The sequence below is a fragment of the Rousettus aegyptiacus genome, unplaced genomic scaffold (assembly GCF_014176215.1).
Source record: "Rousettus aegyptiacus isolate mRouAeg1 unplaced genomic scaffold, mRouAeg1.p scaffold_m13_p_2, whole genome shotgun sequence".
Classification (NCBI taxonomy): Eukaryota; Metazoa; Chordata; class Mammalia; order Chiroptera; family Pteropodidae; genus Rousettus; species Rousettus aegyptiacus.
In genome coordinates, this window is record NW_023416295.1 from 102,315,572 (window position 1) to 102,387,660 (window position 72,089).

The 72,089-nt window shown below is 36.2% G+C and overlaps 1 long non-coding RNA gene and 1 pseudogene across 1 annotated transcript; one reads left to right on the forward strand and one right to left on the reverse strand.

Moving 5' to 3' along the window:
* Positions 1–6,476: 6,476 nt before the first annotated feature.
* LOC118614173 lies at positions 6,477–6,596 on the forward strand (annotated as a pseudogene).
* A 27,020-nt stretch (positions 6,597–33,616) lies between these two features.
* On the reverse strand, positions 33,617–59,346 carry LOC107520911. Its single transcript, XR_001599462.2, has 4 exons — positions 59,016–59,346; positions 50,932–50,990; positions 49,963–50,072; positions 33,617–33,766 (listed from the first exon to the last, which is right to left on the reverse strand). It is a non-coding gene; the product is annotated as an uncharacterized LOC107520911 (long non-coding RNA).
* Positions 59,347–72,089: the final 12,743 nt, after the last annotated feature.

Genomic DNA, 72,089 nt, shown 5'->3' on the forward strand with positions numbered 1-72,089 from the left:
TTCCGGTGTTACAATCTGACAATTCTACTTGCAAATTATCCTAGTGCTAGAGTAATAAGTCAGAAGTGTCTTCCCTTGCCTTTCTCATGTACATGGCAAAGAATATCAGCTCTGTCTCTGGAACCTGAATGTGGCTTTAAAATTTTACATTGGCACTTTACATGAAGCTTTGCCATTCCTTTTCTCATGTGCTTTGTGCTTATCTGGCTTAGAATGTGGGTCAGAAACCACTATTTTGAGCTTTATGGAGGTTATTCTTTAACAGTTTCAAGCTAAAAGCTTACTATCCTGCCACTTTCTTTGGGACATTCCTTCTCCCGAGTGTAAAAGTACACAAGCCAAAATAAAAAAAGCAAAGGGCTGGTGTATGAACTCAAAAGAACTAGACTACCTACATTTTGTACCTTTTTCAAATGAGCTAAGTCTCTACCTGTACTGGGGGGAGAGTCAGGCTTTTCACCCATATCTCAAGTGTGAGATGCCAGTTGGATTGTTTGGTAATCTACATGATAGGAAGCAAGTGGTCCTGGTTTTATGACAATCATATCAAACTGTCCAGTGACTTAGCAGCTAAGCATGTATAAAAGAGACAAACGGTGCAGAAAATACCAACTCTCCCATTTGGCTGCCGGAGCTCAGAAAGGAGAAGTGGGTTGCAGTTCAACTTGGCTTGTGTTAATCCAGTTCTGAACGGTTTCCGCTCCTGGCATTCCCTAAACTGCCTGTTCAAAGTAGGGATTTGCAAGCAGCGTTAGCAGCTGCAGCTCAAGTAGCAGCGTGCTTTTTTCCTCCTTTCTTTTTTCTGGTTTCTTTTCTTTTTCTTTCTTTTTCTTTAACATGGGCTGTAGATAATTTTAGTGCATTTCCTCTCTGTGGATTATCATCTCCTTTCCTCCTAGAACTTGCATACATTGAGTTCCTATGGCTCTGCTCAAGCCGACAGCTGGCCTCCCCAGCACTTCCTCTCGTTTCACTGTGGGTTTGTTGTTTGTCAGTCCACTTCTGAAATTAATAATGTTTTCTGGCCAAGTGCCACAAGCCATTACCACAAAGGGGAAGTAACACATATGAATAGCAGGAAGCCATGCAGGGTCACAGTGTGAGCTGAACCTGTGGAAGGAACATAATTGAGCCTGGCCCATTCAGCAAGTGTCTGACAGCAATTTGGGGAGAGGGAGCTCCCTGCATTTAAACAGCTCAAGCTGTGAAAAAAAAAGTTTGCAATAAATTGGTAGCAAATGGCCTTTGTCATCAGTATGAATAAAAGAGAGCTAGCTAGAAGAGTTTAGGGTCCCCGTAAAGTTGCAATGTTTGGGATTAACCCCCCTCCTCCTGGCATATTGTTTCACAAGGCTGGTGAACAGAGGGGGACCTGCTTTTCTCTATTGCCACAAAAGGACTCATGTTAAATGGGTGGATTTTACGGTTCACACAGGCCAGAAGATCCAAAGAGCTATTCTCTTTCTCATTCTTCTACGGAAGGTGGAAGGTTGTAACTGACAGCATGGACCCCCGCCTTCCCCTGTGCCTCCCTTTCTCCTGGCCATCCCTCTGTTCCTTTGGTTCCTTTGTGCTTGTAAGAGCTGCATGAAGGAGATCATTTTGCATCTTGGAGTTGGGCTCACTTCCTGAATGGAGCCAGCATGGTTACTAGGGCAACCTTTGCCAGCAGCTGCAGCTCCCCAGCCTCCCTCCTCACCTGCTGTCCCCATTAGTGGCTTCCTCAGGTCTTGGAGAAAGGGTTACCTTTCCTGGCCTTCTGCAGGGAGGGGACTGAGGAGGGCCTTATCAGGAAGGAGGCTATTGGCAGTTTTTTGTGGGGGCTGTGGGAGACTTAAGGAATGTACTGGTTAATAGTATAAACTGGTTTTAGGGTTAAAATCAGACAGAGAAAGGATTATCTGGGGATAGAAATACCAGCACAGCCTTCAAAGGAATGAAAATGGAAACTTGCCCTGACCCAACAATGGGAGACCTGAACTCTTAACTCTTGCTCTCTCACTAATGAATGGGACAGCCCTGGGCAAGTCACCCAACCTCTTCAAGTTTCCTTTTCCTTTTCTACAAAATGAGTCTTTATTTTTCATTCTAGGATTCTTTTATAATTCCAGCTTCCTAGCTATGGATCGGTGTGACATACATTAGATGATAAAATGAGGTGCAGAGCAGGTAAAACAACTAATATTTATTACTATGTAACAGTGCTGTACTTCATGTACAATGTTATCTCATTTATACCTTAAACCAGCTCTGTGAGATAGATCCTATTCTTATCCTTGTTTTTCAATGAGGAAACTGAGGCAGAGAGAGGCCAATAATGCCTAAAGTCACCTAATGGGAAGTGGTTGAACTGAGCTTTGAAGTTTTACCTCTTCTTGTTGTAAACTACTTGTCATCAGTATTTGTTCATTTTTATAAAGTCCGTGATGTTGGCTAGGAAGTGGTGACCCCATTTTACAGCTGAAGAAGTGGAGGAAGCAGAGGTTAAGGGACCTGCCAAGTCAAACACAAATTCGGCAGCCAAATCATCAGAGAGCCAGAGGACCCCAGCTGATACGCTGCCAGAGAGATATTGTTTCTGTCTGGAAGCTTCCATTCGCCCTCTCCACAGATAAATTGCTCTATTTTGGGCTCATGAACACATAAATGACAAAACTGACTTTCCTAAGGATTTCTAGAGTGGTTAGTGAGTGTCTAGCTGGTCCTGACCCTTGCCCACACTCCCATTTCAGGGTTACGCAAGTGAACTGACCCCAGAGAAATTTACTTCCTCAATTTGACCCTCTTCAAGAAAAGCTGGGGTGAGGAAAAATAGAGTGAGGTAGGGGCAGAGTTGGGGGGGAAGTGAGAGAGAGGGAGAAAGAATGAGGAAATTTACCATGGAGGTCTTCAGATTTAACAGAGATAGGGAACACTGCAGATCATGTGGTAGCTTAGCTGTGGGTAAATACTCTTGAAAAGTCATCCTAAAAAATCAGTCTTTAGACCTTAAACTGCTTCAGAAAGATTACTTAGACATCATTTATATGCAGTTCCCCAGGCAGTTATAATTATTTTCCAAAAGATCCCACAGACTTTCAAATACCCTTATTCGTCTTGTGTTCTTATCACAGTTGGCCCTGAATCAGTTCAGTTTTGGTGACAGAATCTTCAAACTTCTTTAGCCCAAAATCGATTTCCTAAGAGTATTTAAGGGTACAGAACAAAGTTCAAACAACTCACAAATATTTATCCAGGCCTTGATCTGTATTGCACTGATTCAACAAAACAAGATTAAAATAAAAGGCAACTGAAGATTTAACCAGCCCTCAAAAGGCTGAAGACAATAGCATATTTCTAAGGGTAACCTTGTAATCTTTCTGTTGGTACCCCCAATCAAAGTGGTACCTCCAAGGAAATATTGGGCAAGTCTTTGTATGCCCCTATATGCTGCAACAGTCAAAATAACATTTTAGATACTACATTTGGTTTTTTATATAGGAAAGGATTAATAGCGCACATGTATTCAGTGTGGCCCATCCACTTCCCCGTTGGGTCATGAAAAATATCTTTAGAGAATGTGTGCATAGCCACTGCCTTTTAGTGATGAAAAGTTTGGATTGCCATATCTCCAAAAATGAACTCTCAGACACACAAAGGAAATAATTCCACACATTATTTGGTAATGACACCCCAAAGAGCACCATGCAAGTCCGAAAAAAAGTTGTCTCATCTAAGCTAGAACTTCCCCTTTCCTGCTTTTGGAGACAACCTAACTATTAATTACGTGAAGTGTTTTTTAAATTAAGTCTAACTTAATTTCTACTGTAGTCCTAACAAGAGGAGGAGAGAAAAAGAGGAAGGCACAGAAGGTGCTCTTTAGGAACACATAGCTCCCAGGACAAATGTAGCAGGAATATCCCTTTATCTTCTATTCCAGTTATTATCGCTACACAACAAACCACCCCAAATCTGGTGGCTTCAAACAACAGCCATCATTTATTTTGTTCCTAAGTCTACATTTGGGCAGATCTCAGCAGGGAAGGCTGGTATCTGCTCAGTGCCTTATTGTGTGGGGTAGCTACCTAAGTGCCAGCCGAAGGCTCTGTTTCCAAGATGGCTCCACTCACATGGCTGGCGAGTTGCTGCTGGCTGTCGGCAGGGAGCTCAGCCAGCTTTAGGGCCAGGGACTTTGGCTCTTCTCTACACGGCCTAAACTTTCTCATAGTATGGTACCTGGGTTCCATGGGTAAAATCTCAAGTGAGATAGCCAGGCAGAAATTGTATTGGCTTTCAGGAAAGACCTAGGCTCAGGAGTCACTTCTGCTGTATACAGAGGCCTATTGTGGTTCAAAGAGAGCAGATAAAGGAGGGATATGATTCTGAAAGAGCGCATGGGAAGAAAAATATTGTTGCAGCCATTTTAGGAAAGCACAGCCTGCCCCATCTTATATGGAAGCTTTTTGAACGTAGAACTCTAAGAAGTAATAGCGAGCCCCCATATTAATCTCATGTTCCTATCTTGAAAACACAGTTGTCAATAACTGCTGCAATTATTCTTTTAATCCAACTCCTCTTTTCATTTGTCTCTAATGTTCACAATAGAGTGTGCCATCAAAACAATCATTAAGATTGACCCATAAAACAAAATATAAAATTGTTTTACAAAAGAATATTAATGTTTTTATTTTGGCAGAGAAAATATAGTTGGATATAGATTCACCCAAGTTATTGAGTGTAGTGATAGTTCATTGTTTTCATACAAGATACTATTTCATTGCATTCCATAGTATTCCTTTGCTGGAATTTGGTGTCACAATCTGTGTTCATTCTATCAGTTCACTCTGTGATTTTATAGATTCTGGCCTACCAACTCTCATACTTTGTCTTTCCAGACTGAAGTGTTTTAAAGTCTTTCTGATTTGTTGTTGTTGTTTTTTACAAACCCTAATAATTTTAAGTGACCTTCTTTGGATATGTTCCAGTTTCATTATGACATTTTTGAGGTTCAACAACTGGAACTCCACCCAGTAGTTCTGGAGCAGATGAATTCTGGTGTCTCTGTGTATATGTGTGTGCGTGTATGCAAGCACTCATAAGGCTGTGCTTTCTATTTTGTTTTCTAACATCCTTCCTGATGATTCTTGCTTTTGTGACTGCCACAATACTTTGGACCGACTTCTTCAGGGAATAGTCTACAATGATGCCATCATCCTTTTCCTGGATCACGTCTGTACTTGGAGGCCTTGGTCTCCTGAGAACAAGGTAGGTTTCTTTTCCTGTGGGCATGAAGTGCAACTGTCTCTACCAAGCGTAAATGTTCCCTTCCCACTTACACAGCTCTATGAGATCTTCTCCATGTTTATTCTCACCAGGTTGGTATTTCAATTGCCAGAAAATCTTGATGTCATTTATAAATTTGAAATTTCATTTTATTGATGTTTAAATCACTTTTGCAAAATGATAAGCAAGACTGGTCCACATATAGATTCATAAAACACACAATTTTAAATATATCCTCAAAGAGAAGAGTCATTATCCCTTTAAAATGCCCCTGTAATATCCATCAGCAATCTGCAAATAATAATAGAATCTGATTAAAAAAATAGTGAGCCTCCTATGAAAATATAGCTTAATGATAATCCCTCCCATGCCAAAAAAGAAAAAAAAAAAACTCCTTTCTCTCCTCTTCCTTCACCTAAATTCCAGTAAAATTGTTATTTCCAAATCCTTTCTATAAGGAATTTTTGAATTGCCATTGTTTTTTATATAAGGTTTCACATTTTAAAGGCCTTTTTAGCTCCTTGACAAAAGCTGTTAAGATTTAGAAAGTTTTAAAAAGAGAGATGCTACCTGAGTGGGTCATAGAATATGTTTCTGATTTGATGAGACCATCTAAGTTCAAATCTGGTTCTTGGCTGTGAAATGATGGTTTCAAGCTCAGTCAGTGAGTTCGATCTTTCCAGACTGGAATCCATATCTGTTATTTATTAGCCATGTGAACTTAGGCAAGTTACTTGATCTCTGGTTTCCTCATTTGTACAATGGGAATAACGATAATATTTAGCTGATGGAGTTGTTGCGAACATTAAATGAAACAGTTGATGTAAAACACTTAGTGCAAATCAATTATGATTCATATGGCTTTGAGGAGTGGAATTATGGTATATAATCGTTCATTCATTCATTCATTCATGTGTTCAATAATAGACAACCTATTGTGTTTAAGGAACATTCTGAGGGCCATAAAAATATAACTTACATATGAACCTTGACCTTTTAACCTTGAAATGAAACTAATAATAAAAACAAGTCATTGTAAGGATAGAGCAACAAATAGCATCAAGTTAAGAACATAGGCTCTGGACTCAAGACTCTTGCAGTTTCAAATATCAGCTTCATCACTAGCTATCTGTGTAACCTTAAACCAGTTACTTAACTTCATTAAAATTTTCCTCTTCTCATATGTGAGAAAATGAAGATAAATAGCACTTATCGTCTACGGCCATGCCACCCTGAACATGACTGATCCCATCTGATCTTGGAAGCTAAGCAGGGTTAGGCCTGGTTAGTACTTGGATGGGAGAATTACCTAGGAATACCAGGTGGTGTAGGTGTTTTTTTTTTTTTTTTTTTTTTTTTTTTTTTTTTTAAAAAAAATAATAGCACTTATCTCACAGTGTTTTATCAGGATTAAATGAGAAAATGCATGTAAAGTGCTTAGCACTTTGGCACATAGCAAGTAATGTTACCTATTTCCACAAAAAAGGTCCAGAAGAAACACTGAAGTAATTCCAAAGAGTTGGGGGAATGTTTTTTTTTCTGTTTGGGAAAGGAAAGAATCATGAATGACTTTCTGCAAATGGCTGATAAGCCACAAAACCAATTTATAAATTTATCAAAGAATACACACTGAGCTATTACCATGAGCTGACTCAACTATTCTGTGAGGTAGGTTTTTACAGAGATATTAAACCCTCATCTTTCAGATGAGAAAACAGAAATCCAGAGAGTTTAAATTAAGGTTGCTGAAAGCTCCCCAGTTAAGTTCTGGTGAAGCTGGTGTTTGTTCACATGTCTGTTTGACTTCCAAGCCCAGGTTCTTAAACATCTGTTTTACATCCTCTACAGAGATGTGGGCATTGCGTAGCCCACCATCCTCCCAGGATGGGGATGAGGGACAATAGGAGAGCTGCAAGATGGCTGACAAGCATGGAGTCCGGGAGTTTGTGGCAAACCTCCTCCAGTTTATATTAGGGTCGAGACAATATTCCTACTCTGTGATCAGACGAAATCAAACAAAGTCTGCACCTTTTTAGTCACTGGACTATTGAGGTCCATTGGACGATGCTAGATAATCCTGACGAATTTTTTGTTCTCTGGTTCTTTTGTCCTTGTCTGCTTTCAGGAGCTCCAAAACCCTCCACACTGACTGTCAAGCACAGATTAGATTTCTTGTTCTACTCTAATCCTTGATGAAAGATGGGAAACACTCTAGTTTAATTAATAACACATTGACACATTTTTCTGATAGTAAAAATGCAATCTACATTATTTGAGCCCTTCATTTGCACCAAACTAGATGCTGTATCCAATGACCTTTTCTAATCTTTGATACCTTCTTGTAAGGTAGAGATTACTTTCATGAGTTCAAAAACCCTGGAATTAGATTGCTAGGTTCAAATTGTGACCCCACTTACTAGCTTTCTGACTTTAAGCAAGTTGGTTAATCTCTTTATATCTCAGTTTCCTTATCTCTACAATGGAAATAATAGTGTATTATTATTGGGGAAATAATTATTAATAATTAAGTTAATAATAATTAATTAATATGGGCAAGCAAATTAATTAATACACTTAGTGTTCTTAGTAATGTGCCTTGTTTATCATAAGTACCTAATACATGTTAGCTCTGTTAGGGAGGAGAAACTTTTCCTCTAACCTCTTAGATTCAGTGACTGGAAGCTTGTGGATTAAACTGGTGAAAGATAGATTGGAAAGAGAAAAGACAAACTTCTATTCACATATGTTTGCAGGTGTTCACAGAAAAATATGACTTAAGGAGATGGTTACAATTTAGGGCATATATACCATCTCAATTGAGAAAGGGGAAGGAAGGACACTTAAGAGGAAATAATTAATTTAGGAACATCAGTGGGCTCTTAGAAGAATAAATGAGAGCTATAATAGTTTTGTGGCAATGTAGGTTTAGGTGATCTTATTCTAATGCTGACTGACTTCTCTTCAATGACAGGAAACGATCTTCTCTGGTTATGAAACTTTCTCAGAGGACATTTATGACAATAGAATTCTTTTGGGAGGTTCAGTTTTTTAGGCAGACAAGGGGAATTCCGAAAGAAACTCTTCATAGTGGTATATTCTGGATCTTTTCAACTCTTACCACTTCCATTTTATGGATGGGAAAATGGAGGCTTAGAAAGAGTAATTTACTTAAGATCACCAAGGTGGTAAATGCAGAACTGGAATTTAAACTCAGGTTGATCTGGTCGCAGAGCCTTTGATCTTTCCACTGTGAGAGATCAGAGAAGGAGAAACTTTAATCTTTTCCTGAAATTCTCAGTGAATGTAAATTCTTTGGGTTAAACTTATGCCTGGGCCTCAGAGTCATCATTTATGAAATAAGATATTGAACGATATGCTTTTAAGAGCCTTTCAAGCTCCAAAATTATGATTTATTTCTGGTGTTTTAGTGTAAACCATCACTGGAGAAGAAATTATGGTCATATTTCTGAGAATGTACCAGAGGAGCCATTGCAACGTATGTGCGTGTGTGTGTGTGTGTGCATACACTCTTCCATGTGTGTACACCTGCATATGTGTCTCCGTTGCTCTAAAAAGAATAATTGTCTTTGGAAGGAAAAGGGAAGATCTTAAGATGTAGATAGTTTAGTTGTTTATTTCTACCACACAAGCTGTTGACCTAGGATTCTGCACGTCCTCAGGGAGTGTCTCTCCCAGGCCTTTTACACTAGGTGATTGGCAAGGCAAGTCCTTCCAAAAGAGATAAGTGGCTTCTTAAAGTAAACTCAGAATAAATGGAGTACAGATTCTGTTTACGAAATATTTCCTGGTTGATGGATATTAACGTGCAGCTTTGCATGGTATGTTCTTTGAGGAATGGAAAAAATGAGGTTGAATTCTGTTTCTCTATAATTTGGGTATTTTTAAGCTGCCCCAGATAGAAGATTATATTATTTCAGAGCAGAAACTTAAATCTATAGAAATAGATGCTATCAAGTGGGAGATATGTTTACTTTGGAGACCACTGGGAAATGGGGAGAGGCTTTTGAAAGCTAGTTACATTTATTAAATACGTTCTTTGGAATTTATTGAAGTTGTGGAATTCTATGCATGACCACGAAATTTTCTGTTCAGTTTATTTCCTTTATGCTAAATACACTTTGCATTTTGTGTGGTTGTATTTCAAAACTGCAAGTTTTTGCTCCTGGTGGTCATTCTCACCAGAGGCCTTTCCTTACTCTTGTGTGGGCAAATAGGAAGGCTGTACTGTATGCTTGAGCTAGTTGAGTCAAACATTTTCTAATTCTTTTTTCCTCTTCTTTTTCTCTTAAAAAAAATCTTTTCTTTTTTAATATTTTCTTTTCAGATGTTGGGCATTAGTGATGTTAATTAAGTAGCATAATTCTTATTTTGTTCTGACTTTTTAGGATGATTTTTTTCAGGCTAAGGATCGGTCAATTTAAAGTCTGATTGTCTGGTGTAATGAGTTCTATAGTAATACTAAAAGACAAAGGCTAATATAAGAAGAAAAGTCAAAGGATTTCTAGCTGATAACTAGAGTTATAACATAGTGAAAGAAAAACACAATTGGGCTTTTTACCCTACATGAGAAGAAAAAAAAAATCAAAACAACCAAACAAAACAGAACAACTGTAAATATATCAAGCACCATCAACCTCAAGAGCCCTCCTACTGGGGAGGAGAGTTGAGCTATTGCCCATAAAGGCAAGAGAAACAGGAAAGGAAATGGCTGGAAATTCTGAGTAGGGTTCTAGGGAGCCATTCTAGCCAAAGGAAAGCTCATTGATACGTATCCCATTGATACGTAGATTTGAAGCATCTGAGAGGCCCAAAGTGGGTGGACCTCTCAGGCCACCAGAAGGTCACAGAAAGATAGAGAAAGCTCAGGCAGCCTCAAGTCAGGGCTTCCAAGGGAAACTAGAGTCAGGCCACTAGTTTGATTTCGCATAAGACTGTGAGGAAATTGACTTGTAGGGAGGGGATGGGAAAAAGTGAGGTTTAAGGATAGAGATTTACAAAACATATTTTAGAGCCCATTCCTTACTTTGAAGTGATGATCAGCATTTTTTAGGATTTTATTATTATATTTTAGGTTCACTTGGGATTTATTTTGATGGGAAGGATGAGTCTTGACATGAACCTAAATAAATGAATTTGCTCCTTTTTTCCTAAAGTCACTCTTTTCTTTAGAAACCAGGACTTTGGACTCATAATCTAAAAATCTTTTACAGGACCTACTTCTTGGGCTTGGGAGTCAGGCGAGCTGAGCTGGTGGTATATCCCAACTTCGGTACTAACCAACATGATGCTTCTGAGGCCTAAGTAAGACCCAGGGGCAATAATGTTAGTGGTATGTAGAACAAAACCTCAAAGCTCCCCTCAGACCAATGGCTGTGAAATGCTTGGCACAGACCCTGACATTTACCATTGTAACTGTCTGATCCTGAGCAAATCCTTTCAGCAATCTTGACCTGTCTTTTCACCTATGAAAGAGCCATAATGGTAGCCCTTCCAGGGTTAGTGTGTGGCTTAAATATGATGACGTATTTGCCAGACTTCTTGGCAAACTTTTCTTCTCCCTTCAAGTCTCAGCTCAAATGCCACCTCCTCTAGGAAGTTTTCTGAATTCCTTAAGCAAATTTAGGAGTTGATTTTGACATGGTCCCATGACAATTTGTCTTTATCTCCATTATATAGCGCCGCATATTCCATTATAAATGGTTGGTTTATAACTGTTCATTCAACTGTGTCCCTTTATCTTGTGTCTTAGTGTCTTTTCGTGTAGTACAGTTGTTTAAAAGTAGACTTTGAGATGGGCTGAAAATCTTTGCCCAGCTGATACTGATTCTGAGTTGCTTACTTAAATTCTCTGAAACTTAGTTCCTCAATTGTAAAATGGGAGTAATACCTAGCTTATAAGTACTCTTTTTAACTCATTACCTAGAATAGTGCCAGGTTCATACTAGATGCTCAATAAATATTAGATAAGGCATGAACAAATAGAAGTACTATGCATATTAATGATACGCATATGTAAAGTACAGTGTCATGTGCTTTGTAGATATTTAAAATGTGAATGTTTGGAAAGCGTCTAGGTCACTGCGTTTCAGTAACTAGGTAATGCATACTTGCTTATGTTCTAGGGATACAAGCAGTATAAATCTTACATAAGGTTTTGCCTAAGAGACACATGCAAATTAATGAATGTTTGCTAAATAGAATCATGTGTCATCCAAACAGAAATAAGAAGAAAATCTTTGGGAATTTGACATCTTAAAGGCACTTAGAATTACAAAACTTTTTGGACAAATGTGGCCTTAAAGATTTTTTTTTCATTATTGTGTTAATTTTCTTTATCTTTTGTTTGCCATCTCCTTGATTTTTACTGGTATTTGAATTATTTTCTTTATTCTACTTACTTTGGATTTACTTTGTTCTTTTTCTATCTTCTAATGTAAGAAATTTAGATCAGTGATTTTATATCTTTCTTTTTTTTTCTATATAAACATTCAAAGCTATAAATTTTTCTCTAATCACTGCTTTAATTGTATCTCACAACATTTGGTATTTTCATTATTATTCAGCTCAAAATATTTTCTAATTTTCCTTGTAAATTCTTTTCTGACTTATCAATAATTTAGAATTGCCAAACATTTGAAATTTTTAAAAGATTTTGTTATTAAGTTCTAATTTATCTCCACTGTGGTCAGAGAACATACTTTGCATAATTTCAATTTCTTTAACTAGGCTCATTTTATGGCCTAGCATATAGTTTATCTTGGCGAATTGATAATGTACACTTGAGAAGAATACATATTCTGTAGTTATTGAGTACCATATTTATAAATGTCAACTAGTTCAAGGTAGTTAATGATGTTTAGATCTTCTATATTTTTACTGACATTTTGTCTATTTGGTCTATTAATTGTTAGAGAGGGATGTTCAGTCTGTGACTGGATTGTTAAATTGTCTATCTCTCCCTTTAATTCTATCAATTTTTGCTTTGTGTATTTTAAAATTCTGTTATTAGGTCATGCACTCAATTCTTTTATTTTTCAGGTGACAAAGATTAAACCTTATAATACCCTTAGAAAATAAAAAAAGAATTTATATTTTATTGGGATGATTATAAATGTATACAGGCTCAAATTACTAAATTTATATGATGCTTGTTTATAAAATTTTTTTTTAAATACTCTTATAATTCTCCCACCAGAGATAATCACTCAAAATTTGACTAAGCATACTTTGGGTTTTAAAAATGCTTATATAAATATACATACAAATATTGTATTTTTACATAAATGGAATTATATTTCCATATTTTTATGCAACCAGCTTTTTTCAGCTTCAACAATTTATAGAGAATTTTCCATTTCGCTAAGCATCACTTTATTTTCTTTTTTAAAAAAATTATTACATTGATTACATTCCTACAATAATTTACATGACCAACCTCTTATTTGAGGAACATTAGCTATTTTGTAATTTTTCACTATGATCAGTGATACTATGATAAAAATCATTGGTGTATGTTTGCTTAATTATTTCCTTTGGATAAATTCCTGGAAGTGGAATGACCGAGTCAGTGACCTAACATTTCATATCTGATTCATATTGCACGCCTGCCTTCTTTGAGACTTGCCCCCCTCATTTTCACTGGTCATTGCTTCTCTTTTTATTCTTTCTCAGTCAGTAGGGAAGCACCCATTTTAGAAGTTGGGTTACCTTCGCATTAGAAGAGCATGCAATACCAAGTCGAAATTATTGATGGTAAAAATATTGAAGACATGTAAAGTAGGGAGAAGAGGACAATGAATTTTCTACCTCTAACTCTTGCTTTTTCTTGATCTCATAAAGAGGAAGTAGAAGAAACAATTAATGCAAAGGTAAAAAGTCAAATTTTATTAGAGATACATGGGACGTATAAATCTGGTCTAGAGTATTTTAACCTCAGATCTCCTCTCTCGTAAATTCATTGCTGTCAAGAAAATAAGAACCTCTGATTTTGTACTCTAAATTTAGAAGAAACATTGCAGAAGACAATGTTCCAGCATGGAATCGCACAGGGTAGGGTGGCAGTGGAAGATGGAATAGGTTATTTATTGAGTACTTGTTCTTTATATTTTAAGAGGTTTACATATATTGTCTCATTTAATCCCTTCACAACAACTGTATAAGTTAGGTAGTGGTGTTATCAATATTACTCTATATTTACAAAGGAGGAAGCCTAAATTCTCAAATGGCGAGCACACTCTATTAGAAGTGATAGAAACTGGATTAGGTGTGGGGGTCCATGGCATTAAGAAGTAGGCTTTTTCATCTCTACACATTTGCCCCAGGGAGTAGAGGAGTGGGTGTGGGGCAGGGAGGAGCAGGAAGATGAGGGTGGAGCAGATAGCTTTCTCTAGGGGACGAATGCCTTTGTAAGCCTCAGGGAATCTGCTGGCTGTGTCTCCCCGTTCATAGATTAAGACTCAGAATTGTCCTAAACTGCCCCTTGCTTTTGGCAACAGTAGGGCCTATGTTTGTTTCCAGAAATCACAGCAGCGATCACAATGAGGCTGTGTTCATATGTAATCGGGTTTGACAGAAATTAATTTTTAATAAGAGATTCCATTCAGTCAAACAACTGCCCTTGGGGGGTCGTGTCAGGGTCAGTCACCCAGGGCTGGGTACTGGCACAGCATGTGCTCTTGGCTGTGGCCGAGAGAGAGAGAGAGAGAGAGAGAGAGAGAGAGAGAGAGAGAGAGAGAGAGTGTGTGTGTGAGTGAGTGTGTGTGTGTGTGTGTGTGTGTGTGTGTAAAGGGACGATGGGTGTTGGGACAGCAGAATTGGGGAATGGTATGGTGCAGTGGTGGTGATGGGGATTGGAGGTTAAAGTACTGACTGGTCTTACTTAGCCAGATCTTAAGTTAGAACCAGGCACTGGTCAACCAGAAGCTGGAAGAGACAACTGGGTCATTTATTTGATTGCCAAGAATATGTAAGTATGCTCCAGGAAACCCTTTTTGGTTCCTCATACTAAGTGCCCTTTCTGCAAATTCAAGGTCTGGCAGATGTTTTTAGTTAGGATGTGCCCTTCAATGTTGTCTTATTAGGTGCCATTTACTCTGTGTTGTTCTATAATCCTAATAGCAACCCTTCAAAACAAAGTGTCATTAGTCTCATTTTAGAGATGAAGAAAACTAAGATTCAGGGTAAAAACTAAGATTACATATTCAACTAAAAAGTTGAAAAGTGGGAGTTCATAATCTCTCTGCTAAATCATTCTGAATCTTTCCTGTGGAGACAAATCTCCATTGTCATCATTTCTCTGAGGACCAGATATTGGAATATCAGAGGCACTACTGTTAGAACTTTATCATATTTGTTCCATCTTTCTCACTGAAATTACTTAAACAACCACAGTTATTTATGAACCACTATCGATTTTTCTTTATACCACTCACTAAAACTCTACATCACACCCTTTTCTTGCTTGTTTCCAACATGGAAAAGTGGTGTTCACACCAATTTCTGAAGATTTGGGCCTTCTGTGTTTTCTCCTAGAGTCTGCTTCCTTTTTACTCAGGAAATGCACACTTTGTTTGTTTGGTCCTGTGAAAAGGCGGAATCTCAAGGCTTGTTTTTCTCGGCGTGGGTGGCACTGCCATTCCCAGAACTGCAGCTCCAAAAAGCTTTATCAGGAAATGTGGTGACTCCTAAATTTCACAGGTTGGTTTGAAAATAGAGTGCAGGACTTCCCTTGTCAGCTGCGCTGTCAGGCTTCCCTCTTTTGACAGCTACTTTCATCTCTCTTCTTTAGGACATGTCAAAGCATTTTTATTTTTATTTTTATTTTTAAACATGTTCTGTTTAAGTCATCTAGAGTCCTGAAATCATCAAGAAGGTCCATCGAAAGCATCTAAAGGTGCCTTAGAAAATGATTCCATTTCTTTATTAAAAATCATGCACAATTTGATTTTCTATGTCTCACTGTTGTTGCAGGGACATTGTTAGTATATTTTAAAAATATACTCTGTTGGAGGCAAATGCCCTGACATGAAGAGTTCTGTCTGCTCTGTGCTGAAGCGGGCTAAATTGGAAGACACAGGTTGAGTTGATCAGCTTGCATAGCGAGTGCAGCAAAAGGAAATGAAAAATTAAACAAATAAATATAAGATGAAACAAATAGAAACAAAACAAAAATAAGGTCTGGAAGTAAAAATAAATAAATTAAAAATAAAACAAATACCCCACACAGAAATGCTGGGAAAGAGAATGGTCCAACAACTTGGGTAAATATTCTCTAGTTAAATCATTTCCAGAATTACAGGATTTGTTAAAACATCTTGTCCTTTGTGTGCGGGAATGTAAAAATCTCCATTTTTTTCTGTAACCTTTTGCCTCTCCATTCCTCTCCTCTTATCTACACTGTCTGTTCTTCCCTTATATGGTTGTTCTCGGAAGTCTAGGAATTTGAATGTTATGTGAAAGGCTAATTCTAATTGGGCTCAGTGACATTCATGTCAAATAGGAGATGTATGGGGGTCGCCCTGTGAAAGATCAGCAAGGACCCAGCATCTGCTGTACTGCATTGCTTCTTTCATTCCAGCCTCTCTAAATACCAATCTTAGCTAAATGGCCCAACAGCTCTGTTATTCCCTCTACCAACCCCCCTTCTCCTCCCACAGTTTCCTTAATTAGCAGGGCAAATACAATCCCTTAGCATTTCTTTAACATTTCAGCTTGTTTACATTTATTATCTCATTTATTACATGCAAAAACCTGTGAGATAAGGAGGGCAAATTCATTTTGTAGCTAAGAGACCTGAGGCTTTAGTAGGTTCTAGTTATTGCTTATGATTGCATAGCTCATTAAAGGTTGAGTCTGTTTCCCCTCTCTCAACCCAGGCTCCTTGGTGACTGAGTTGGGTGGTTTAACCTAAACAGAATGCTTCCTGACTTTGGACATCAGGCACCATTTGTGGATTTAAGTTAGAGATTATTTCATAATATAAAAGCTCGCCCAGCTTTATGCCTCCATATTAAATAGGCTTTTCTTATCTCTGTCTCAATGACTTCGGACTTTAGGAAGTGTATTAGCTTCATTCGCTTAATAAACAGTTATATTGTTTAAGTTTGAATATATAGCAGTGAATAAAACCGACAAAGTCTCTATCCTTACAAAGCTTATTTTCCATTGGAGACCAAGATTTTAAATAAATAAATAGATAAATATATGATAAGTCTGGTGGTGAGAAGTGCTAAGAAAGAAAACAAAGCAATGTTAATGAATTATTGGTTGTTTTTTTATGAGGTGGTCAGGGAAGGCTTCTCTGGTACAGTGGCATTTGATGAGATGCCTTTGGATGTGAAGAAATGGATGCTTTGGCTATCTTTGGGGCAAAGCCTTCTAGGGGGGTGATGGTACATGCAAAAACCCTGGGATGGGAGAATGGTTATTAGGTGGGAGAATAGAAGTAAGTTAGCCCTGCTGGAGTGAAGAGAGCTGGTGAGTGGTGGGAGATGTGGTCAGAGAGGTGGCAGGGGAGGTGTTGGTAGAATAGAGAATTGTGAGAATTTTAGTTTAAATCTGAATGAGAAAGGACGTACTGGACATATTGGAATATGGGATTCTGGTGTCAAGAGATCATTTAGACAAATGTTTATGTCCTGCTGGGCTGTGGTCTAGCTCTGACCTCTTCTAGCCCAGCCTCTTTGCAGCTCAATCTCTTTTCAGTGTTCACCAGAGGTGGCTACATAACGTATATGGCCTATTCAAAAAAAAAAAAAAAAAAAAAAAAAAAAAAAAAAAAATGAGGCCTCTCGTTCAAATAGAGGAAAAAAGATACAGTTAAAGGTACTGAAACATAGAACTTTTTCTTTCCTTTTGCAGCTTCTTTCCTAATGTTTTAAATTTGTCATTGAATGCAATTCTAAATAAAGTGACATTAGCATTTAAATGTATAGCACTAAAAATAATAAATGTATGGCACTAATTTTACCATTCATCTTTATATCATACAATGCCAGTTTTAAAGGCAAATGTAAGAGCATTTTACCTATATGTAGAATCACCAAAATTGTACATTTCATGTTTTGTAGTTCACACATGTGTACGTATTTTGTTCCTATCAGAACAGTAGAAATACTGCATAAAACTAACTCAGCTGTTTTTATTTCTTAATATGCAACATCTATCAACACTCTACCTTTTACTTACTGTTGAATAAGAAAGAACTGAAAGGAAGAGAAACTAGTGATTGTCTTATCTTTCCCTTTTTTCTATGTTATCATTTTCAGGTTAAGTGGGTGGCTAATACAGGGAAGTACTAGGAGTAACAAAGGGTATGATAGAATGTTACTGCTCTTATTCTGCATTTGGAGCAAGTTCTGGGTAGAGTGGAAAGTGTGATTCCTAGGTGTGGTCAGCATCCCCACTTATGCGACCTTGGATGTAACACACTTACCTTGTACTTGTTTTCAGTCTTTCTGAACTCCCAAACACTGTAGATTCATAGGAATTCTGTGCTCCTGGGACATTGAACACTTTATGTAAATGGTGGCAAGAACAGTAGACAGGCATAGTGTGTGGATCTCTTCTGCTCACCCTCATGACCAATTGTCTCATTGGACATCACACAGAAAAAAGTTCAATGATATAGTTTTTAAGAATTTTAGGAAGATGACAGAACATTAAACCAAATGCATAGCCCATGAAGTACAGGATGCAAACTTATGAAGCTGGCCCAGTTTTTTACCTCACTCTTTCCAGAACTATCATAGTTTCATCCTACTTCTTAGTGCAGGAGATATTAAAAGAATGGTTGAAAGAGAATGAGCCTGTTGCCTAATGTCTTCCCTATGCCTTGGCCTGGTGACAGTTCACAGTGCCCATGAAGGGGGCTCTTAAAAATCCTGGTTGAGAAGATGGTACTTGCTTAGAACAGAAGGAATTGTATTAGAAAGCACAGAGAAACATGGGAGAAATGGACAAAGGAGAGACAGTTTAACATGAACGAAAGAGAGAAAGCATGTGGGGAGTGGATGAGGAAGAGAAAATGACTGATGGGAAAGGCAGCTGCTAGTGAAGGCTCTCTGACAATCTTATGTGTGGAGGGGTGAGGAACACATGCTGGGCTCAGAGAAAGGGGTGCCAGAATGGTAACTTTGGTAGTTGTGGTTGAACTGATTTTCATTTAAGGTTATTGGTAAGGATAACCCCAAAGAAAGGGAATTCTAATAAAATTAAGAAAGAATCGGGGCCCAGGAATGAAGATGCGAAGTTGGATATGAGTAATTATTAATTTAAAAAAAGGAACTGGGTTCTAGTCTCTTAATTTTTGATGGGAAGTGAAGGAGAAGTAATGACTTTAAGATGGTCATTGTGTCTTATTAGATATATGTATGTTTTTCCCCTTGGGGGCAGGATCAATGAGTAGAACTATCCTGGGGTAGGATAAAATGTCAGGGAAAAAAAAGCTGTCTGAATTTGGAGAAAATGAGAAACTTGGACTGCAGTTTCAGACTAAAGACTAATGTCAGGAATGAGACATTAGAAAGAAACTGGTGGCCTGACATTTGTTTGTAATTTATGGAAAAGGCTGTGGGAGTAGAGATGTCACCTACAGGAAGCTGAAATTCAGGGAACTTCTGTAGAGGCCGGATGTCTGTGGGAGAAGCTGTGACGAGAAACCTCTCTTTTGGAACTGCCCCTAGGGCTAAAGTCTGAGAAGATTCTGAGGAGAGGTTCTAGTTGACGTTGCTCTTAAACCAGGGCAAGATGCGCGCTTGTCTTAGTTCCCAAGTTCAAAGGGGTCCCACTCTGGTTTCCATGGGATTTATAGGGCATGGAGTCTGAGAGGCCAAGGTGATATACCCATCCAAAACCCATGCTCTTTTTCAAGACCATGGACTTCTGGATGCCTAGGCTCCATGAACTCCTCAGGCCTGATTCTAGTGCCCAGGTAGGCCTTTGCCCTGAGTTTGTCCTGAGCACAGACTATTGTGCATTTCTAGGCCTGTGAGGTTGCCAAGGTCCAGCTGTCAGGCAGAGTTTGAACTGGTTGAATGTACAGGCTGGATTATCCTCAACTGTGAGGCAGCTTGTGGTGCCGGATGGGACTGGGAGATGGAGAAGAAGTGAGCAGGGGTCAAGGGCGGGCTGTCCCCATGTCACCCTGTGACAGTGTGGAACTCGGAGGAATCCAAGAACATTGAATTTGAATCTGGTCTTCTTCGTTATTAAGAAGACTGAATTGTCAAAGCAGGAGGTAGAATACATTTTATTTATCCATTTATTTTTACCTCTTTCTATAACTTTTAATTATTTATTTATTTAGTATATGACATTTACTCATTCTCCTGCTTTGGCCTTGCCTTCATATGAATTCGTTCTTGAATTTACTGGCTTAGACAAAGATGAAAATCGATGGATTCCCCCACTATGCACACACCCTACATTGTTATTGTCACTTTGTTATTATTCTTACCAATTACAATAGAGACCCTGAAATAGTGAATAGCAGATTCATCTGGCCCAAATATACTATTACTTCTCATTTGTGAATGCATATAGTTGTTTTTCATTGAAGAATAAAAATATTTTAATGTTATAGGTATTTTTTTTTAATTTATTTTTTGATACCTTGTACATGAGGGGAAAAAATGGAGAGACCAGAATTCCTGGCTAAACTGAGTATCTTGTTTCAGGCAGATGGCTGGAAGACATTCTTTATTCTGGGAACTGGGACTAGGATTTTCTCCATGAATTAGGGAAGAAGCCAGAGTTATTTTGCATAAGCCTGCTTTTTTCCTCTTCTTAAAACTCATATCCTGAATCTCTTTTTCTTTCTCAGACTTGAAATTAGGAGTTTTAGAAAAGGGAAGTAAAACAGCCTGGGCAGAGAGAGCAGTAGGCCTAGAATGTTTCATTGATTTTGGGTTTTTAACTTCTGCTTAGTCCCAGGACATGCGAGCAGAGGTGAGGTGCAGGTACTTGTGATGGGAACAACTTTAGGATTTCTTGAGGGATTTGTGACCTGACCTATGTATTTTATGACAGTATCTACGGGATTAACAGACATGGTTTAGGTTCTTGTCAACAACATAAAGGCATATTTCCTGAGCACTTTCTAAAGTGGAAACATATGCTGAACATATGATATGCATTATCTCATAATTAGCAGATTCCAATACAATTATCGTTCTCATTTTACGGATGAGGAGACTGAGAATTTAAGACAACTGCCCAAGATTCTACAGCTAGTCAGTTATTGCGCTGGACTCGAAATTGGTTCTTTTTGATAACAAAGGTCATACTTTTGACCACAATGCTATCTGTACTGACTGGCTTTCCAATAAGAAGTATGAGGTTGGATCAGTTATTTAATTTTTAGAAGAGTAACGTTTGGGAAGTTCGTTTAGTCTGACCCTTTCAATAAATAGTTGTGAAAGCACAGACCCAGACAGATCAAATGATTTATCTGAGGTTGAAGAGCTGTTTGTGGCAAAACTAAAATCCAGGTGTCCTAAATTCTATAACAACATGTACACTGCTACATTTTGACATAGGACTAGTTTGGAAATGCAGTTTGAGTAGTGGTAAGTGAGATAAATAGAAGTGTTTCCTTTTAAATTTGAAACTTAGAGCAGAATTGCTTGCTTCTCTTATTTTCCTGCTTTTTCTTTGCCTTAGAATCTGTTCTATGAATTCTAAGAGCTTTCATATGGAAATGCATTCTTATGGTTTGGCCTTAATATGTCATATTAAGGATGGTTAATATTAAACATGGTTATTTCTTCTACAATGTTTCTTAAGCAAACGTGTGTTTCCTTTTTGTGATTGTTTCATTAAATCCTCTTCCTTCTCTTCGGTGAGTTGGGTGTTTCAGTTAGCTTTTGCAGTAGTACCAATGTTCCCAATATTTAGTGGCCTAAGTGGCAAGGATTTATTTGCTCACAATGGTTTGGGTCAGTAACTCGTGCAGGGCTCAGCTGGGACTGCTTATCTCAGCTTCCACTTGGAAGCAAAGTAGATGGCCTGCAAATATGGCCATGATGATTCCTTCCACCCCTACACAAATGCCCTTTTACAATGTGACTTTGCCACTTCTCTCAACAAACAGGGGCATTTATTTCTCTGCCCCTCATACCTGAATTTAATCATATGATTTATTTTGTCCTATGGGATATTAACAAACACGACACAGCAGATATTTGAAAAGAATTTGCTCTCTTGCTGCTGGGAACCAGGAGACCATCCTCTGAAGAAGCCTAAACTAACTTCCTTGGGAAAGAGAAACTAAGTGGAGAGAGGCCAAGCATCTCCTCATTTCTGGCTGAGGAAGGCCATCTTAGTCCATGTCAGGTTGACCCAGTCCAGAAGAACTGAGAGAAATAATAAATTATTGGTCCTCTATGTCATTTAGTATTCACTTATTTACTCATTAAATATCACATTTACTACCGAGATTGAAAGTCTTATAACTACAGTGTTTAAAAAGAATCTATTTTTGCATGCTCACACAGTCTGGATGACTAGCTAGCAATCTAAAACAATTTTAATAAATTTCTTTTCAGAAAACGGTGTTACTGATATTGTTAATATAAAATTTGTGAAACTACTGTAAGACAAAAAGTCCTTGTTGGAAAAGAAATTTAATAGACGAAAGGGAAGTCAAGAGTGATATACAGGTACCATGGATTTATAGAGAAGCTCTGAAGCTGTTCCACCTCCCTCTCACAGCAAAAGGGATCAAAAGCTAAAAAACCTCAAAAAATCAGATGGCACCTGCAATATATTTATAAATGGAAGGTCAAGTTCGTAAACTAAATTAATGGTGCTCATGAGTGAAAGAATTAAAAATAAAGATGCAATCTAGTGAATCTTTTCATTTCTTCTTGGGCTGTAATTTCCTTCAGGTGAAGCTGAGAAACTCCCTTTATTCTTTGACTTCCTGGGATAATAGATGTTCTACAATATTAGGTCCAATCACATCAATGTGTTGAGAAAAATGTTCCATTTTACTTTCAACAAATGTTGTTGGTACATAACTTTACCAAGAAGTACTCTCCAATATTATGTCATTGACTGTGAATGGAGATCAAATCAGGTAGTGGTCATTTCACCCCGGTTTTCCAAGTTCCTCACTATTGCTCCCATGTTTGTTGGGACAGAGCAATCTCTGGTGACTCAAGAACAAAGCCAACACTAAGCAGGGCATACTTGAACACACCACGGATGGCTTGGGACCGAGGCAGCTCCTGGAACTCAGGAGGACTGGGCTTATGGGTCAGGGACCAAGAGGCTTAGAAGGATTGCAGGAATTGTGCTGGAACTGGTGGGTCAGAAGGATCCTGGGTAAAGAAAAACTTAAGCTATTCAGTTTTTTCTTTTTAATTTATTTATTTAAATTAGTTTCAAGCATATAGCACATTGGTTAGACGATCCCCCAATTGCTTTCTCCCCACCCTGGCCCTCCACTCAGCCATCATATTAATGCTAACTGCATTCTCCATGCTATGCTTCCCATCCCTGTGACCATCGATCAACTACTAATTTATAGTTCTTTAACCCTTTACCCCATTTTCCCAGCCCCCTCAACACTCTCCCCTCTGTTTGTCACCAAATTGTCCACTATATTTGTGAATCTGTTTTTGATTACTATTTGTTATTACCGTTTTTGATACTGTTTTTTTTCTTCTTGAAGAAGTCCCTCCAACATTTCCTGTAATACTGGCTTGGTGTTGATAAATTCCTTTATCTTATTTTTGTCTGGAAGCTCTTTATCTGTCCTTCAGATCTAAATGATAGCTTTACTGGATAAAGTATTTTTGGTTGTAGATCCTGGGTTTTCATCATGTTGAATATTTTGTGCCAAGCCCTTCAGTCCTGCATAGTTTCTTTTGAGAAATCGGATGCCAGTATTATGAGTACTATCTTGTAGGTAACTATCTGTTTTTCTCCTGCTGCTTTTAAAATTCTTTCTTGGTATTTAACCTTTGGCATTTTAATTACAATATCTTCATGTGGGCCTCTTTGGGTTCATCTTACTGGGGATTCTCTGAGCTTCCTGGAGTTTATGCCCATTTCCTTCACCAGGTTAGGGAAGTTTTCCATCATTATTTCTTCAAATGACTGTTCAACATCTTGATTTTCCTCAGTTACACCGATCAGATGGATATTTAGACCCTTAATAGTGTCCCATATGCTCCTTAAATTATTTTTATAGTCTCAGCATCTTATCTCTTTTCATTCTGATTCCATGTTCTTGGCTTTCCTGTCTTCTAAATAGGACATTTGATCCTTTTCTTTATTCACTTCGTTTATTCCATTTAATATACTTCTCATCTCAGATAATGTGTTCCTTATTTCAGACTGGTTCCCTTTTATAATTTCCATTTCCATTTTTATGTTTTTTATCTCACTGAATTTATCTATACTTCTCAAAATTTCATTGAGCATCTTCATCACTAGTGTTTTGAACTCCGCATCTGTTAGATTACTTGACCCTATTATATCTGGATCTCTGTTCTGTTCCCTCATATGGTTTCTGCTTCTTTGTCTTCCCATTTTGGCTACCTTTCCGTATCTGTTTCTATGTACTAAGCAAAGCTCCTGAGTCACCCGGTTTTATTAGTGTTGATTTGTGAAGTAGGTGTGCAGTGGCACAGTCCTGAGAGGGGTTCAGCTGCAGGCCAAACTTAGCCCAAGCCTCTACCCCTCTGGGGCCATCTGTTAAGATTCAGCAAGTGATCCAAGAATGCTGTGCTTATAGTTGACACAGAAGGTCACATCAGAAATTGAGGCTAGCAGCCTCCAGTGTGAGTCTAGGCACTGCTCAGCAATGAGCACCTGATTCGCTGAGGATATACCTGGATGTGGTTTGGTTGGGGCCCTTAGTTGCGGGAGGCAGGGATTTTTTGGGCGAATTGACCTTTGTTATTCAGTTTGATGATGTCATGGCTATGGCAGTGCTGTGTCTGGCACACTGGTAATGGGGAGGGCTCAATAGGGAACAGTGGATACTCCCGGTGCTTCTGTACAGAGCGAGTCTTGACTCGACCATTGCTCCGACAATGTCACCCTGGAAGTCCCTGGTGCCCCCTGTGTGTGGCCGAATCGGCACTGGTGCTCAGAGTGAGCAGGTCTGTCACTGCGAAAATTTGCTCGTGGTTACAGCCCCTTTAAGAGGTGTCTGCCTCTGCCACTGCCACAGCCTTTGTCTCACTCAGCCACTCGAGACTGGGCAGCACTGTGTCCTCGCCCCAATCTACCTTCTGCCGTTGCAGGGTGATTTCTTGGATTTCTCCCTAGTTGTATGGCTTGTTCATCAAGACCCTAGGTGATTTTTCCTTGCTGTTTCTCCTTGTTTCTGTTACAACTTTGATTTGGTCACCAGAAAGATGAACGAACCTCTACCATCTATGCCATTTTTTTTCCTCCAAGCCATTCAGTTTTCAAGTGGCTTGTTTTGCAATGAAAACTAATATAGAAATAAAGCAACCTTAGGAGACTGGGACAGAATATCCCTTAGGACTCTATTATTAGCTATGACTGAGCCTACCAAGTGAGAAATTTACTACTATTATTTTAAAATTGAGATATAATTGATATAAAACATTGCATTAGTTTTAGCTGTACAAAATAATATTGCCAAACGATTACCAGAATGAGTTTAGTTAACATCCACAATCACATATAATCACAATTTTTGTTTTCTAATGATGAGAACTTTTGAGATCTACTATTTTAGCAATTTTCAAATATACAGTGCAATATTGTTAACTATAGTTGCTATACTGTACACATATTACATCCCCAGGTCTTATTTATCTTATAACTGGAAATTTATACCTTTTGATCATCTTCACCTATTTTGCCCAACTCTCCACCTCCCACCTCTAGTAAAGACCAGAGGTTATTAAAAATTACCATTATTAAAACTAACAATGGTGTTAATGATTATGACAACAGAAACGTCCCTTATTTCTACAGCAAAGGTCAAAGATCTTCCATAGAATGATCTCACTTTAATACGACCACTGTTAAAGAATGTTTGCCCTATACTTCCTTTTATAATACTGACATTCATTTTATGCAACCTAGAAATATTTTGAGGGAACAGTGTTAATAGACATATTTAAAAATATAATATCTGTAGGAATTGGAGATTTGAATAAATAACTTCTCACATATAAGGTAACACATTTTGTCAGATTGTTTTCCTCTGGATATCCTGAATGTTTGGAAGGAAAGGGGATTTTTATTGTAGGGAGGGGCAAAGAAAAGGAGCAATTTGATCAGGAGATCAGAGCTTAGTGACCGCAGCTAAGGGGTGAGGATCACCATAAGGGCAGTCAGTTCCTAGGGGACCTATAGGAGCTGTGTAAATTGCATGGAGCGGGATGAGGGTGCCCAAGATAAGTTCTTTGGACTGGTCTTCACTTTGAGAATTGAGAAAACTTGATTTTCCTCTTTCTTCCTATTCCTCGAAGCCCATCAAGTTGGAGTTCTTAGCATAGTTTAGGTACATTATGACATATAATAGTATTTTCCAAAATATGTTCCTTGTAACACTTGTTCCTCAATACCCAGTATGAAAGAGATAAGAAGTCAAATTATTTACTATATAACAAAAAATGTTATATATTAAATCCCATTTCTTGTCACAATGCAGATTAGTATAGTATATTAAGGACTCTAAAAGATACTCTAGTAAAAAAATTATTTCTTGTTTTTGAAATCCAGTGCTTGTCAATCTTATTTAAAGATAGAATTTTCCTACATAAATGTTTTAACATCCTACATAACTGGGATTGACTTGAGAAATATTGAGTTACTTGGTTCAATTAAACCAACGGTTATGTATATGTATACACATGTACATGCTAGGCACCTTGGGCAGAAACAAAGGTATATTAGATATGATATTGGTCTTGGAAAGTTAATAAGTACAACAGGAAATATAAAACTTGTACACAAAAATATTACCAGAAGTTGAAAAAGATAAGGACTGTATTAGTAGGATGCTTTCATTGGAGGTAACAAAATCCAGCTCGAAGTGTCTTGAATGATAAGAGAAAATGATTGGCTTATGTAATTGGAAAGTTCAGATGTAGATCAGGCTTAGGGAGCTTTCTCTATGAGGATTCTGGCACCATTTCTCTATGAATCCCTCAGTTCTTCCCTCCTCTGGGGGCCAACTTCATGTTGGTTTCTTTCATGACCACAATATATCTGCCTACAACTACATGAGTTGTATAATCCCTAACTTTCAAATCCAGGAAGAGAATGTTCCCTCCCACAACCATTGGTCAAAAGTCTAGAGATCTGTGTTTATTGGATCTTTTCTAATCAGTCCATGTGGCCAGGAAAATGCCAAATATCTATTGGTTTAGTCTTGGATTACCTGGACCAATATCCGGGTCCACAGAGATGGAGTTCTTCTCACTGGTGTAGACCATGCTTCAGGAATAAGGGTGGACCACAGGTTGGAAGACATAGAACGGATATTGGGGGAAGTCACCACAATGTCCACTACAGAAGAGCCATGACAAGCACATTCGTTCTGGAGATCCAGTGATCAGCTCCATTTGTTGAGAATCTTGGTGGAGCAGCATTTGAGCTGGTTGTCAAGGAAATGAGTTGGCTTTGGATATGAGGAAGAGGCGGGGTAAAGGGCATTCCAAGAGGAGAAAGCTGTCTGAGTCAAGTTTGAGGGGTAGGACGTGGAGGAGTGTGAGTGAAGAGCTGTTAAGCAGACTCGTTTGGATGGAATAGTCACAACGATGTTTCTATGGGAAAATACATTCTCTGTTCCAAATACTTAAAAAATGAGGTTTTGAAGTACAACCCTGTTAGTAAATTGGGAACTCCTTGTTCTCTTTGTGATGTTGGTAGCCCTACTACAACCAATAATGTTTATGTTCCAAGAAGTGTATAACTGACACATCCATGCAAAATCTTTATAGAAAAAAATGCAGATTTGTTTGAAAGGATGCCATGTTAGTGCAGAGTTGACATTATCACATTTTATAACAAATTATTTGTTCGCAGAAATAAAAAGAATTCCTTTTCTCTTTCTTAAAACTCTGGTTATTGTATATAATTGTATGTAATAATTTAGATTAGAGATAAAGTAAAATTTTAAAAGATTTGGAAAGAAATGCTATGAATTTTCCTGTTATTTATTATTTTAATTGTGTAACTAAAAATACCATCATGTTATTAATTTAATGTAAATCTCCTAGACAAAATATCAAAGCTTTTAATAGACTGAAGTCCATTAATAGTGTGAATTAAGAAAAAAGAAGGGGTATATGCTGTTATATACGGAGAAACCAATGTACAGTTACCAAGAGGAAGACAGACCAGTGGATGCTTGCTTATATTTTGAGCCTTTTAAAATCTCTCCCTGACTTTTTTTTTTCACTTATTTTAATATATATTTATTTTTTTCCTTAAAAATTTAGCTTTATATATATATATTGTATATAACTTCTGTGAAACAACAGTAGGACATTTTTAAGGAACTCCTGATCATGTATTGGGTTTGATCCTCTTCTAAATAGCTCCAAGCTTTGCTACTGGTCATTCTGCTTCCTGGCTGGTTGATTCAAAATATGTAATTACATCTAGGTCGAAAGGAGAGGATTAACAGACCTTACCCTAATTGCTTGTTTTTGTAGAGTTGTTAAAAAGATTTGGGCTCCAGAAACAGAGGGTGTAGCCAGACAGAAGGCAGCCTGGAGTTCAAAAGTCTTGTAATCTTTGGCTCCACAGGCCTATAAAATTGAAGTGTTGACTGAATGCAAACAGCCTGCAGTCTGAGAGGCCCAGGCCCCAAAAAGGACAAAAGGCCCATGGTCATTTGAAAAGGCAGGGGGTTTCACAAGGATTCTAGATTGACCTGTTAATGGATGGCCCCATTTGATTTCCTCTTCCCCAAGAATGCTAGATCTGAAGCTCTCTGCCACACAACAAAGCTTTTCTTAGCTCCTGTGTTCCTGGAATTTAAGAATAAATGAGGCCTTTTGCAAAGACTTGGCACAAAAGGAGTAAATTGGAAATATTCAGGGATGATGGTACAGTAATAACGCAGTCTTGTTTCCTGATGCCACTCTTGAGGTAATGGTTACAGGCCTGTAATTTGTGAGCAAGAAAATTAAATTCAATATTAAAATGTTATTACAGGCAAATAGGAGCAGGGGGCTCTTTTTGGCAAGAACAAGTGATCTGTCGCCTGTCAGAATTAAAGGTTACCGGAGGTTATAAGATTTAACAAGTGTGGAAAGTTTTGCTGGGTGAGAGGGCATTTTAAAAACTTAAGCTGGAAGCTCTTTCAAGTGGCTGGCTTATTTAACAACCAATCATGCTTTTTCACTCTCCATGGGGTTCTTAGGAACTCATTGGGTATCTCCACAAAGGAAAATTTTAGTTTTTTAAAGTATATGAACTATATGTTATATCTCCATTGATTTGTTAAATAGAAGATAGGTATATTATTTCATTTAGGAAAATGTATGTATTACATTAAAGTTGTTATATAAAGATGTTAAAGGAATAGTGATGACAGACTTTTTTTTTAAAAAAAAACTCTAGAAATAGTAAAGGAACACTAGTTATGCCTCTAAACTGCATTTTTATCAGCAAGTTTTCTTATTTTAGCAGACATCTATTTTACACAGCTTTGAAAAAGTATAAATACAAATAGATATTTTTAAATTTATTCAATGAATCTGGTTTTTTTTCTTCTAAGGAAGAATCCCTTAGTTTTAGGAAATCTTCATTTTTATATTATTTTCACATTTTGCTTTATAATAAGTACATTTATCTTATTTTATTTTAGAACAACTTGGACTTTTATAAAGTTAAGAGATTTCTTAAAATCACAATTATATCACTAACCCCGGTTCATTAGTACATTTAAATTTCTTTTAAAAAACCACCAGAGTTTGATATTTGAAAGCATATTTCTTATTTGTGTTGAACTCATTTGTGATCTTCTAAAACTAAAAACTAAAATAATTTGAGGTACAAATTTGTAGACAAATAGTTATTAAGAGAGCTTTGATTATTTCCATTTATTTTTCTCATAACAAACACTTCTGAGTCTATTATATTTCTAGAAGGCATTGTCTCTTCGAAGAGGCCTTGTGTATTGGCAAGCTTCTCACTTTTTGATCTCTGGAAAAATTTTTTCGATACCCATTAAACAATTATGCTTCAGAGAGTAATTCCTGCTTTATTGATGTAGAAGTAACTTCTTAATTTAATTCTGAATAGAATGAGTGGCTACCCTGCATAGAATTATGTCAGTTCTGCATATTTTGGACTCAAGTCTCTTTCTGCAATCTCTGTACATCAACACTACAGGCAGATAAAGGCTGGGTGAAACATATGGCTTATGTGACAGAGTTCATGATTTAACTCACATGACAGTTTAGATGTATAGAGAAATGAAGCTCCTTTATTTTATCTATAATCTGTATTCTTTAGGATCTTCCATCTACTGAACTGTGGGAAAACTTAATTAAGTTTAAAATGGGCTCAATCTAACAATTTAAATAATCCCTTCAGGTTATACTCAGTCTCTGCTATACATAAAAACATTCTTCAGTCTCAAAGAGCTTCTATTTTCTCTTGTCTGTCTCTAATACCAAGTTGGTGTTGGTGTAAGCTAGGAGGTGAACGCTGCTTAAGCTTGTGCAGCCCTGAGGCAAGGAGAAGATTTGGGGGTCTTTAGGTGTGATGTCTTCTCAGCTCCAAGGTCATGGCCAGTGATGTCTTCATTACTGAATTTTCTCCTAACTTTCAGAGGTGAGGTCTGCAGAATATGAACCTATGGGCTGTTCTTCTGGTCCAGGCAATGCTACCAGAAAGGACCCTGGCTGCTTAGATGTCAACCACTCCATTTCTGGTAGTTTCTTCATCTAACTTGCTGTTCCGGGGCTCCTCATTAGCTTCTACTGTGGAGTCCTAATGCTTTGCTGTTATGGGCTCTATGGTGGGTGTACTGGACTTCACTCTAAATCCAAACAACAGGACAATGCAGGTGGCTTGGGAACTCTAAATCTCAAGGCTTCTTTACCTAACCAAAGTTACTGCTAAGGTTACCTCGAGTGGCTATGACCCAGCCTGGGTACTCTGCTAAGTAAGTGGTCCCCTTTCAGAGTATCCATTGTGGGTAGCTAATCTCGTTAGTACCACACCTGTGTAATCTCACCTTTCCTGGTGGAAGCCAAGATGGAAAAGATTTGGAGGCACATGTTTACTTGCTTTTTTTCCTCTCTCTTTTTTCTCTTTTTCATCAATCTTGTGTCTGGAAAATGAAAAAATTTCTTTTTCTTCCTTTATGACACATCCCTTATCTACCATAGAGATGGCTGGTTGTGAAAAGACAGGCGTCTCTTCCACATCATGGTAGAACCCTATGACCTAAATCTTCCAGAACTCAGTTCTTGATATACTAAAGGAAAGAACAAGGTAATCTGGAAATTTCTCAATGTAATACTATATCTGGCAAAGCTATTGTCTTGGCACATTATTCTACTTTGTATCTAAGAAACTAATTATAACTTTACCCTGATTTTGCTCTTCAAAAAATACTTATGTTTGCCTTGTATGAACAGTATCACAGGCAGATGTGACATCATTTTGAGGATTTGGGACAGTCTTGGGGAGTTGAACTGAGATGTGTTGGATCCATTCCTTCTTTCTGTGGACCTCTTGCTTTAGCAACATATTTTTCTAATTAAAATGGAAACTAAATGTTACCTTGTAATGTGTGTGTTCTCATTCTGCTAAAAAATAGTCTGCTGAGATGTTCACCATCTATTTTGCCTTCCATACCTTCCATAAATTTCTTATACCTTATTCTACTTTATCTTTATAGAACTTAGTCTCAGTAAAATTATATAGTTTTATTTTTTTGCTTATTTTCACTCTCTCCCACTAAAGTATAAGCTTAAAGAGAGGAATAGTTTACCTGTTTCGTTCACTATGGTATTACAATGCCTTGTGCAGGATACCCTTATATTAGGGACTCATATTAGGGATTTATGTTGAATTTATAAATAAATGGATGAATAAAATGGATCCATGTCTGGATTCTATAGTCAATTGGCTTTTTTTCTCTTTCTTCTAGGTTTAAGGTCTCTGCAGAATTTGACCTTGCATAGGTTTATCAACACTGGGTGATTGTCAATGATATTCTATAGATGCCTAAACCATCATTGAAATTAATTCTGAGTTGTGTCTTTATTTCAAAATGTTTTTGAGACTGAAATTTTCATGAATTTATGGAGAACGTGTTTTGCGGAGTTGGAGAAGTGGTATCCTGATTGTGAAACCAATGGAAAATAAACTTATGCACCATTCAACAAATCCTACATATTTTTAATAATACTTTACTAATCTGTTCATCATTATATCTTGGCACCCAACCCACTACTTGACGTATAGTAAGCATGCATTAATATTCATTGAATTTTTTCTGTAGGAAATGTGAAGCCATTAAACCCCAGATAAAAATACACAGTTCATGATATGTTTACTCTGAAAAACAAATAAGATCGTAAACCATAGTTTGCTTTATTTTGCCTTAATTTAGATACTGCTTAGCCACTTTATAGACAGAAAAGGACATTGCTGAAATTAGGATTTCCAGACTGCTGAAAATCTCTGCTAGTAATTTAATAAATATAAAATGTAATTTTTTTTAAACTATTGACATTTTAGTTTATGACGTTAAAACTGTGCCTTATCCCAACATACTAGCTAGCCTTAAAGCGGCAGAACAGAAGTCCTCACAAATTAATTAAGAAGCTCTTGCATTCTTATGGCAGTTGAGGATTTGCACAATCATTGCTGACAGCATGGCATAATCGATTACTTATACCTCCTATGCTTGAAGGGGCTGACCACAAGAATCATCCACAAATAAGTTGTTCCAGGCGTATTTCTACAATGAATGCAAGAGTCCTCTGCTTTCTCATGATCATGGCTGTGAATCATCTCACTATGTGCCCAAGTCATTTGGATCTCTTTGAAAGGCCTTACCTGGGTTGAGGGCCTATGCATGGAGAACTGAGATCTGGCTAAATCACCATGGCCATAGCACTGTTGGCATATTCAAGCAGTTCTTCAGCTGTTCAGTGAAGAGATTAAATTGAGTTATCCTAAAGCACTGATGATGCTAGTGGCACAGTTTAGGAAACATTTCGGGCCCACAGATTTAGACATAAAGTTAGAATGTGCTGTTATTGTCTGTTGATGTTTTGCTGGCATAAGTTACACTAATTTTCCATCAACATAGTGTGTAGTTCATCGATAGTAGGCCACTTAGAGTAAAGAAGGGCTGATGGAGAAAATTCACTCTATTTAATTTAAAAATGTGTATTTAGCACCTTTTGGGTGTTGACCACTTATTAAGCAGGCCCTGAAAGAGATGCCAAGGAAAGCAAGAAATGATTCTTATCCACAAGGAGTTTATAATCTAATGTTCAAAACATTTATAATTGGATATAAATAACATATATTTGATTTAGGATGACCATTTAGTATTTTTTAATTTGTATATGATATAAGATAGAAGTATACTTGCCTTAGACTGCAGCACTTAAAAAGGTTGAAATTGACAACTTTTTTTTTGTCTCTTGGAAGATATAGCATCTCCTAATGTTTTTTGTACTCAAGTACCAGGACCATTAAAAAAAATAGCACTGAAAATTGCAAAATTGAAATGGACGGGTTTTACTGAAACAAACAAATAAACAAACAACCCTAAGCAACGGAAGCATAAGTTACTGAATGTAAAGTTTATGTATTTTAAACATTCTTTGATATCTATTTTCTTCGTTTTTTTTTTCCTTGATGTTGAAAGTACAAAGAAGAAAATCCTATTTGTCGAGATTTATTTTACACTTTGCTGAAGCCTACGTGGTTTTCAGAGTTCCTTTGAGTTACCAATTTTATAAGGATAATATTTTAAACTTCAAACTCTTGATGATTATTTTTGTTTCTCAGGAAAATCTTTTTTTCCATCCTTCTATACTGCTCACCAGCAGAGAGAATACAGCACCATATAAGACTCTGTTTCCTCCTACGGCATGTTTCATAATGCCAGCGTTCTTCACTTCAGCTCAGTTTCCAAGTTTAATTCATTTGTTAGGCCTATTTTTACCTTGAGACATGAAATCTGAATGTGTTGCTAAACTATCAGAGAAAGTGCTTTTCTTTGTACTGTCCATCTAAGGCAATGTGTGCTTTTCTAATGGTATTATTTATAACTGTGGGCTGTGAAAATAGAGCACAGACAGGCTGCCTACATCTCATGTCACTTTTTTTTTTTTTTTTTTTTGCTTCGAGTAGTTAGTCATTAGTACTGGATTGTTTAGTCACGAGCAGGGAAAGAGTGAAAATATAAAATCCAATATGCTTCATTTCCATGGTTCTGGTGCAAAATCTGTAATAGATTTCCTGAGTTTCTTGAGTGGGATGAGCTCCAGGTACTCACCTAAAAAAGGATTATAGGTATATGGTATGTAATCAGCATCCTTAGAAATCTGTATTTGTGAATGCATTAGTCAAGATAGGCTAGTTTGTGCTGCACTAACAAATATCCTGCCCCCAACTTCGGTGATTTATTGGCTGATTTTTCTTCTACACTAAATCCTTTCCATATTGCTGTTGCTCTATTCCCTGTCATATGATGGTGTAGCCTCTGCCTGGAACATTTGGTCATTATAACAGAAGGAAAAAATATATGGAGGATTGCTTGCCAAATCTGAAAGCTTCTTTATGGAGGTAACAGACATTTCTGTCTATATATTATTGGTTAAAGCAAGTCACATGGTCACTTCTAAGTTCAACAGAGCGGCATATATATATAGTTTTCCTTCAGGAAGAGATACTTCCGCGGACACCAGAATATTTAGTGAACAAACTACTACAGTGTGGATTCACTGACAGTATGTCAACATAAAGCAAAACATTTCCAGACAAGGACTGATTCTTATGACTAAGCTTGGCACCAATATCTTCTTTTTTATATTTTTTCTAGGGGGCTAGAAATAAGGTAGAAGGTCTCATTGTTTAGAACACTAGGCTCTTGGGGCCCACTTTCTAATGTATTTTCATATGTGTTATGTGCTATATCCATATTCATTATGCTTGTTGTTTGATCTACTGAGTTAAAATATTAACTTTAGAGTGTTAGAGTTTTCAGTGGTTATCATTTTGTTCTTGCCTGTGTATCCAGGCTTGTCTCTCACCACACTCCTCTGACTCAAGGTTCTGGCTGTCATGAACTATTTGCTATTCTAAAATTTGCCTTTTAGTTTTGCCTTGTCTAGTTAATTTCTCTTATCTTTTAGGGTTCAAAATCAATGCCATCTTTCGTAGTCTTCGGTAGGTATTTCTATACTCTAATTGCAGGCTGTCTATATTTATCTCTACCATTAAATTTGTCCCATAGAAGTATTATTATTTGTTTATCAGTTTTCTCACTACATATAATTTATTTTTGTTCTATGAGCCTCACAGCTACAGCTTCATTTCTCATCAGTTTCCTCCTTTGGCTATGATGCTCCAGCCACAATAGTCCTCTTTCTATTCTGTGAATAAGCCCAATTTGACCATATCTTAGTGCTTTTCCACTATCCACTTCTGCTGCCTTATCTTCTCTCTCATCTTCAGCACACTGATCCTTTAGTCTGTTCGTTCTCAGCTTAAATATCACATCCTTAGAGATGCCTTTCTTGACTATTCAACCTGAAGTAGCCACCTAGATTCTAGCTGTCATATTATACTAACTCTGCATGTCATTTATTACTATCCAGTACTTTTCTTATTTATTCATTTGTTTATCATCTGTCTCTCTCCTTTAGTTTCAAGAGAGCGAGATCTTTCTGTCTTGTTTATTCCTGCATTATCGGGACAGTGTTACTTATTATTATTGTTAGTCAATAAATAGCTGTTAATTTTTGAATGAATTAATAAAATGATAGTAGTTCTTCAAAATCAAAGTTAAAGCCTTTGTTGTTATTTATTTATTTGTTAATTATTAAGTAAATCTGTGGAATTCTAGAGGTTCTTCCAAATTCAGGTAAAATCTCATCTTCCATTGGTAATTCTCACCTATACTATTAATCATTCTTTCATTGAACTTATTATTTCATAATCTAGTCACATTATCTTCCCATATTATACCCTACTGATTTATATTATATTCCTGATAATAGTAGTATCTTTCGCTTTAATTTCTCCTGTGACACTTAGCAAAAGTTTGAAAAAATATATTTTGGGGTAGATTTTATTCTATCAATGGATCGCATAAGAAGACTTTGTTAGGCAAGTATTTGCCATAGATTGCTCATATCTAAAATGAATTTATCAAGATTCAAGACTCCTACAAAGATCTTGAGTCGCTCAGACCAAATTTTCATTACCTTCTATGACTTAAACATGGAATTAAGTTCTGTGACTCTTTGGAAATTGTTTAAGATGGACAATTAAAAAGATTCCATATGACTTGTTAATCACTAAAAAAACTTTTCCATTATTTGATTCAAGCATAATTTCTAAATCTTGCAAATGAAAATTGCATCAGATTATGATTTTAATCTATTTCCAATTCACTTACTATAGTTATGACCTTGGACACGTTAGTTGACTTCTTTGTGTCTCAGTTTCTTCATCTCTAAGTAGGAGGTAATAATAGTATTGTCTTCTCAGAGATGAGATGATTAAATATGTTAATATATGTAAACAGTTAGAACCTCATCAGGAAAGAAGAAGGTGCTACATAGTTGTTTGCTGTTGTCGTCATTATTTTTAGTAATCTAAACTAAAAATCAATGGTGAATTTTCAAGAAATACTTAAAATTTAAATTTTTAGCTAGAAAAAAAACAATAAAAAAATTCTAAAGAGTAATCGGCTGGTTTAACTCTCAAAGCTCTATTAAAGCAGTGGCTTTTTATCCTTGAAAGCCTACTTGTAAAATTTTCCTTCAAAGATTCTAGAAATACAGCATATGAAATCTAAGCAGTGGGGTACAAATTGGGTTCTGTGGAATTCCTTTTGAGGTCACTGTGGGTTGTTTGGTGTGGAGAGGAGCAGGGTTCTTGAATGTGTGGGATTCACCATCCTCCCAAACTCACTCCATCCATTGCCCATTATATCTCCGGAACACTGACTTTTCCTGGTTTAAAAAATTAGGCTTTTACATAAGAGTTTAAAAGTCCATGCTTTCCAAAAGGGGGTGACAGGTTTGAATATTATTAGTCTTTTACAATTCGGTGCAATAAAGGTAAAATGCATGAAAACTGGGGACAAAGAAGAGCAGAAACCAAGAATTCTGGTTCTCAGCATGGCCCAGAGAAGTAAATACATCAGCTGAGGAATACCACCCTCGTTCTCATTGGCTGTACCTCATTTTGCTTTTCCTCATTACCCCTTCATTCACTTCCATAACCTTGACCCTTACTTGCAGACCAATATCCAGTATTTGATTTACTCACTGATGTTAGCCTTATCTTTGATCTCATGGATATGGCTATATTTATTTTGAGAGATGGGATGTTGGGTATCCAACAGAACCTCTGTGTACCCCAAATAGGCAAATGTCTAAACATCCAGTCGCTTTGATGAACATCAGACTAACTGTTTAGCATGTAGAACAAACGATATTAGATGTTATATATTTTAATTAGTTGTTATATGGTTATGTAGAAAGATCCTTCATTCATATGGTGAATTCTTTGTTTCTCTGTTGCAGATCAGTATGCAGGGACGTTGAAAGTAAGAAAGACAAGAATGTTTTTCAGGAGTCTTTCACAAATTTATCTTGTCAAAGGAAAGCACTGACATGATTAAGCTTGAAGAGAGAGCATTATTAAGTACTATTTTAGTAATATCCAGCCCCACCATTTTGATCTCACTGTTTTGTACAGATATGTTGACCTACCTTTCTTTGAATGTTTTATTTTTTTGTCTCTCTTTTCCCATTCTTCTTGTTTTCTCCTTTCACCTATTCTTTCCCATTCACTCATCTTCTTTCCCTTTTGTGACTTCCCTTTTCTTTCTCTCTATTAAATTGCTTACCATTTTCATGTGGATTAACTGAGAAATAAATATAATTTTTGTATTAAACTTTAATGGTACAAATAATCTCCATGGAATAAAACTGATAATACTTTAAATTGCACATGGTAAAATTTGATACTGAATAAAAATTAATAAAAAATAACATTTTCTTGACAATGTTTAGATCTGCAAAATTTTACCTAGGAATACTAAACTTGGTAGAAATAATGACCAAAGAAGAAAACTCACAGGGATAGAAAAGAATCAATGAAAGTTGATAATGACAAAAGTCCTTATTGATGAATAAATCATAATTTTATAATTTAAATGGAAAATAATGCCAATAAAATAATCTCAATTAAAGAAGACAACTGAATATTTCAGAAAATATTGAAAATCATTACTGTACTATTTTGATCAAGAAAATAATTTGGCTTAGTGGTATTTGCTTTTGGAACTAATTTCTTGATGAAAACTTTATCCTTATTGGCCTAATCTGATCAAAATTTTTGTATTATAAACATCCTCAGGGTTAAAAATTTCCTCAAAGACAAAAATAGCTGGGTTAAAATGGTAAGAATGAAATGTCCTATAAATATTATTTTGTAACCCAATTTTTATATACAACTTATCTTATAGAAATTCCCATATTATTAAATATTTGCTATATTTCAACTACTGTATATATTGTTTTGTGTAAATACAACAGTTTATGTAACTAGTCTTCTATTATTACATATTTAGATTGTTTTAAACTCTTTGTTCTTACAACTCTGTGAATGATACCTTTATAGATGCATGGCAAACTTTTCATAAGAGAAACATTTCTTGAATCTTTCTATTTCCGTGTGGGTTTCAGAAATAGTTATTGTCTGAATAACTGTTGTGAATAAAAGGATTCTATATGTCTTTTTTTTTTTTACTTCACTCAAGTTCTGATTATCTGGCATTAAGACTATTTTTTAAATAAGAGCTTTTTGGGTTAAAGTAAAGCCTTTAAAAAAAAAAAACTTCCAATGTTGCCTGAAACTGTGACAAAATATGAGACAGCATTTGATCTGGGCTTTTAAAATAAGCAGACCCAAAATACCTCAACTCAAATAGCTCAAAAACAGCATGAAAGGATTGAAATGTCATGTAGGAGCTGCTAGGATTTGATCAGTGGGACTTTATTTGACTTGTGCTTATTCCAGTGTTATTTATAGTCAAAGGTAAATATAATTTTAGATCTCCTTTTGAAACCATGAGCAAAACCAAATGTAGTTTCTATAAGAAGCTAGAAGAAATAAATTGAGGATAAACTAATTTCATACTCATTGCTTAACATAGTGAACACAATTTGTGAATAGTTATTAAATGAATAAATTAATGACAATAAATATAATTTTATATTTTGTGACAAAGTAGATGTCTATGAAGTCTACAACCCAGCACCTAACACTGCAAGTTCAGGTATTTAATATGAATTCTTGCCAGATGAATGAGGAAACGAATGCTCTCTTGCTGCCTTGAACATCATTGAATATTTACAAATGTCTGAGATCAATGTGATCACATTGTAGCACTGGCGACACTGAGTAGCCAATGGTATGGACATGGGTTTCTAGTGACATTGTGTGACTGGCAATGAATGTTATGAGAAAATTAGTTTACTCTGCAGAGCAAACCACTGCATGCAAAGCATCTACTAGTTGCCAGGCACTCTGCCATTTTGTAGATGAAGAAACAGAGGCTGAGAAGGATCAAAACGAACAAGTGAAAAGGACAAAAACTCCTATAAGGTTGCACAGGCAAGAGTTTAGCTGCAATATCTACCCACTTTATGGTCCCAATGAACTCCATTACACCCATTGCCTCTCTTTCAAGTTTATAATCCAATAATGCTTCTTAAAATCACTTATAATCACTACCCCAATACCCAGGGAATCTCCTAGAATTGCAGGAATTCTACTTGTACTTTCAAAAAAAAAATTTTGGGATTATACTTTCTGTTCTGTATTATACTTTCTTTTTTCCTTTTTTTTTTAGTTTGCAATGTATTTGAACATTTCTTCATGATATTAAGTATCTGTCACCATTTACATTAGTGGCAACTTCCTCCATCCCCATAATCCCAGGTAAATTATAAGGTCTTTGAGAGCAGACACTTAAAAAAATACATCTACCACAGTGTTAAGGGTAATTTTGGACATAAAATAGATAATAGTAGTAATAATTATTATAGCTAAATTATATAGTGTTTATTTTGTGCCAGACATTGGTCTAATCATATGTGAGTAAATTCATTTAGCTTTTTAAAAAGATCTATAAAGCAATGCTATTATTATCCCATTTTCCATATGAGGAAAGTGTCTAGGTCACTAACATTTAGTAAGTGGTGGAGGCAGGTTCAAATCTGGGCAGTCTAGCCCTGGAATCCATGCTTCTAACCACTGTGCTCATCTACCTAAAATAGATATGCAATGAATACTTGTCAACTCTAGGAAATAGAAAGTCAAGGTAATTATAGGTACACATTGACATTTCGCATGTGTAAAAAGCCCACAATTCACCCCCACTGCTGCACTGTTTGAATTCTAGACTCCTCTGCTAGGCTTTTGAATTAAATTTAAATGCATGATCACACCACAGTCATTCTCATTTTTTTCTCTTGATTGTATCTAAATTGTCTCCACCATTGAAAGCTTAACTTTCTTAGTCCTCCATGAAACCTTCCCTGCTATCATTCAGGCTTTGTTCTCTTTGGACTTTTCTTATCTAATATTAAGTAAAATTTCTGTCTTACTCATCTTTATTTTTTTTAATGTCTCAAAAAAAAAAAAAAGCTAGATTCATGGTTGGCAGGAATTCGGTATTTCTTTGTTGAATGAGCAACTGCCCTTATGAATAAATGAAACTGACACTGTTTTACAACTGGTTGCATCTGCAGTAGATTTATCTTTGTAAAATGACTACAAACTCTTGGTAAAGAAGAGTCAACTCTAACCATTTTTCTGTGCCCCAAAGTACCTGAGACAATTTGAATTAGCATGAGATCTTCAGCTAATAACTGTAGTTATTGTGGCTCAGCTTGGAGTAGATAACGGTAGAAAAGATGATGGAATAAGGTTCACTTGCCTTTCCATTAGACACATTTACTTTCTTATTTTTTTATATTTTCTATTTGCTTGTTAAGAATATTAAGAAATTGTTTTGGATAAGTCAATATTTTCAAGATTAATAAAATGAATCTTTAAAATTTCTTAAAATTTTAACTGTCGTTAGTGTGTAAAAATACAACTAACTTTTATATTTTGACTTTGTATTCTAACATAGAATAATTTTAATAATTTAACTATAAGTTTTTAAAATTTTTCTATTTACATAATTATATTTTCTGAGAATAATGACAGCTGTGTTTCTTCCTTTTTATTCCTAAAGCTTCTACTAATTTTTGTTGCCTTATTTTATAGGCTAGGATATTTAATTCAATGTTGAATAAAGTGGTGCTAGGAAGCATCATTATCTTGTGCCTTGTCTCAAAGGGAAAGCTTTTATATTGCACTGTTAAGTGGGAATTCTTAAATCCTTGGCTATTATCCTTTAAATATTGTTCCTGTCTCAACTCTCTTTATCTTTTTCATGAATCCTATTATATGTTAGAGATTTTCACTGCATCAGCTATGTCTCTTTCCATTGTTATGTCTCATTTATTCTGAATATTTCTTTTGATCTAACTCTCGTTTTATTAATCTCTAATCTGTTGTTAAACTCATCCATGGTATTCTTAAGTTTAATTGAGTGTTCCAATGAAGTTTATGGTTTTTTGTTAATAGTTTCCAGTTCTCTGCCAAAATTCGGCTTTTATCTCCTTCAACATCATAAATAGTAAATATTGTATTTTAAAGTCTGTATCTGATAAGCCTAATACCTTGAAGTAACTGTTGATTGATTTCTATTGTCTACTTTTCTTGCTGTTTTTAATTTATGGTATTTTATTTCTCTTGTGCTTGATGATTTTATATTGTATTTAGGACATTGTATACAATAGTTTATAGAAATAATTTGAGGTCTAGGAGAATGTTACCTTCCTCTAAAGAGGATTAACATTTGTTTCGGCCAGACTTCTAACTTTTGATTTTAGATTTCTCATGCTCCATTCTCTATACTGTTTGAAGAAGTGAATATTTTGAAGATGACCCATATTCCTGCTCCCTGCTTTTTTTAGCACTATGAAGTGAATTGCTTAGAAATTTAAAAATCTAGCTACTTAAAGTGAGCAAAATGATAGGGATTTGTTACAGAAATAAATAGGACATATTTGTGCATACCAAACACAGCTGAAAAAAACTAGTTATAACTAGTTATGAGTGCTGAAAATAGGCTATTGAAAAGAATCTTGTCAAATTTGACTTTTTTTGACAGTTCCCTTTTAAGGTTTTTATCTGATAATTATTATGGACAGGATTTATGCCAAGTAGAAAGACATCCTATTAATTGAGAGATGTTAAAAACAAAAATAAATACTAAATAGTGAAAATAATTGACCGATTGCTTCCCTAAGACTAGTAATACATTTTTGTTTCAAGTTATAATCAATGAATATAGATGAGGTGCTTTCAAATGCTGTTCACAATACAGCAGCCAGGGTCTTTTTTTTTTTTTTTTTTAAATAGTATAATTCAGATTAGTCCTATAATGGCTGCCAATTGCAATGAGAAACAAAAGCTCAATCTTGCATGACATAAGAACCTACATAACCTCCATGACCTGACCTCCACTCTCCCTCTCTCTTCCTTCACTGGATTCCAGCACTGCCTGACCTTCTTTGTAATCCTTGAATACATCAAGATCGTTTCTCCATAAGTTTTTGCACTTGTTGATCCTTTTATTTGGTAGCTCTTGTATTTAGCTTTTTTCTTGCCTGGCCTTGTTTTTGTCGTCCGGTTACCAATTAAACTCTTCAATGAGAACTTATCTTGCAAACAGTCTAAATTAACCTCCCTTTATCTCTGCTGCTCCTAGCTTAAACCTATTCAATCAAGTTGTTTGATTTTCTTTATACCATGTATCATTATCAGCAAATAGCCTATATATTTATTTTCTTACTTCCTTATACTTTTTCCTCTTTAGAAAAGAGGGAGCTGTCTCTTTTCCAGAACCTAAGAACACTGCCTTTCACACAATAGGTTTTGAAAATAATTCTTGATGAACTTCAAACATGGTATTTGAAAAGTTGTTGCAAAATATGCTGGTTATTTTAATAGAGAATTTTTTTTTTGCCTAGATCAGCAAATTTTACTTAAGAGAATAATTTGTTAGAGTGAGATTCCCTATGGAGGTGAATTCTGGCCTAAATGGTGTTAAATGTCTGACTTAAAATAATGATCATTCCTCAAGCAGTGCTCAAACTTGCCTGGAAGATATATACATATATATGGTATTTGGAAGATATATATGTACATATATATTCATATTCATATCAAGAATGAGATTATTCCTACTCTCTAAAGAAAAAATTTTGAAGTGATTCTTCAGCATTTGCCCCCTGTCAAGCACTTGGTGGTATATTTCTGATTACTTTTAAATAACAACCTTTCTACTTGTAGGGAAAATGCATCCCCTACCCCTTATCTTTCAGTATTGCAAACACACATAAGCACACTCTCTAAAGACTGGGATGATACACAGAGGAAAAAAATACTGGTACTAAGACTGTAATGAAATTTCCAGTTACCATGGCTACCTTTAATCAAAGTCTTTATGTATGGGAGTTCCTAAATCTAGCTAAAAATGTGTAATGATGATCATCTGGCATAGTATTTAGACTAATAATTAAATCAAGTTATAATTTAATTATTGCAATAAAAATTTACCACTATCTATCAAGTGAAGAATTAGTTTCCAACCATGGTAGGCTGTATTCTAAGATGGTCTCTAAGATTTTCTACCTCTTGATGTACATACTCTATATAATCACCAACTGCTTCCTGTGGGACTGTGAATATGATGGATTTTACTACTGTGCTTAGGTTGTGTTATATAGCAAGGAATTTTGCTATATGAAGGTTGTGTTATATGAAGGAATTTTGGAAATGGAATGAAGGTTCTGCATTATTTGACTTTGAGTTCTCCAAAAAGGAGATTAACCTGGGTGGACCCGACCTAATCAGATGGGCAATTCTGACTATAGGTACATGAAGATGACCCAGTTCTACACCAAACACTTCAGAAACTTTAGTAGAACACAAAATTAAGCATTTTAATTTCATAATATCAGTGAAACAAATCCTTCCAGAAAAGTGAAGAATTCTTTATAATTTAATAATTCCTTCTTAATTTTGCTTTTTAAAAATTCTTATTTTTGAATCTAATATTGCCTCAAAACACAGTTCCCTCAGGTTCTTTATTTCAATTGTCATCTGTCAGTGTCCTTCACGCACAATAAGTCCTCAATAAACTTTCTGTGACGAGAACAATATGACATGGCTCCACAGACCTAGGGCCTAAAAAATAGTACAGTAGGCCCAAACAAATTAGGCTGAAGATAATTATGAATTATTTTGGAATGGCAAATGTTTTGATGGTAAGGTTCTTCAAACTGTTCAGCCTACACATTCATATATTTGGATAAGAAACAGTAGGAGACGGATATAGTGCTAACCATTGGGATGTGTTATGTTTAAAAGGAACACTAATTCTATTGTTTCTGGTTTAAAAGGAAACCAAATCCACATTGCATGCTGCGGTTCTAGCCAATGCTCTGTAACACCCACATTCATTAAGTACTTTATTGCCATCTCTTCACCTATTCCCTGGTCGGGTCACCTGTTCACTCCACAGCCACCACCCACTTGGTCATCTTTAAGAAGGGGCTCATTTCCCTTCGTTTTGTGTGTTTTCTTTTCTGGTTTGTAATTATTTTACTGCATTAGTCGAAGCTGTTAGCAAATAACTCCAAGAACAGATTTAATGAGAGTGACAGATTTTGACTTTCATACAAAATTATAAACCCGTGTCCATGGAAACAGAAGGGAAAGCAAAACTGGAGATTCCCTTCCTTTATATCTTGCCATGTGGCACAATGAAAAATAACCACAGTGAAAATAGCTGAGAACAATTACATATTTCAGCAAATCCAGGATCCCAGGTGTCGGGAAGGCACAGTTCCACAACCTACAGGTTTTTGTCTATTACCAAGGGGGCGCACTCAGACACAGTTCAGCCGCGGTAAATCTCGGTGTGTGATTCCAATCTACTTGAAAGCATCACAGTGTCAGGTTTCAAAAAGTATTTGGGTAGAATTACTGTGACAGCTTTGAAATGACGAATATTCACCTGTGAATATTTTCTTTTTATGTATTTGATGGATTGATTTTTATATTGCTATGATGACCGTGGAAATTTGCCATTGACATCTCCATCAAGGGGAGTGTCTACGGGGTACGTAGCTGATGGAGAGCCTCAGCCATCCTCCCTGAGAATCCATCACAGTGGTCACAGTTCTGATGGCTGCCTCTAGCTGATGACTGCATGGCAGTGTGATCTGGGGCTCTTCTGACAACCAATTTTGGCTCATCAACTCCTATTCACCTGGTGGACACTTCCATAGAACTGCCCCGACTCTTCTTATCCATCACTTTCCTTCTCTCTTTCTTTCAAAAGTGTCATACCTGCATGTGGCATTGGAAGCCTCTCCTGGGCTACTTTTGCTCCTTCCTCTTTAGCTGTCACTAGTATCCTCCCAAAATCTTTGCCTACCTAATCATATCCTGATGTTTGCTTCTCAGAGGACTCCAGCTGGTTCAACTGTCTTTTTGCAGAAAATATGAAATGGTTTACAGATACTGGCAATATAATGAGGTATTTAAAATAGGCATGGAAAATTAGGAAAAGGGAAAACAGTTAAGAAAGTGGAATGGAGCTCAAAGGGGGTTAATTTACAGAATGAATATTATATATAGGTCATATATTTGGCTTCAAGAATAAAGTATATATGCCAATGGAAATTGCAAACATACGAGTAAGATGATTCTTGTTTTACAGTTTAGAATAATAACTAATAACCTAGAGGACCCAGAAGATATTGGGAAAAGAAAATTTTCTTGCAATCAAAGCAATTTTGACCATGTTTTGATTATCTGTGTTGTGACTTATTGGAGTGATACGAATATAGCCAGGTTATGGTAATTTTAAGAAATCAATTCCATTTGACACTAGATATGCAAGCATATATTATGCAAACACAGAATATATTTTATAGTAGACTTTTAAAATAGTTTTCTTAAATTAGTATTAATATCAGTTGGTATATAGCCTAAATGTTATGATGCATGACAGTAGTGGGAAGAGATTAAAATTTTCTGTGGATCTTTCACAGTATAAGCCCCATGATATTTATTATTCTAGAATGTGTTGGTACAAGCAGGCCTGCTGTGTCCTCAAGGGCTTTTTATATATGTCAAAGTGGTCTGTGTCATCACAATCCAATCTCAGACTAAAATATATATGTGAATAATAGTAAAATATATTCAGTAGTCATAAAATAAATTACAAATTAATTTTTCTCATATACATTATTGTATTACACTTAGATGACTAATATTTTATATTATTTGTTGTAGAAAAGTAACTTTCTGTCAGAAAAGGACATGGGGTTAGAGTAGACACTAAGTTGAGCATAAGTTACACTGCAGTTTTATTGAGAAAGGTCACACATAACATTGGAATATATAAATAGAAGAGTGGAAATCTGCATGGATAGAATAACACCCTAATGCTGTATAACAAGAAAGCAAAATAACAGTGGCTAAACACAAGGATCTGGAATTAATGTTAGAGTCATCGTTACATCACCATCCTCACTTTTATCTCTCAACCATTATCCTTTCAACCTTTTTTTTAGGGGACCATAATTCAGAAAATTTAGCCAATTTCTTTGAGCCAGAAGACAGAGTCAATGTACAGTTATTACTGTTGTCTAACACTTGTTAATTGTAGAATAGCTGTGATGATTACTTTTACCATCTTATCTATACTTTAAAATTATTACTTTGTTACCATATAAAATCTTTACTTTTTAACATCAAACACAATTCTAAGCCTAGGAAATCTACTAATAATAAATACTAATTTATATTAGTTAGATTCAATGCTACTCAAGTAATTCAGATGATAGGTCAAATTCTAAGCTATAGAATTTAGGGAGAATTTAGGAGCTATTTCGGAGAGAAACAAAGTTTATTATGTCCCAGACTTTGAAGATCTGTAAGAAAAGGATATAAAGGGAATTTTTATTTTAGTAGAGAAACCAGAATTCCAGCAAATATGGCTTTAAAAAAATCAAAGTATAATTTACATAGAGTACTATGTACAGATCTTAAGTTTTATGAATTTTTAGAGAGCGAACACATCTGGGTAACTGACATTCAGTGTAAGATACATCACATTACCAATAACTCAGAAACTTCTTTCATGCCCTGTCATTAAGTCATACCCCCAAGTAATATTTACTCTAACTTTTTATCATCACAGATTGTTTTTGCCAGTTTTTGAAACTTCTCTCTCTATAGTATTCATTCTTTTTTATTTTTTGGTTGTTTTAATTCAACATTATGGCTGTAATATTCACTCATGTTATGGGCAGCAATAATTTCTTTTAATATTTACGTAGTGTTCCATTGTATGATTTTTCCATTCTATTACCAAGAGACAATTGAGCTATTGCCAGGTTTTGGCTATTATGAACAATGCCACTATTAATATTTTTCTACATGTCTTTGGGTGTACATATAGTCATGGTTCTACTGAGTGTTGTACAGATAAATAAGTAAAATTCTTGGTCAGACTATGTGTATGTTTAGCTTTAATAATTGTTCAGCTTTAATAGTTGTACCAGTTTGCATGATAACCAAAAGTGTGTGACATTCCATTTGCTTCATATATTTGTAAAGTGGGGATACTGTCACTTTTTACCCTTTGCTCAGTTCTAATACATATCTTTTTTTTTTTTTTTATCACCTGCCATATTCATGCGACACTATCTTCTGAGATCAATGAAAATTCCGGATGGAGAAGAAATATTAAGGTTATGAAGAGAAGATAAAAAATGAAACGAAAGAAAGAAAGGAGGGATTATCTGAATGAGCTACAGGGGAGATTCTGATGAATTTTGACCACCTGGGAAAAACAAACAGTAAAATTCAATTTCTTTGGAAGAAAATTTCTTCTACCAGGTTTGAAGTTCTGATTTCTTGAGTTTTATGATGATGGAGAAAAGTAAGTACAATAAAAACAGTGAGGTAATATAGAAAAAAATGAGAGTTTAGCAAGCAAACAGTAAGTTATTATAAAATATTTCACAGCCAATGCTCTTGCATATCTTCAGTATCTGCTACTTCCACCTAATGCACATACCCAACATCTTTATGAAATATTTTTTGATACTAAAAAAAAATAGCAATGTAAGAGAAAAAAGTCGATAACTGATTCTTCTTTCCCTTTATATGTTCTTCGACCTTACTTAATACATCTTTTCCCTGGGGCATAAAGTGAGGGTGACAGAAGTGGTTCACCATTTGATAAAATCTCAAAGTCCCTTATATTTACCTCTGACAAGATAAATATTATTGGTTTATAGCAAAGGAGAGGTGACACTACATATGTTCTGGGCAAATGACTTTTTGTTGTTGATTCTGTCCTCCTAATGTTAATTTTGAAAAAAACGATCTCCAGTTTAATGGCATTATGAAGGTAATCTAGAAAGGATTACAATTTTGTCATACTTAAATGTATTGTTTGCCTCAGTAATTTCTGTTTAGTAATGCTCGCTTCAGTAAAAACCGATTAGGAGAGAGACACCATTGAACACAGGTCTCTCAGAAACAGTACACAGAAATCGTGTCTCTTTGGGTTCTTGCTAATTCTGCCCCATCTTCCCTTCCCCCCATAAACCATCTGGAAGAAGGGAACAGACTTGAAGTTAAATTTAGAGATTTATGAGGCATAGGATGCATAGACATTCTATTCATTTGAATTGAAAATTTGATCTAGTTCTGGAGACTTCCCAGGGAGCATCAACTTTCTGGGTTGAGCTATAAATCTGAAAATGACTTTGTGACATTATTTGCTTTAATTTAACAAGGCAAAGAGTTATCTCACACCTAGCAAAAAAGCAGTGGAGCAAATAACACTTGAATTGCTGTACTTGTCATCTTTCCTTTCAGCTAAGAATACTGAAGAACTTTAAAATAACTCTATGCCTAAATTAGCATTAAGTTGAAATGGTCCAGTAACCTGAAATCTTTTCCAGGCAACTTTGTTGGTGCTGTCCTCATTACGTTAGCGAGACATTGCCTCTGTTACTATCCTGGATCAGCTGAAGTCATGGTTTATGAACTGAAAATCAAGGGAAGGAGAGGCATATTTGCCACTAAGCAATTAATACATCATTGAAGAGAATGCCAAAATGCACACCTTCTGCTGCTACTATGACATCCTTAATCTCCTGTTAATATGTATTTTTACACCTACATGGTAGTGAAGGCTAAAGAACACTAATAATAGTTTTAGTGAAGGTTGGATTTTCACCAAGGGTGTTTTTACTTTGCAAAAGCAATAATGCTATAAGCTAAATAGATAGTTATATATATTTTTTGGCTTCCATGGAGAATTCTTCTGGGGCTAGAGTAATATCGGATATTTACTTCCTACGTAAAACATATCTAAGTAATTAAGAAAATGTATCTAATCTATGAAAAAAGAGATCCACAGTCCAGTGTGGGTTTAAATATTGGCTGGCTGAATAAGATCTTTCTCTTCCTCTTTCTATTTTTTAAGACAAATGCAGATGACACAGAACAGATAAATGAACTTAGAGTCAGTAATATGTTAACTTCTGCACTCTCTAGAGTCAACTAGCTGAAAGAGACAGTAGAGAATGCATAGTTTAATCTTTTCTTTGTACAGATCAGGTAATATACGGTTAAAGAAATTTATTGGGGTTGAACCACACCACCTCTCTGATCTCTTTCAATCATCAGATTCTTTAAGTTAATGAAATATGTCGAAATAGAGATAAAAATTGATAGATATTAGGTACATGTTATATAAGAGGACACTACTTATTGAGAGTGGTTGCAGAAAAGCCTTTTATTTCATACTTCACATTTTTTACTGTGAAAAATTAAGGCTACTTTCTGAGTGCAAAAAGCATAATGGTGTGAATGAGAATCAGACTTTTTCATATAACATATAATTTAATAATAAAAGGTCTTCGTGGCCATCTGGCCATCTGCTTATTTACTTATTTAATAAATGTGTAGGCCTGCAGGGTAAACAATACAGATATATGGTCCTTGCTCTTGAGTGTGACCCTTTTGAGCACTGGGGGACACAGATCCATATACAGACGCCTAGATGATGTCCCATTAATTCTAAGGCACACATATTTTTCTCCTGTATTTTAATATATCCAACATCAGGAAACATTCTAAAAGTGAAAGTGTCATAGCTTGATTATTACCTTTTTTTTTCTTCATGATACGTAACATAGTGGTCTAACAATTGCTGGCATCCTAAATTCAATGAGATATTGGATATATACATATGGCAAGTGCTATAAAAAAAGTGATGTCAGAGAAACTAACCATGAGCTTTCTTCAGATTGATTGGTGTGGGAAGACATCTGGACAAGGTTATGTTTATGCTTGAAGAAGGAGAAGGACCCAGTTGGGTGAGCAGAGGAGACAAGAGGATCCTGGGAAGAAAGAATAGATTTTATGAATGGCTGGGTGGGAGAGAGCTGGAGTTATTTGAGGAGCAGATGTCAGGCTAATGCTGCTTAATCATTGCAAGCAATAGAGTTTTTAAAAAGCCTAATTCTTTTAGCTCCTTGCAAATGTTGATTCTGGAACGACCTTTTTTTCAGATCAGCTATATTGAAGGCATTTCCTTTGTGTTTCAGACATTGTGTGAGGAAGCAAAGGCTTGTATAGGCTCTGCCACTGCTTTTGAAAATCAGTCCACATTTGACCTTTAGATTTGACTGGTTTTTAACCTAAGTATTGGGAGCACATACAATTGTAATGGACCAGTGTAATTTGGCTTTTTTTCCCCTTAATTATGTAACAAGGTAATATTTCTCCTGTTTTGGCTTTATTCTTCTTTTATAACTTATCGTTTTAAACCAAATGCAATGTACTTTCTTTAATCGAATTTCTTTAGGGTGAAATTTTATTGAGATTATGTAATTAATTATGTCACAAAAATAGTTGAAAGTGCAGACATATGAGATAAAGTGTTAATAAAATGTGGTGGTTGGATTGCAGCCTCAACTGTAAAGAACAATACTCTTCTGCATAAAAACAAAAAATAAAAAGTAACAAATAAAATTAAATATAAGTAAATATAAATATAAAAAATACTTCAAAGTCTAGAATACAGTTTGCTCTTTTAAATAGGGAAGCATATCCCTCTGAAACCTAAATTTGTTTGCAACTGTTAACTACTAATGTCTCCAGGACGAATGGCTACCTATATATAAAGAGAAAAATTCCCATTGATGTAGCTTTCTTATAAAATATTTTTTAAATACCTCTCTAATATAAATGACTTACCTTCTTCCTCTACGTGTAAATTCATGATTAGTTGATCTCATGTACGTTGAAATAGATGGCTAAAACCAAACAAAAACTCTTTTCAATGATCACATTTAAGCAACATTTCCCGAAAAGAATCGCAAAATATTGCATTACTTTATCATATTTAAAAAATTGATTCCAATATTTTTCCATCATCACCATTACCACCACCACCACCACCAACAACAACAACAAAACCTCCACTAAAATAACTGCAAAATATCTTTTTACCATTTAACTCATCATTTTTTATCATGATCATCTTCTAGGCATATGCTTTGTGTTCCAATTTTATTTTGCTAGAGGTAATATTACATAGGCTTTTCTGAATGGTATAACTGCTTTAAAATCCAGGTGCATATTTTCATGAAAGCATTTATAGAAAATAAAGATAATCTTGTGACAAATGGGGATGACTGAGACCTTTGATGAAAACAGTGCAGTTTCTTAAAAGAGTAATTATCACCAAATTAGATAGAGGTGGGCTCATGTCTAACTTGATGTGTTCTGTGCTGAGTCAGTTGAGAAGACATTGTCTCCATCAAGATCCAACAATATTTAGAAACTAGTTGTAAACCCTGCAGTTCCCTAGGAAGTGCAGTAGTTTAAATGAACCCTCCTCTGTGCTGCTGGGATTTAATTGACCACACATAGTGAGGCATTCAAGGGAAAGAACTCAGTGGCATACACTCAGTTCTAAGTGAAAAGTCATTCAACTTAAACATGAAGGAAAATTTGTATGCTTGAGGATGAAACAAAATTGTTCTAATGTCCAAGGGTGGAAAGACTCAGACAACTTTATATTTTCTTTAACTTTTCATATAGAAATGAAAAAAGCAGCAGAGCACAGCTAAAAACACTACAGTTAAAGTAAAACATGAACGCTTTAAAAACAGAGCTATGACAGTGAAAAGAGAAAAAAGATTCCTGAAATTTTATGCTTTATAATTCATGCTTAATTCAAGCAGCAATGATGACTGCGTTTGCTTAGTATGTAATAACCATCTAAAACCCTCATATAACATCATATCCATCAATTATAACTGCGCTCTTGGATTTAGAATCAAATTTTTTATTGAACTAATATGAGCGATTTTCATTGGGTGCTACTTGGATTGCAAAATGGTATTAATAGAACTGGTGAAACAAACAAACAAACAAAAATGTTAAAAAAGAGTGACTAATAGGGCAAAATCAAAGCATTAAGCTGGCAAGAAAACTACCTATATAGAAGTTAGCTACTACTATGATGGAGGTTTTATAGATTTAAGGACACATGTTTATTCATATGTGTAACATTTTCCCCTTTGGTAGGTAGAAGAAGAAGTATAATACAAACACAAGAGTAATATAATTGGTTTCTAGCCTTGTATCTGCCTAGATTGTGGCGTTGGTAAACCAGCTTAACTTTCTAAACCTCCGTTTTTTCATTAAAAAAAAAATAGAAAGGTATTGTAACCTTTTTCCTGATCCTACCTGTGAGAATCAGATAAGGCGATGCATATCAGCACATGGTAAATGTATCAGAGATGCACTAACATCATTTAAAAAATAATTTATCACTATTATTATCATTATCATTCTAGAAATTTACAATGCTAGGTGAAATGTGTTGGTCTACAATGCTAGCTGCTATTGCTAAAACAATTCTTTGTTTCTTTCCAGGCCTCAATGAACTTCTGAAATTCTACGGATCATGTCAGCCTTCCAAAAGCTAATGACCAAATCATTTAAATTAGACAGTTAGCTTTAAGAATTAATTTTGGCATATTGTACTCAACATATTTAATTTAAGATTGCCAAGAGTTTTTCATTCTCTCAAATGTTTAATAATAAGCTCAGTAGTTTAAAAAGAGAGATTTTCTTGATACAGTTTTTCCCTCTTTTCCCTTTGGGAAACATCACTGTCCTTCACGGCTTTAATGCTGAAGTTGGCAGGGCTTGCAGGTTGAAGGCAAACAAAGAAAAGTCCTTCCCCGAGATGGATGATATGGAATGAATGCTCTGGAAAACTGACCTCCCTCCCCACTCTCAAAGGCCAGATGGCTTCCAGACAAACTCTGAGAGTGTAGGCAGTCTGGGGCAGTAGAGATCAGCTGCAGTTCTTGGAAATTCCCTTTCTGAAAGACACATTGGAGAGATTTGTGGGTATCCAGAGCAGTGCCCAAAGGGTCAGAAATGAGACTAACTTGAAGACTTTTTGCTGGGTCTGTATGGATAGAAGCATTCTGTTCCCTAAGGAGCCAAACCCTAAGAATCACTGAACTTCAGAATTCAGAGTACAGATAAACTTACTAGTTGCACTAGTTCCCATAATGTTTGTTGCACACTTTACGTTTATGAAAAAGGTCTTTTCCAACAAGTTAATTTCCCTGGAGGATTATTGTCAGGTAACTGAGCGTGACAGGGAATGCAAAATAATTTTTGTTTACCATAAGGCCAAAGATGCAGGCTAAGGAGGATGAGGTAAAAGATTCTACTTCCTGTCTATTCAAAGAGTGTGAATGGGCCGTTTGTGAAATAGAAAATTTGGAAGGCTCACATGTGGCAAATTATACAGCTTTGTTTGCAAATAACAAAATGCAAATTAAAAGAAATTATGGCATATTTGAAAACCTATTAAATTCACAAAAATAAACAATAAGAAAACCCTAAAATTCAATTCTCTCTGGTGAGCATTGTGTCCAGGCTGTATGCTGTGGTGGAAAGAATGTTGCATATGAAATATGAAGATTTAAATCTAACTGAAACCATGGACAAGTTATTTGCCTCTATGAAGCTCATTTTTTTCCCTCATCTATAAAAATAGCAATAGCTACCAACCTTATAAGATTTATAATAGGTTCAAATAAGTGAATGGAAGAAATTTTCAAATGGTAAACCATTGTATAAACATAAGCTTTTCCCCTGCTTTTATTAACAAATTAATAAGATGAGAAATTTCAGTTCCTTTGTATTCTTTTCAGAAGCAAGAGTGACACAATTTACAACCATACTAAATGTGTTTAGCAATTTCACTTTTAGTCATTGACAGTGACCTGGCAAAATAAACTGTCTAAAAATAATGTAAATAAATTAATTATTAAGAGAAATTACAGGTTTATGGATTCTATCAATACTATTCATATTAAACTCAGGTTTAACCATGTTCCCTTCATTTTGTTGGATATTTTAACCTATGTTAGCATAATTTAATATCCAAAACAATCTTGAGACGTAGACATTATTTTTCCTGTTTCAAACATGGAAAACAAATGGAAAGATCCCCAAGTTCATTTACTTTTCTACTATTTATGTAAAAATATATTTAATTGGAAAAAGCTGAAAACAAGGTTAGTGTATGTGCACTTTAAAAAACATTACATATGAAAGTATATGAGGATCTTAACAAAGAATGGAAGACAATTTGAAGAAATATAAATGGTTTATACCTAAATACTTACACATTTTTTTTTATTATAGTGTCTTTTTAAAATGCTAAGACAAAATTATACCCTCAAGGGAAATTTTGTTGGTATGATTAAAAATAAATGAAACACCATTAGCTCAAGGGGAAATTAGCTTAAAAATAATTTAAACTCTGAAAGATATTAGTATAATTTAATAATAAAACCAATTATGCCACAAAAATAGAGACAATGTGACAATGTGACTAAAACCAACACTTAAGGGCCAAAGGGAGTTTAGATTATAACTTCACTGTAAACTATAAGAAAAAATGGCACTGGTAAGTAATAAGTCACTTATCCTCTAACAAAGACAGGAACACAATCCTGGAGCATTTTCCTGTGTCAATTAATAGTTAATATGTTATCTGCTCAATGACATTAGATGTGATTCCTAAAGCCCTTTACAAAGTTATTGGCTTTGATGAATGGCAGACAACAAGCCCAAGCAGGCTGGTGAAATGATATTCAATTATATTGTTTCTAAATTGTACATCCTCCGGGTTGAACTCAGAGATTCAAATACCAAAGAATAACACTCAAACCTGGATTTTCTTTAGGGAATGTTGAGTGATTTTACAATTTGTCTCTGCTAGAGAGGGACACACTTCAGTGCAATCAGGGGGCAGAACCGACAGGAGAGTGAAAACCCTTGAATTAGGAGTGTGAGGCTGGCATTTGTTTGAGAGCCATTACAGAGAGTGACAGGTCATTCTGGGCCTCAATAATTCTACACATAACAGGACAAGGGCAGAGATGGCTTTTGTCTGAGAAGTGATTCAAAAAACAGCTGTTCTCTTTGTTTACTCAAGTAGACTGGTTTCCATGGCGGGGGTTTACGCATCCCAGAATTTGGCTAAAGACATTATCTGGGGTCTGAGAAGAAAATACTAGAACGATGATTTATTTTTGTCTAAAAATGTAAGAAAAGGATTCAGCTTACTAGCATGTAAGGAATGGTTAGTGCTAGCAATCTTCCTCTTTCTGTACATTGAGCAGCTTTTCATCCTGAACAGTTGTGAAAGTTTTCCTGAGAGGGGAGTGGGGATAGGCAGGTCAGGGGGGTTCTTTTGTTGGCTTTGAGAATATTTCAAAGTAGTGTCTAGGTAAGCATGATCTTGTTTTAACTGAATGAATGCTCACCAAATAGACAAGTAGTTTGAAAACGCCCCAGGTAGAGAAATTGCAGATTAAAAAATACAATCAAAGAAAGCTCAAAACAATAATATTGTAAAGGTGGCTTTTTGCCTGATATAGCCATATTAAAAGGGGAAAGGTAACTTTTTTCCATTTATCAGGAATATTATTAAAATGTGGATTTGTACCTATTATTTTTAGCTTTACTGTAGTATAATTGACAAATAAAATTGTAAGATATTTGAAACATACAACATGATGACTTGATATATATATGTATTCCCCCCATCAAGTTAACTAACATATTCATTACCTCACTTTTTTTTTTTTTGCTAAGAACATTCAAGTTCTACTCTTTTAGCAAGTTTCATGTACACAATACAGTGTCACCAACTGTAGTCACCATGTTATACATTGGATTCTCATATCTTATTCATCTTTTTTTATAGTTCATCTACAATAATATATTAGTTTCGGTTGCACAGCATAGTGATTAGAGATCTATATAACTCACAAAGTGATCACCCCCTAAATCTAGTACCCCTCTTCCCTCTTACACAGTAATTATAACATTGTTAAGTATTTTCTTAATGCTACACTGTTTATCTCCATGTCTATTTTGCATCTACCTATCTGTACTTCTTAATCTCTTTGCCTTTTTTTGCCATCTCCCCAACAACCCTTGCATATAGTAGCCCTCAAAATATTCTCTGTATGTATGAGTTTATTTTTGGTTTTAGTGTTGTTGTTATTTATTTTGTTCTCTAGAGGCCACATGTACATGAAATTATGTAATATTTGAATTTCTCTATCTGACCTATTTCATTCAGCACAATATCGTCTAGGTCCATCAAGGCAATATCTTTTTCCATCCCCTTCCTTTTAGTCTGTGCGTGTCTTTTAATCTGAAGTGAGTCTCTTGTAGGCAGCTTATGTAGCGGTCTTGTTTTCTTATCCATTCAGCCACTCCATCTTTTGGTTGGAGCACTTAATTCTTTTCCTATTGAGGTACTTGTTGATAGGAATATAGTAATTACCATTTTATATTCATGTTTTTGGTACATATTTTTTCTTCTTAAAGAAGTCCCTCCAACATTTCCTGTAATACTGGCTTGGTGTTAATAAATTCCTTTAGCCTATTTTTGTCTGGGAAGCTCTTTAACTGTCCTTTGACTCTAAATGATAGCTTTATTGGATAAAGTATTCTTGGTTGTAGATCCTGGGTTTTCATCATGTCAAATATTTTGTGACAAGCCCTTCTGCTCTGCATAGTTTCTTTTAAGAATCAGATGCCAATCTTATGGGAGCTCCTCTGTAGTTAACTGTTTTCCTCTTGCTGCTTTTAAGAATTTTTCTTTGTATTTAACCATTGGCATTTTAACGATGATGTGTCTTGGTGTGGGCCTCTTTGGGTTCATCTTTTCTAGGACTCTCTGAGCTTTTTGAGATTGTATTTTTATTTCCTTCATTAGATTAAGGAAGTTTTTCATCATATTTCTTCAAATAGCTCTTCAACTTCTTTTTTTCCTTCAGGTATTCTTATGACACAGATATTTTTACTTTTAATTGTGTCCTATAGGCTCCTTAAAATATTATGTAGTCTTGGCTTTTTTTTTCTTGTCATTCTGATTGGGTGTCCTTGGCTTCCCCATTTTCTATATCGATGGTTCAATCCTCTTCTTTATCCACTCTGTTGCTTCCCTCTAATATACTCTTCATCTCAGATAATGTGTTCTTCATTTCTGGCTGGTTTCCTTTCATAATTTCCATTTCCATTTTTATGTTTTTTTTTTTTTTTAAATCTCTTTGTTAAAGTTCTCACTGAGTTCATCTACTCTTCCTCTAAGTTCATTGAGCATCTTTATAACCAGTTATTTTTAACTTTTCATCCATTAGATTTCTTGACTACGTTATTCCTGGATCTTTGTTGTGCTCTCTCTTATAGTTTCTGCTTCTTTGTCTTCCCATTTTGGTTGCCTTTCTATGTTTGTTTCTATGCACTAAGCGAAGCTCCTATGTCTTCCTATCTCATTAGCGTAGCTTTGTGAAGTAGGTGTCCAATAGCACAGTCCTGAGAGAGGTTCAGCTTCAGACCAAGTTTATGTCCAGATTGTGCCCCCATAGGGCCACCTATCAAGATTCAGCAAGCAATCCACAGATGCTGTGCTTATAGTTGTCTCAAAGGCCATGCAAGAAACTGAGGCCGGCTGCCAGCAGTGTGAGTCTTAGAGTTGGCCCAGCAAGGAGCACTGGACTTGCCAAGGACACTACTGGATGTGGCTTGGGCAGAGCCGTGAGTTGGGAGAGGTGGAGTTTCAGCAAATCCTCTGGGCTGAGCATCATCTGTTATTCAGTTTGATGACGTTTAACTATGGTGGAACTGAATCTGCACACTGGGAGGGGGAAGGGCTCAACAGAGGAACAATGGATACCTCTGGCACTTCTGCTCAGGAGAGAGCCTCGCCTTCGGCCTTTGCTCCGGTAACTCATTGTTCCCATGTAAGTCCCTGGTGACCCCCAAGCAGCCAACCTGGTTCTGGTGCTCAGAGCAAACAGGTCTGTCACCTCAAAAATCTACCCACAGACATGGCCTCTTTAAGAGGCTTCTGCAGCTGCTGGCCACAGCTGCCGTAGCCTCTGTCCCACTAGTCGCTCAGGATCGGGCAGCCTTGCATCCTCGCCCCATCCTACCTTCTATTGTTGCAGGCTGATTTCCTATTTCTCTCTCTAATGCTTCTGTTCATCTAGATCCCAAGTGACTTGGCTTGCTGTTTGCTCCGTGTTTCTGTCACAACTTTGATTTGGTCGCAAGAGGGATGAATGGAGCCTCTATCATCTATACCATTTTCCCCCTCCCCAGACATTATTCACCTTATAACTGAAAGTTTGTACTTGTTTACCTGTCTCCCTCCATTTTCTCCACCCCTCCTCAGTCCCTGGTAACTGGTAACCACTTCTCTACTCTGTTTCTATGAGTTCAACTTAAAAGAAAATAAATTCCATATAAAACTGTTACCATACGATATTGGTGTTTCTGTCTCTGGCTAATTTCACTTAATCTACTGCCCTCCAGACTGATTCATGTTGTCACAAATGACAGAATTTCCTTTCCTTTTTAAAGGCTTAATAATATGTCACTGCATATATCCAAACATTTTTTCTTATCCAATCAGCTACTGACAGATACATAGGTTGTTTCCCTGTCTTGGCCATTGCGAATAATGCTGCAATTAACCTAAGAGTACAAATATCTCTTTGAGATAATGATTTCCTTTGGATATATACCCAGACTGTAACAGAGTGAAATGCTCAGCCTCTTTGACTCCATCTTGTTCAAGCCTGCTTTGTTCTCATGGCCTTCAGGCTAATAGCTTTTTAGTCTTGCATATAGGCATGCTAATTATTAGAGGAATTCTGCTTAAGGCTTGAGTTTTACAAAACAAACAAACAAACAAACAAACAAACAAAAAACCTTACCAGAAGGTGTTTCTCTCTGGAAGATAAGGGAAGTATGCACAAAAACAATGATTGTTTATCACAGATTTGCAGGAATTTCAGCAAAATCTTCCTAGAATCCCTGTTGGTGCCCAGATGTCTCTGGTTGTCAATCACTTCTTGGTCCTCCCATTTCCCCTCCCCTTGACAGAAAAGAAGCCTGAACTCTGTACTTTCTTAAGATGAATTTGAGAATTAGGTCTCCCATTTTCTTCTTGATCAATAAACCTTTCCTTACTTCAAACTCTGATGTTAAGAATTTTGACCTTTTGAAGCCTCGGGCACACAGACTTTGCACCAGTAACAAGATTGCTGGATCATATGATAGTTCTATTTTTAATTTCTTGAGGAACTTCTATACTGTTTTTCATAGTAGCTGTACCAGTTTACATTCCCACCAATAGTGTTCAGGGGTTTCCTTTTTTCTACATCCTTGCCAGCATTCATTATCTCTTATCTTTTGTTAATGATCATCCTCACTCCAAATTAATATTGTATATTAAATGTGCTGTGCCTTTGCAGGGTACCTTTTTCAACTATGAGGGTTATATTAGTGTCCCAGGGCCACCATAACAAAATATCACAGTCAAGGTGGCTTATACAGTAGAAATTTATTTCTTCACAGTTCTGGAGGCTAGTAGTTCAAGATCAAGGTGTCCATAGGGTTAATTTCTTCTGCTGCCTCTCTCTTTGGTTTGTAGAAGGATATTTTCTTCCTCTGTCTTCACATTGTCTTTTCCTGTGTGTGTGTGCAAGTCTTAGTTTAAATTTTCTCTCCTTATAAGGACGCCAGTCAATTAGATTAGGGCCCAAACTGAAGACTTCATTTAAACTTAATCACCCCTTTAAAAACCTTCTATTCTGAGTTACTGGGGTTTGGGATTTTAACATAGGAAGTTTTGGGAGACACAATTTGTGGCAGTGGTTTGTTACATATGGATTGTGAGTTTATTTGCCCTTGTGTGAACTAGATTTGACTTATATTACATGTGTGTAAAATGGCTCCACTAATGTTAAACCTCAGAAATGTAAACAACTTGTTTTGCTGAACTGAAATTGTTTACCCCAAGAGTGAAATTGTTTTGACCAGAGTGATAACCAGACACCCGTGCACCTGGCTGATAAGACACTGAAGACGTCACCGCTACCCATAAAATCTCCAGGACTCTCTGCCTGAATCAGAGCACTCTCTCTGTCTCACAAGAGTGTGTCTCTCTGTCCCTTGATTTTAGAATTCTAATGACAAATGCAACGATAGTCTCCACAGGGAATGGGATAAATTCCTTGTTTTTCCAAACTATCCTGCTGACTATGCCAATTGTCCAAGTCGCTCTCTTGCTTGGACTTCTGCACAGGTGGCTTTGCTTGTTCCTTAAGGCCCTTAAGCCAGTTTGAACCCGCAATAGTACTTTGCTTAATATACTTAAATATGAAGAGCTCAGCGGGACAACAACTAAGTAAGGATGCGGACACACAAACAAATAAGATTGCAAGCATGCTAGGGTTTATTTATACCAGATCCTGATGGCTTTCAGTCCTAGCAGACCACCGGCAATACTGGCTGAGATAGGCACACAATGAGCAGGAACGGCGCCGTATCAATGCTGGGTCAGTTGCCGGTCGATCGACCATCGATCGGCGAAGAGACCTCTCTTTGGATGGGCAGAGTCTTAGGCCAAGAAGGAAATCAAGGGACGGAGAAACACACTCTTGTGAGACAGAGAGAGTGCTCTGATTCAGGCAGAGAGTCGCGGAGATTTTATGTGTAGCGGTGACGTCTTCAGTGTCTTATCAGCCAGGTGCACGGGTGTCTGGTTATCACTCTTGGTCAAAACAATTTCACTCTTGGGGTAAACAATTTCAGTTCGGCAAAACAAGTTGTTTACATTTCTGAGGTTTAACATTAGTGGAGCCATTTTACACACATGTAATATAAGTCAAATCTAGTTCACACAAGGGCAAATAAACTCACAATCCACATGTAACAAACCACTGCAACACAATTCCACCCATAACAATAGTCATTAAATCAAGTATTAAAATAAACTAAACTTATAAACAGATTTTTGAATCACTGATCTCGTTTTTAAACCAAGGTTTTAAAAAGACGCACACTTTTCCAATTATTTTTTACCAATGATAAATACAAATTGTTTAAAAAATATGCTGTATTCTAAATTGACCTCATCTTTTTGAAACTTTTGGTTTGGATTTATATTTTATGATGTGATAATTTGCCACCATTACTTCATGAATTTAACAAACACTATGAAGTGCCTGTCATGTGCAGTTACTCTGTTCTGAATGCTTGGGATGCATCAGAGACAAAACCAAATTCTTGCCCTAATGGAACTTACATTCTAGTGGGCAAGACAGACACTGAGTCAGGAGCATTATAATTGAGACCGAAGGATTATCTCCAGCTGCAGGGAGTGTTGCCAGCTGCCAGCCCTCTGGGATTTGCCTTTGGCCGATGAGAGTTTCTTTACCCAAGGTCATGGACTCTTCCCAGTACAGCCTGCATCTGAAGACTATGGAGATAAAAAGCCCCAGATGCTTAGACTCAAGTTCATCCCAGCTTGAAAGCTCCCTGTGGGGTTGACCGAGGAGTTCATTCAGCTTGAATAACATAATCCAACTTCCTCCCTTACCCAGTCCTATTTCTTTCACTTCCCCCACAATCTCAGAGTCTGTTTCCTGAAGAAAGCAAAATGAAATGTATTATATTATGTTTAGTTATATTGTATTATATTAATTGTGTTACCCTATGTTATACTGTATTATTTGCTGTTTGTCATCCTCTTTGGAAAATCAAGTCTATGAGAGCAAGTACTTTGTCTCTTTTGCTCACTGCTCTAGCCACATCTCCCAGAAAAGTGCTTAGAAGTATTTGTTCCCCAATAAATATTTATTAAATCAGAGAATAAATATGGAAAGCGGCAATAAAAATGATACTGACTTTACAAGATTAAAATGTGACAAATCCATGTGCAGTCTTAATATAGAGCCTGACTTATATAATAAGTGCTCAATAAAACTTGGTAATTATTATGATGTTTATTTCAAAGATGATTTGTCACTTTCATTTTTTAAGCAGGTAATTCAACTCTATTTGTTTATATATTGATTAATTAAATATGTATTGCCAAGTACTGAAATAAGAACTGGGACTCCAAAGTGGATAAGAAATATTCTCTGCCTTTAAAGATAATTCAGTTCACTGCCATGGTCACTGGTCACACTTTATTAGTTATTTAATATTTATCCACTTATACGCTAGCTTCCTTTGTATATTCTTTCCTTTCTCAAGTATGCTAAGATGTGAGCTTCAGTACCTGTTTTTTGTTTTTTTTGTTTTTGTTCTTTTTCTTGGCTATTACTTAAGCAATACTTTTCAACAGAAATCTATTTATGTAAGTCATTGGACAACAGCTAGCTACAAATTAGACAGAAAGGTTGTCATGTTTCGACTGATAAGATCAGATGCTTTTAATGTGATGACTATTATTATTATTATTACTATTATTTTAAAATCATTTAGAGAATTTGGAAAGTATTTTATTTGCTGACCTTGTGGGAATTTTTTTTTTTTTTTTTTTGCTAAAAGATTCCAAAGATTCCACCAGAATTTTGCCATCTACTCCATCTACTCATCCTTGAAGACTTAGTTCAGGCATTTCTTCCTCCAGGAAGGCTTCCCAGGCAAATTAGCTACCTCTCCTCTTTGCTCCCGTCATAACTAGTGATAGGTTAAGTTGTTGTTGCACTAGGCACATTTTATTGAAATTTTGCTTTTGAATCTGTCTTCTTCACTAGTCCAGAAACTCCTCCAGGATGAGATACTTTGCTTTATATATCGCTCTGTCTTTTAAGCTTGTCATGATGGTTGGAAATTAACCGCATTGTAATCATAGGTAACTCCTGCTACGTAGGTAGGTACTGTTGTAAGTGCTTTATAAATTTTTATACTGATCCTTTGAAGCAGGTACTGTGATCATATCTCTGTTTTACAGATGAAGGAACTAAGGCCCAGAGCTCTTAATAACTTGACAAGATTATCCAGCCAATAATAATCCAGATGGAATTTGAACACTGTGCCCTATGGTGAATACATTTTGAATTGAACTTATGCATATTAACTATTTTACATAAGGAAAGAACCATGACAGGAAACTTTAACCACAATTTCAGCTTAATCCTTTCTTAAGTTCAGAAACCTCCATAATTAGGTATCAGTTCTCAGTAGAGCTTTTTCATATTTTCTAGCTTCAAGTAGAAAGTTCCATGGTTTACTGAAGTCCTTACTTCTGTATTGTTACAATCTTCTGAGAAAAGATAACTTATAATTTGTTTTGGCTCTACCCCATATCCTGGGACAAAATCTATATGCAGAAATAATAATAATGTGAACCAGCATTAAGTGAGCACTCACTTGTAATTTGGTCAAAGACACACAGCTTATCAGTGGTGAGACAGGATTTTGAACCTACACCCCTCATTGCTCTGAGCCACTAAACCATCTTGCTTCAGAGAGGACCTTGCTTTCTTTCCTCTGTCTACGATTTGTAGCTCGGCAGCTATGACTGGACTATGCTCCCTCATGTTGTGGCCATACTTTCTCTGTCTGGCATTCCAGTTTTTTCTGGAACTGGGGTTCCACATCTTAGTCCTTGTGGTTGAGTATTGCATTTTCTTGCTGGTCACAATTTTTTCTAGAACTCTCAGCAACTGCAGGTTTTTATCTCTGCCTCTCTCAGTACTTCTTTTGCCTATGCACCCCTGATGTATGGATATAGATTCGTAGATTATTTTATGTCTGAGAGGGACCCAAAAATTGCAATTACAACTACTTGGCTGATACTTGAATACAACTTTTACGACATTCCTGCCCAGTAATTATGCGGATGTTCTTGAAGAAATCTATTCCATCTTTTGATTCGTCTACTAGAATATTCTATGTTCAGGTGTACTCTTGCCCATATGTAACTTCCAGTCTGCATTTTGGTTCTACTAATTATACAAAACCTAATTCATCTTTTCAGTAGCAGACTTAACAATATTTGAAAGCAATGCTATGTTCTCACGAGAGTTCTAAATATCCACCCCCCATGTCATTTTTCTTATTAGATATTGTTTTAAGTCATCTTGCTTTGAGCATACAAGAAGGAGAAGAGAAAATCCTTTGGAGTCAGACACGCCCAGCTTTGAATCCTGCTTCCACCACTTGTTGGCTGTATGTGTTTCAGTTTTGGTTTCTTCATTTGTGAAATGTTGATAATGACACATAGAGGAGTTGCGAAGATTAAAATAAATAGGTGAAATACAACACTTGACACAGAGCAGACTGTTATTTTTATCATCTTCATGTTTTTATAAGTGGGGTTTGAAGAGCCAAAACTGATACTCAGATGTGATCTGATCGTTTCCAAGGAGAGGCAGACTCTCATCCTCCAAGGGTGATGGTAAGAATAATATAATACAGAAAACAGTGGCTTTCATTTATTCTTTTCTCCATGCCTAGCTTTGTGCTAAGCACTTGATATTTATTACCTCTTGAGGTGCTCTCAACCATCCTGTAAGCTTGGCATTATTCCCAGTTCACAGATGAGGATATAAGCTCCGAGAGAGATAACCCACTCCAGGTCATATAACTAGGAAATGACAGGGTTGGAAGAAACCATTGTGTCTGACCCCAGAGACCTTGCTGCCTCTATTATTAGACCTCAACTAATTCTTCCCATGTTATACATTTTTTTTGTTGTTGTTGTTTGGCAGTCAAATACATGATGGACTTACATAGAACTTACTATTAATAGAAGCCTCTTTCTCTCCCTTGCTACCACACATTGATAAGCAAGATAGTGTCTATCTTAGACTCAGTAGGTACTTTTGTTTGTTTCTTGCCCAAATGTAGGTATATTAGTTTGTTAAGGTTGCCATAACAAGGTACCACAGACTGGGCTGATTAAACAACAGAAATTCATTTTCTCACAGTTATGGAGTCTAGAAGTCCAAGATCAAGGTAACTACAGGTTTGGGCCTTTTGAGGCCTCTTTTCTTGGCTTCCAGATCTCTCAGCCACCTTTTTGCTGTGTCTTCACATAGTCACCCCTCAGTCTATGGGTGTCTGTGTTCTAATCTTCTCTTCTCATGATGACACCAGTCAGACTAGATTTGGGTCCATACCCATGGCCTCATTAAAAGTTAATCACCTTTTGAAGGGCCCTATTTTCAAATATAGTCACATTCTGAGGTGCTGGGGGTTAGGGGTTCAACATCTAAATTTGGGGGGCACACAATTCAGCTGATAAATGCAGATCTCACATTTATCTTAATAAAAGTTTCTTTTTATTAGATTTGATTTATAGTTCATTGAAACACTTTTGAATGCTGATTTTGTTCACCAGCATTCTAATCATTTCTTTCAAATTTGTGCCATCTGTAGACTCAATAAGTATTCTGCCTATATGTCTTCCCATTGTTTAATAAAAATGCTGAAGAAAACAGAAGTGATTACAGGGCTGAAGGGATGGAGCCAGATAGCTTCATCCAATTTGATGCCTTCTTGCTTCTTGTCTGACCCATTTCTCTGGTCTCCATTGACTGGCTATCTATGGTTTGGTACATGCGGCCATTCTCTGCACTGGTTTTGCTTTTACAAATGAAATATGGGTACCATATTCAGGCTTATTTTAATGAGAGCCCCACTTAATTTGGTGGCTTTGATAATAATAAAAAAAAAATCAGACAGAGAGTCAAATGACTTGAATTCTAGACCTGGATTTATAATTATCTATGTCATCTAAGCTCTTGGATTCTCAAATTCCTCACCTGGAAAAATGAGATAATACCTGCTCTACTTCAGGCTTTGCAGAGTTGGTATCAGATTCCAGTAAAATGCCTATGTGGAGCCTCTACAGAGGCAAATGTTAGCTGTCCATGACAGATCGTTGGCAGTTCATTTGAAGATTCACATCTGTCAGCCTGTTCTTAGGCCAGCTGGTCCCAGTGTCAGCCAGATAATACATTAAGCATCCACCTCCTTTATGTTGACCAATTTCTCATTATTTCTTCATTTCAGGACTCTTTGGAGAAGCAGTACAGTACAAATATATTTTTGAAAATTTCAAATGAATTAAAATAAAGTTACCCAAAGAATTCAGAGCTGGCCTAGAATTATAAATCATTGACCTAAAATATGTAGATTAAGTTTAATATCTTGAACTTAAGATAATTAGCAAAGTAAGTTCACTTTAGGGTCATCTTGTGATTTTCTAAGCCAAGTAGAAGGAACATTTTAGAATTTACCTCTTCATTAGCTGGATGATCAATATATGGAACAGATACATTCTTAAAGCTTCTCGTAAAATAAATTTTTGAATATTTAATCTTATTTTACTACTGATTTCTACTGTAATATGTAATATGTATTCTTATGGAAACTATATGTTAGAATATCCAATTATAAATAAGGTCGCTGAGCCATTTTTCCATCCAGGACAGTGTCTAGGCTTACTAAAAAGTGTGTGGTGCTGCAGGTAGACACCAAGAAGCCTTAAAAGGAGTTAGGGTAGAGGAAGAAGGTGAAGAGGAGACTTGCATCTATAAAACATTTATACGTCAGATTTGTGTGCTATTTAAACTCTCATTTAATCTTACAACAATTCTGAAGTAACACAAATATAGCAACTGGGAGGAGAGTATATATAACAGTTGGAAATGTCAACGTACTCAGAATTGGCTTTCTAAATTATGAACCACTTCTGTTGATTCTATTTGCAGAATTTAACATTAAGAAATTGTTTTAAATTGAGATTAAAAAGGAAAAATAAAAATGCTGCTCTGCGTTCAAAAGAAGGACCCCTGTCACAACCGGTAGCATACCCAGTTAACCATGTGGTACTTGATGCTATTTTCTGTAAGGTTGTCATTATCATTCCAGTTTTTTTGATGAGGAAACTGAAACCCAGAAAAGTTAAATACTTTTTCCATGTCATACAACTACTATGTATTAGAACTGGGGTTCCAAGCCACATTTGCTTTCAGAGTGTTCATTTTTATACCACGTCCTGAACACACTGGACTAGTTGACTGGGATTCTCTTCTCTGCTCTTCGGTACCAATATAAGACCTTGCCAGTCACCTAACTTCCCTAGATTTTATGTTCCTTTAACACAGTATAGGAGTAATTCTAGCACTGATCAATATAAGACCTTGCCAGTCACCTAACTTCCCTAGATTTTATGTTCCTTTAACACATTATAGGAGTAATTCTAGCACTGATCAGATAAATGATCTTTTCCAGTCTCTGGAAAATCATGAAGTGCTATATCAATGTAAAGAAATATTTTTCAGAAGATTCTGAAATGAGATTGTATATTAAATTCTTTTCCTAATCTAGAATTCAACAATAGAAACTTCTGTGATGATGGAGTATTCTATATCTGTGTGTCCTATACAGAAGCCACTTGCTACATGTGGTTATTGAGCAATTGATATGTACCGACTGTGACTAAAGAATTGATTGTAAATTTTATTGACTTTTAACTAATTTAAGTTTAAATTAATTTGCCACATATTGCTAGTGGTTGCTGTAATGCACAGTGAATAACACACAAATATGGATTCTGATCTAGTTCAATTTTATACATTCTATGCATGACGAATAATCCTTGATGTTGTAGCTGGTGAACTGAAATGGGTATTTTAGACTTCCCTTAGTCCTCATATCTTTGAATCATGTGTATTAGATTTGTCATTTTAGTTTTAAGTAAACTCAGAATATTTTTAATTCTCTTGACTCCAGATGGATTTAATCAATCAATATCTATTGAATAAATGTACATGATGTAGTTAGTGTATGTTGGTTCCCCCTTCCCTGTCTGGGCCTTTCAGTGGAGGCAATCATATACAACAGGGTTACATTGAAGTTTAAAGAAATCCACTATATGAACACTTCTGGCATAGCACATAGCAAGGCCTAAATTAATGTTAGTTTCTCTTCCTTTATCCTTCAGTGAAACTGCTGCTTATAAAGAGCATAGTATTCATGCTAGCCTCTGTGTCTAAATACCAGTGCCATTCATTTCTTTGGTTAATAATTTGTAAGTTTAGCTTATCTATTGAGATCATCTTTGATTGTGCAATTTAGTTTGCATTTGTTTATATGCTTTTTAAAAATATAAAATCAGAGGGAGTATTCTTTTCTTTCTGCAATGCTATCTTCTCCCATCCAAAACTGACTCATTATAAAATATATTTAAGTAAGAGAATGTTAATTTTTATAAATATGAAGAGTCCAACTGCTCTGAACTGACCATATGATTTTTTTTTTTTTTTGGTTTCTTGCATTTTCCAGTTAACTGAAAGAAAAAGACACTCCTTTCTCCTCATGTCCTCATCTCTGTGTGTGGGAAGCTGTGAATCAGCACATTATAAATCTCCAGAAAAAAACTGGTATTAGAACAGTGACTGCAGACGTTCTTAGCTTTGTGACTCAGTAGGATATTTTTCTTCAGCACTATAGTCTTAATCATCTACTTTCTGGAAATAAGAAAGAGACAGAGAGACAGAGAGACAGAGAGAGAAAAAACTGTATTAATAGAAGTTCTGATAAACTTAAAGGGAATTTTTAAAAATTTCAATCCAAACAGGTTGTCCTTAACAGTTGGTGGAAATTTCTGTTCCATTGATATAAAATGTAATGCCTTGATTGTATCTGGCTGAGTAACAAACTATACATTTGCTTTATTTTAACTGATGAGATTTTTGGGGGGAAGAAAACCAATTTTCCTCAGAGATCCTGTAGCTGGTAGGAGTGATTTTGCCTTTGATCTCTGTATTTTTCCGTTTTAAATCAAGGTCAATGTTAAATTCAGGTCTTCTTTTTTCCTTAGAAAAATTTCACAATCACTTTCAAAGTGAGAACATAAACAATATTTCAAAAGGTAATCATTATGACCAACTTTAAAACACACAAAAAAAATTAAAAATGTTTCCCTTATATTTCTTCAATCCTGACAAAACAATTTTTATTTTAGTTCAGGCATTAGTAACACAATTGGGCATAGTAATAAAATTGTCACTTTTTTAAATGTTTGTAATACTTTTTATTTTTTTAAAAAATATTTATTTAAATTAGTTTCAGGTATACAGTACTATATAGTTCACAACACGATCTCCCCAATTGCTCCCTCCCTCCCGTGACCCTCCACCTAGCCAATGTATTAATGCTAACTGCATTCCCTGTGCTGTGCTCCCCATCCTTGTGACCATCTATTGGCTACTAATTTGTACTTCTTTAACCCTTCACCCCGTTCTCACATCCTCCTAACCCTCTGTCCATCTCCAAATTGTCCACTATATTAGTGAGTCAGTTTTTGATTAGTTTGCTCTTTTATTCCTTAGATTTCACATATAAGTGAAATCATATAGCGTTTATCTCTCTCTGTCTGACTTAAATATCTTCTAGGTCCATCAAAGGAATATCTTTTCCCATCCCCTTTCTTTTAGTCTATGTGTGTCTTTTAAACTGAAGTGTCTTTTATAGGCAACATGTATGGGTCTTGTTTTGCTTTCTATTCATCTACTCTTTTGGTTGGAGTAGTTAATTCTTTTTCATTTGAGGTACTTATTGATAGAAATGTAGTTGTTACCATTCTTTATTCCTGTTTTTGATAACATGTTTTTTCTTCTTAAAGAAGTCTCTCTAACATTTCCTGTAATACTGGTTTGCTGGTAATAAGTTCCTTTAGCTTATTTTTGCCTGGAAAGTCCTTTATCTGTCCTTCAAATCTAAAAGATAGTTTTGCTGGATAAAGTATTTTTGGTTGTATATCCTAGGTCTTCATCACGTCAAATATTTTGTGACAAACCCTTCTGTCCTGTATAGTTTCTTTTGGGAAATCAGATGCCAGTCTTATGGGTGTTCTTTTGTAGGTAACTATCTGTTTTTCTCTTGCTGCTTTTAAGATTCTTTGTATTTAACCTTTGGTATTTTAATTATGGTATGTCTTGGTGTGGGCCTCTTTGGATTCCTATTTTTTTGGTATTCTCTGAGCTTCCTGGAGTTTTATGTCCATTTTCTTCACCAGGTTAGGGAAGTTTTCCATCATCATTTCTTCAAACAGCTGTTCAACATCTTGTTTTCCTTCAGATATGCCAATCAGATGGATATTTGGACCCTTAATAGTGTCCTATATGCTCCTTAAATTATTTTTATAGTCTTGATATCTTATCTCTGCCATTCTGATTGAGTGTCCTTGGCTTTTCCATCCTCTAAATAGGGCATTTTATCCTCTTCTTTATTCACTTTGTATATTCCTTTGTTTATTCCATTTAATATACTTCTCATCTCAGATAATGTGTTCTTCATTTCAGACTGGTTCCCTTTTATACTTTCTATTTCAATTTTTATGTTTTTTTATCTTTTTGTTGAAGTTCTCACTGAATTTATCTATACCTCCTAAAATTTCATTGAGCATCTTTATCACCAGTGTTTTGAACTCTGCATCTGTTAGATTACTTGACCGCATTATATCTGGATCTCCGTTCTGTTGTCTCATATGGTTTCTGCTTCTTTATCTTCTCATTTTGGCTGCCTTTTTGTATCTGTTTCTATGTATTAAGCAAAGCTCTCAAGTCTCCTGGTCTTATTAGGGTGGATTTGTGAAGTAGGTGTCCAGGGGCACAGTCCTGAGAGGGGTTCAGCTGCAGGCCAAGCCTCTACCCCTCTGGCCACCTGTTAAGATTCAGCGAGCAATCCACAGATGCTGTGCTTATAGTTGCCTTTGAAAGCCACACCAGAAACCGAGGCCAGCTGCCTCCAGTGTGAGTCTAGGTGCTGCTCAGCAAGGAGCACCTGACTCGCTGAGGACACGCCTGGATGTGGCTTGGGTGGACCACGAGCTGGGGGAGGGGGGTTTCAGGGAGTCCTCTGGGCAGAGTGATTTCTGTTATCCAGTTTGATGATGGCATGGCTGTGGTGGTGCTGTGTCCATGTACTGGGAGCCGTGAGGGCTCAACAGGGAACAATGGACACTGCTGGCACTTCTGTACAGAGCCAGTCTCCCTTCAGCCCTCACTCCGACAATGTCTCCCTGTAAGTCCCTGATGCCCCCTGTGTGCAGCCAAATAGGCACTGGTATTCAGAGCAAGCAGGTCCGTCACCACAAAAATCCGCTTGCACACTTGGCCCCTTTAAGGGGCTTCTGCCACTGCCACTGCCAATTCCTCAGCCTCTGTCTCATTCAGCAACCCGACCAGGGCAGTCCCGTGTCCTCGCCTCGTCCTACCTTCTGTCCTTGCAAGGTGCTTTCTTGGATTTCTCCCTAGTTGTATGGCTTGTTCCTCTAGATCCCAGGTGATTTTTCTTTGCTGCTTGTTCCTTGTTTCTGTCACAACTTTGATTTGGTTGCCAGAGGGATGAACAGGGCCTCTATCATCTATGCCATTTCTTTCTCCCTACTTTTCATTTTTGTAATGGTCACACATGAAACCTATTTAAAAAATCTGCCTTTGTGAGGCCCTAATGGCCTACGCCTTTGTGAGGCCCTAACGGCCTATGCCTTTGCCACCACCACCTTCGAATCCTTCTCATCACTTTGTTTTAAAGCAGTGAAGAGAAAAAGAGAAGTTATAGAAGTAAGTCACAGTAGTGTTTCTCAAATAGAAGAGAATCTTAAGGAACAGATTAGACCTATATCAGAATGCAATTAGGAATCTAAACGGTTCTATTATGCAGGATCATTTTAACACACAAATATGTTAGGAGTATTAAAGTTATTGTGAACTAGAAATGTAATTTAAAAGAATCCCAAAGTAGGCATCAGGAAAAGTGGTCTGAGTTCTTCTGATAACGGGTAGTGTGATCTTGAGTAAATTCTTTAGTTTTCCTGGATCTCTTTCTTCACCTGTGAAATAATGTATTAAAGCTTCAAAATCTTGTAACTCAAAGGATTCTGTTTTATATAATTTTGTAGAAATATAAGTAGGCTTTTGTTTATAGAAATAAAAGTGTGGTGCGGTGTCAGTAATAGGTTTGTTCTCATCCTTCTT